At 39.3% G+C, this 63,392-nt stretch overlaps 6 protein-coding genes across 6 annotated transcripts; all 6 read right to left on the bottom strand.

Moving 5' to 3' along the window:
* Positions 1–20,252: 20,252 nt before the first annotated feature.
* On the bottom strand, positions 20,253–23,828 carry CFAP107 (cilia and flagella associated protein 107). The gene is made up of 5 exons (XM_050714979.1): positions 23,818–23,828; positions 23,556–23,703; positions 22,182–22,295; positions 21,147–21,324; positions 20,253–20,515 (listed from the first exon to the last, which is right to left on the bottom strand). The coding sequence occupies exons 1-5, from the start codon at positions 23,826–23,828 to the stop codon at positions 20,253–20,255; spliced, it is 714 nt and encodes a 237-aa protein (XP_050570936.1).
* A 334-nt stretch (positions 23,829–24,162) lies between these two features.
* On the bottom strand, positions 24,163–28,176 carry LOC118253415 (arylacetamide deacetylase-like 4). Its single transcript, XM_035557742.2, has 4 exons — positions 28,006–28,176; positions 26,062–26,278; positions 25,796–25,859; positions 24,163–25,101 (listed from the first exon to the last, which is right to left on the bottom strand). Exons 1-4 carry the CDS (start codon positions 28,174–28,176, stop codon positions 24,327–24,329), a joined length of 1,227 nt encoding a protein of 408 aa, XP_035413635.1. The 3' UTR covers positions 24,163–24,326.
* A 1,603-nt stretch (positions 28,177–29,779) lies between these two features.
* On the bottom strand, positions 29,780–33,112 carry LOC118253417 (arylacetamide deacetylase-like 4). The gene is made up of 4 exons (XM_035557745.1): positions 32,936–33,112; positions 31,779–31,995; positions 31,371–31,434; positions 29,780–30,669 (listed from the first exon to the last, which is right to left on the bottom strand). The coding sequence occupies exons 1-4, from the start codon at positions 33,110–33,112 to the stop codon at positions 29,895–29,897; spliced, it is 1,233 nt and encodes a 410-aa protein (XP_035413638.1). The 3' UTR covers positions 29,780–29,894.
* A 982-nt stretch (positions 33,113–34,094) lies between these two features.
* On the bottom strand, positions 34,095–38,819 carry LOC118253238 (arylacetamide deacetylase-like 4). The gene is made up of 4 exons (XM_035557388.2): positions 38,589–38,819; positions 36,234–36,450; positions 35,762–35,825; positions 34,095–35,004 (listed from the first exon to the last, which is right to left on the bottom strand). Exons 1-4 carry the CDS (start codon positions 38,763–38,765, stop codon positions 34,230–34,232), a joined length of 1,233 nt encoding a protein of 410 aa, XP_035413281.1. The 5' UTR covers positions 38,766–38,819; the 3' UTR covers positions 34,095–34,229.
* Positions 38,820–42,410: 3,591 nt separating this feature from the next.
* Positions 42,411–47,467, bottom strand: LOC118253237 (arylacetamide deacetylase-like 4). The gene is made up of 4 exons (XM_035557387.2): positions 47,285–47,467; positions 45,733–45,949; positions 43,525–43,588; positions 42,411–43,185 (listed from the first exon to the last, which is right to left on the bottom strand). Exons 1-4 carry the CDS (start codon positions 47,465–47,467, stop codon positions 42,411–42,413), a joined length of 1,239 nt encoding a protein of 412 aa, XP_035413280.2.
* A 7,917-nt stretch (positions 47,468–55,384) lies between these two features.
* Positions 55,385–62,662, bottom strand: LOC118253418 (arylacetamide deacetylase-like 4). The gene is made up of 4 exons (XM_035557746.1): positions 62,507–62,662; positions 58,017–58,233; positions 57,203–57,266; positions 55,385–56,162 (listed from the first exon to the last, which is right to left on the bottom strand). Exons 1-4 carry the CDS (start codon positions 62,660–62,662, stop codon positions 55,385–55,387), a joined length of 1,215 nt encoding a protein of 404 aa, XP_035413639.1.
* Between the last annotated feature and the right edge of the window lie 730 nt (positions 62,663–63,392).

Raw genomic sequence — 63,392 nt, 5'->3', positions numbered from 1 at the left:
TTAAGTCCGTGTCCCCCAAAATAAAGGAGCAGGGTTTCGGGTAGTTTCTGAATCCCATCATTCTTGAATGTACCGCTGAACGATGTTACTATTTGTGGTGTAACCTGTTTTTACTGACCTCTAGTGGCAACCGAGACGCTTTACTGTGGAGGTAAGTCGTGATTCGTTATGGTGAGGGTGTCATTGAAATGCTAAATCCTCACATACATTTTCCATAAAGAAAACAGAAATATACAGTAGGTAATTAAATTTCTTGGTGTAGAGTAAGTTCTGCCATAGACTCTGAGTACCAAGCAGCCTGTAATACGCACAGGCCACCAGAAACATTTATTTCATGTCCCACCTGTTAATGTTGGAGCAATGCAACCATGTCATAGAATTCTAGGAAATATCTACAGAAGAACCTCAAATACATCATCTAGCATCATCCAGTGATAAGTTAAGCTTTGTAATAAAAATACTTCAGTTGCTAGTAAGATTTCTGCTCTCATCTTGCCATCTTCTTCTCCCATTGTGTCTTGTCTTCCGTATCTTCATATCTTGTCTGTACCTAGAACAACAGAAGCCCAGCCTGGTACTGTTGCTGCATGGTACAGCAACACAAATCACCAACAATAGCCATCAGACTGGGAAGAACACAGTTTTGTTTATACTCACCAATCATCCATGTATGACTGCAAAGAGTTAGCAGGAAAAACCTATTGATTTTAAACTGACAGAGGGCAACAGGAGACCTTCTGTTGCAAACCCGAATGCTGGAATTGTGATGTGTCTCTCCAGTTCCCATCAGCTCTCACACCCCACCCAGAGCTTCATGAAGCCCTGTGGAATTGTGTAACATTGGGTTAGCAGACATAATGTGCATTTTTGGGGTTGTCAAAAAACATCCAAGTAAACACTTCAGAGCAGGCTTCTACTGTTGTTTTTGTGGGAAGTGAAAAGTTTGCAGGGAGGTTAGCAGCAAATAAGGAGTGAAGAAGGTTGGATTAGAGTTGTTCAGTAGAGTCAAGTTTGCTTCACAGCAGCATTGTTTTGACTGGAGAGCTGGTTTTCCTCTGATTTCTGCTAGTAGTGGTGAGTTCTAAAGGTTAGCCAGTTCATGCCCAGGTTTGAAATAAAATAGCCTTTTAAAGAGTATTTCAAACAGAAATGGATTCTGATAGAGCTTACTGCTCACAGGTGAAGCACCAATTGCCTTTTTGAAGGCTTTAATTTGTAACAGAAATGTGATGTGTGAAGTTATAGGCTGTACAAAAATCTGTCATCTGATCAACCCAGAACTGAAAGTAAGAAACATCTATACAGACAATGATGCTAGCAAGATATGCTTCAGTTGTTTCACCAATATGTGAGGTCACTCCTCCAAGCTGACATCACTGGAATGTAGCGGTTGGTCGCTGACGCTTCCTTTTTTTTTCCTCCTGGTCATGCTACTCACCGTGAGATAAGAAAACACAAGATAGGTATTGTACACCACCTTAGAAGCTCCCCTTAGCTTGGAGAGTGAGCAAAAAAAAATAATTGAGTTGAGCAGTAAATCCAGCTTTGTGACCTTTGCTTAAAATCTAAATGTGATACAGTTCAGCTGACTAACATTCCAAGGCATAGCTCGGTGGTGTTGTGCAGGGCTTTTGCTCTTTAATTAGTGTTGAAAGACTTTACAGCAGAAATAATGTATAGTCTTCATGGTATTTAACAGGGAATTAAATGGCTGTGAACACATTTGACAAACAGTTCTAGTCTATTTTTGCCCACCAATTTTTCTCAAATTGAGTAACTGTCACTCTCTTAAGAGTAGATTAGGTTTGCAATTTGCAGTGGGTTAAAGTATTACTCTTTATCCTTTGAAGATCTGGCTTCAAATGTGAATTTGGGTCACAGGAGGAAATGACCAGAATAAATCCCTTAAAGGTCATTTTGGTCAGTTGGGCAAATGCATAGAGATGTTCTTATTAACAATATAAACTGTGTACTTGAAGAGGAAGAAATGTTTCTCTGAACTCCCAAAGATTCCATATAAACATGGCCCCTAATGGTTCTAAAAATGCAAGGTTTTAACTAGAGAGATGAGACAGATGTGCCGTAAATATCATTAAGGAGGGGAATGAGACATAATGAGATTAAGGAGATTAAGGACTAGTATTTTTGTAGGTGACTGTTAATTTTGATTTTCTTATTTCCTTGAGTACTTACCTTAATTTTAACATGGTGATGTTAAAGCCTACATACTGGCAGAGAAGCGTGGAACAGTGGCAAGCAGTTAGTACTAGGTACTGGTTTAGAGCTGCACTGTCCTAACTGGTAGTCCTGAAACGTCTGCCCATCAATGCTGATTCACTATGCAGAGCCTTGCTTTATTCAGAATAATTCAGTTGCCTTGCGATTATGTTCATTTTTTTTTAACCCTGATTTGCATCTTCAAAAGATGGAACAAGAAAATGTTGCTCTATAACTGATTTTACTGTTTTCTTCCCATAGCAAGTCCCAAATGTCATTGTATTAACTAACCTCAGAGGAGACTGTTTAAAAGGTGGCAGGGGAGTGATGTATAAAATATTCCGTATTTTTACTTCGCCGTATTTACTTTGCCACTCAAAATCCAATTGTAAATTATGTTTCCAAGAGTGGTATAATATTGAAGTAAGTCCAAAATAAGATATACTGTGTCCGCAGCTTAAAAAAAAAATATATATATATATATACATATATGTATATATTGCAAGAAAAATCTTTTTTAGTAATTATTCAGTCTGGAATGGCTTTTTTTAACAGACAAAGTAAGATAAACCCTGCCACACTGGATTTTAAATGAAAGCAGGGAGTGTTCTAACCATAAACTCATGAACGTTATACGATGTGACAAGAAAATGACTACAAATTTAACACAGCCTAATTTATATTATTCCTTGAGGGAACAGAAGTCATTAGGCTGAGAAGTTTGTATTTTTTTCAGAAGAAAGTGTTTCATGCAGGCTGATTTCTTCAAATTTCTTCAATAATGGCATATGGGACACAGATTATTCACCACCGAGTAGTGTTTGTGCGAGTGCATCAAAGGAAATAATTGCTTTCTGCTTAACCTGAACCATGCTTTAAACAAAAATAATTTTAGCTGCATGTTGGCCTCAATTCTCATTTCACTACTAAATTATTTGGGATCCAATCCTTATCTGGTAAAGGTTGGTAGGGCTCCATTAACTTTATTACTGTGAAATGCTGATTTACCCAGGGAAGATACTGCCTGCAAAATGCAAGCTCTGCAGCCCTCTGTGTGTGTTTCTTCTCTCCAGTTTCATGCAGAAAGAGAGAACTCTGCAGGCCTTTTACACTGATGATCTATATGTATGTTAGCAGTCAGAGTTTGTAATTTCTGCATTGGAGGGTGATTACTAATTTCATTTAGCTGGCAGTATTTGGGTATTACAGACACTGTGCAGAGAGAAGCCATGTAGCTTTTCCAGCTTCTTTCTGGATTCGGTGGTATTGCTGTCAGGTCTGTGAAAGGAGAGTCTGGTCCAACTCACCAAAGCCTGGCCGCAGTCTTGTGTAGCTCAGGCAGCAACAGAGAAGTTGCCATTCTGAGCACATTCTCTTGATCTGATAATCACTGTACATCTATGTCCTAGTTTGATGATGGATTTATAATGAATGTCTTTAACCTCAGCCTATCCCAGCCATCTGCTCTGTGAAGCAAGCTGGCACTTCAAAGCCATTTTTTGCTTCAAGGTGTCCCCTTGTAGTCTCACAGAACAAATAGTGAGTCATCTCCTCCCACCAGAACAAAGTAAGATTGTAACCCAGCTTAGCGTGAATGCCCAGTACAGAAGACAGGCTGCGCAGAGCACCGCAGTCAAATATGATGATAACCTTTGCACCAAGGAGAATAAAGGCTTGTCAGAGCTAGTAGTAGAGATGTACCTATGTCTTCAGCAGGGGCAGCAAAGGGGGCTGGAGTAGTGCTTACATCAGCCAAGCCTGTGAGCAGTCACTTGTAGGGTCTCCTCCGTGATACTGTTACGTAGAGTTGGGTAGACGTTTCTCTATCAGCTTTCTTAAAATGCAGAGGGCAGAGAAATCGGGTAGATGTTTCCTATTTTGTTGCATCACTCTTACTGCAGATTTCAGAGCTATGTATTACAGAACATATGCGCCAAAGTTTAGCGTTATTGCTTCTCAGCTGAGTTACTGAGAAGTGACACTAATCTCTTGGTATGTGTTAGGTATGTGGAATGTTTAATTTCTACAGTGTATGAAGGGAGGAACTATCCTGCACATAGGGTTGATGATCCACTTAAAACAAAAAATCAGAGATAATTACTTTGTCTGGACTAATCTGTTGGGGGAGTATCTTTGCCATGCTAGTTTAATTTATTACTTTTCCAAGTGTTACAGCAAATGATAGAAAGTTCAGACCAATTGCTTGGTTTTTGTTTTCAGATGATCTTTGATTTACTAGATAAAGTGGAAAAGATTTTAAAATATGGGCTCATTATTTTCATCCATGCATCCTCGTTTTCGTCGTTGTAGCATCACTGAGTTCGTGTAGTTCGTAGGACAGTAGTAAGGTAGCAAGCCTTGGCAGAGTGTTGCCTGTTATTTGCACAGTGTTACATCTTATTTGACCATTTTCAATCTTTGAGGATTTGATCTAAATCACACTGCTGCTGAAGTGAAGACCCCCCACCAAGTTCAGTATTTACTGGATAGGTTTTTATCAAGGAAAATGTCTTTGGATTCTTCTAAGCACATATGGTCTATGTATTCGTGTAAGGAAAGCTTGCCATTCAGTTAGTTGTCCATTTGCTGTTCCTGAAGTCCATCTGTTCTTTTCTTAGATGCAGGAATTGAGACTGTTAGCAAGCCATGCTATTCCTGCAAGCCTGTACCAATGTACCCACATCTACAGGCAGCAGGGTTTTGGTCTGTTATCTATCGTGGAGCTACAAAATTAAGGACATTCAATCTTAAATGAAAAAGTGTAAGAAGCTTTGTCTCAGAAAGTGACAAGTAAGACTTGTCTTTTTTTTCCCCATGTTCTTTACCAGATGATCCCCCCTGCTGGCACCTTCAAATGAAGTGATTTAAAATGGATGTGATATTAAAGCTTTAAGATAGGGTTTTAAAATAAATGAAATGCTATCCGGACTGTAATAGTAACAGCTGCTGTGTCCACCAGCTGGATGGCAGACTTAATCACTCAGTCAAATCCCACTTTCCACAGTGCTGTGCTTGTTTTCTGTACCTTCTGCCCTTTCACCAAAACCACGGCATAAGCTCGACAGAGGGCTGCTTTCCTGTGGAACGCCTCTGGCTCTATCGGGGAGCCAAGGAGGGAGAGAACTTTCTCTGAACTGTCAGCACGGCATGCACCATGCAGCTGTGTTTGCCTTATCTGGAACATACTTTCGAAAGTCTCAAGTCTGGAGGGAGCTAGAGCTCAGGCTAAAACCTATGTGCATGTTGATGTGTTTCCCTATGTGGAAGATGCCAGCAGGAGGGTGCTGTTCAGTGCACAGCTATATACTTGACAGCTGCAAAGCGGGGAGTTTTGCAATCTGTTTTCATAGGTTTTGGAGAAGTATCTCTGAAGGCAGGAGCCCTACCTTCTGTGACTGCCAGTTGTGGTGCTTTTTTTCAGAAAGAACTTCTGTATTCTGTATAGGATTGAATATTAACTGTGTTAAATATATGTCATCAGTACTGTAGCTTTGGAAAAAGACTTGTCACTACTGCCCTGTAGGATAGCACTATTGTTCAAACCAGTTCCAAGTACCAGTCAGTTTGCCTGTCGAAACTGTCACTGGTGAAACAAATTGTTTAAAACTTGCTGAATCACCTCAGAAAACAACTTGTGTTTTCAAAATGTCAGTTTTCTTTTTGACTTTGACCCAAGCTTTGTATAAAGGTTAGCAAGAGAGTTCAGTACGATTTCCTTTGGGATGAAACTAAATTTTTGGTTGACAAAAACTAAAATTTTTGTTGTATTCCACTTGCTTAAAGGAGCCACTTAAATATATATGTATATATACATAAAATGAGTGAAACTGAAAACTCAATTTCTCTGATTTGTGCATCAGCTACCAAATCAAGCAATCCACTTATTCGGGCCTGAGTTCTCACTCCCAACAGTGCAGCTAACTTAGTGAGCAGCCATGGCCAAGGCAGTTAACCTTTCTATTCTGTGTTTAACCATCCGTAAAATGGCTATGACACTACTCACCTGCCTTACGCAGCTGTACTGACGCTTAATTTTTAATCAAGCTCTGTTAAAACACTGAGCTCACTGGATAAAAGTTGCAATGAGGGACAAAACAGTTTTATTACCATATTATTGCTTTATAAGATCAACCTTTCTGAGAGTAGTATATGGTGAACGATATCAATGTCCCAGAAATAACATCAAAGAGGACAGGAAATACCGAGAAGCATGAGGACAGATGTACCAGGATGGAGCTCAGACTTTCTGACAGCCTAGGATTCCTTCATCTCTATTAATTATACATGTAGAGCAACTTGTTAAAGCATTTCTAACGACATGTTGACACAACCTCAGACCTCTGTCCTGGCAGGCGGTCTTTTGAATTAATTTAACCCCAGGATCAGAAGGAAACGGACAAGCTAGTTGAAGACATTCCTCTAACAACCACAGTAGGCTTCTATGAACAGAACAGACTTCCTGAGAGGGAGAGAACGGGAGGTAATGGTACACCTTCATGGGGAGCTCGGTATGAATAATTTCTGCAGAAGAACCTGGCATTACATTTCAGACTGATTGTCCATGGAATATGACCACGTATCATCCTAGGTGTTATTCTTCTACCTCCAACAGTGCCCTCCAACAGTTTCAAAAATAATTATTAAGATATTTAATTTTACTAATAAAGTAGTTGAGTCATTCAAGAATTTATTTATGATAAAATATAATTGCTTTTATGTAACAGCCAGGATAAATAGGAACCAACAATGAACTATATTTGAACAGTTTACCTATTATATACTACAGTATGCAGGCCTTACCTAATATTTTTAAGTAAATTTAATGCGGTGTGCATTGAAGGCACAAATAAAATAAAATAAAATACTGTAATTACCATTCATTTCCCCATTGGTGCTGCTGCAGTTCCACAAGGGGAAGTAAATGCACATCCAGTTTTGTGAGGTTTCCTTCTTTGTGCTATCTTAGAACCTCAAAACATGTGTATTCTTTACAAGATAATGGACAATGGTACAGCCCGAAGCTTCCATGGATGAAATAGTGGCAATATCTTGAGTCTACAGATAAATAAGAAGGTCATAAAGAACACATGCCCTAATGTGATATGAAACTATTATAGTAGATGCAATCATTAGCTCACAGAACTTTTATTATATATATATATTTTTAAGAGTCACTTAGAAAATTAGACTTTCCAGATTCAGAACTGCAACCTAGCTAGAGTGATCTAAATTAAATAAAAAGTGTTATTGAAACAGACATCCACACTGAGTGGCAAAGCCATGACATTAGAAATACATTAGTTTGATTATGCTACATTGCTGATTCACTCACAGGAAAGTCCCCCAGCTTCTAATTATGACTGTCTCAGATAATTTATAAATTGAATTCTTAAACAAATAAACCCCTTGGAAAACACCTTGTAAAGTAACTACTGATTCCAAGTGTGCAACTTAAGATATCATGAGGACCTTGACCATAAGAAAGTGCTGAGCACCTGCTGTCTGGAAAACACTAACATTTTGAGGTAACCAAATAACTTCAGTAAGTTTTAAAATGCTAAATCTTACATGTAGCTTTAGTTCTTTACCTGAAGACCAAATCTTTTGTATAATTTAAGTTTCTGTGGAAAAAAATAATAAAGGGGGGCAGGGGAGGAGGTGTGTAACCTGCGACACTATAGCCATTACAAATATTATGTTTGGGGATTTTGTTGGTTTACTGAGTTCTTCATCTACTTTCTTTTCCGTCCCATGCTGTTTAGAAATATCCTCACCAGCTATGAAGATTAAACCTTTATCCACCAAGGTATATCCTCTTCAGGCACATGCATCTAATCCATTGCCCAAACAACCTTGCAGTATGAAAGCTGTAGGTTTTGCTTGTTGCTAGAATTTATAGAATTGACCAGGCTAATATTTTTTCTCTACTTATTCATTAAAAATGGGCTTCTGAATAGTCTGTAAAAGCACCCACATCTGTCAGTGACTCGTGTTTGTAAAAATCCATTCAAGTTTCTATCCTTCAAGCTGGCTTGGTCAGTCTAAGCTACATGACAGTTCTTTTCTCGCTCATTCGTTGACAGAACCTTTACAAACTAGGGAAATGACTGAGGAGTTCACAAAGTGTGTGACTTTTCTAGGAGAAAGAATTTTGGGAAAAGCACTATTGCAGCTGTGTGAGTGCAGGAAATAATCATTTTTAAAAGATGATACCTATTGCTACTTCAAAGCTCTGTGAATCCCAAATCTCTGAGACTTTTCACAGATTTATTTAGGAAACTACTCAGGAAAATGTTTGCAAATAAGCAGAAGAGGAAAGGGATGGAAATACATTTTAAAAACTTGAACAACTAGTCAAGATCAGCTAACAGCTTGTGGGCATTGGAAATTAGTAGATGCCACACTCCGCATAATGAGAGACAACAGGAACAGATTTTTCAGAGACTTTTCAAGTGAACTGGAAAAAAACACAACTTTCTTACCCAGTGAATATTCAGTAAATATTACGGATGTTTAAACAGGGGCTCACACCATATACAGTAGCTTTGCATTTTCTTCCTTCAGGCTGAGGGTGTACCTGACTTTAAAGAGTTAATGTTCTCTTATTCTTCCTTTTTTTCCCATCTTTCTCTCTCTGCCACTGGCTCAGAGCACTGGCTTTCATTTGAAGGGCACAGCATACTGAGTGATGTTCACATGATACCAATGACAGCAGCATGATAAGCCTATTTCTGACAGTGTGGCAAATTACTATTATGAAATCCCAGTACATTTGATTGCGGAGTGACTTTCAGAAGGGATCACACATAGCAAGGTTATGAAAGGCTCCGTGTTTACTGCAGTAATGCTGACTTACTGGAAAAGAATACCAAGAGCTCTTTAAATAAAAAAGCTTGGGAGACTCCCAATTCACAAAACATTTAGCTAAATATATCCAGCCAAGCATTATGTTTCTCTAAAATTAAAGGAGAAAATTATCATAAAAAATTCTATGGCTTTTTTGTTTTTCCTTTCATGCCTTGGTAAAACGTGTTTGCTACAGATTCACTCAAAAAGATCATTAGCCTGTAGCTGTCCTTCCCCTCTGACATTTCCCTCATTTAGGAGATTTCTGTTGTTCTGTCTCTCCAGAACTGCCTCCCCATTCCAAAGATCAGGGTCTCCTCCATCTGCATAGTGCCCAAGTTAAAAGGAGAGCAAGATTCATAAAAATAAAATTATGACAAAAGCATAAGTAGGAAGAGAAATAGGGAATTTATGGATTGAGAAAGTGTGGACATTGTCAGTAAAAGAAACATACTTGCAAAATAAAAAATCATCAGTAACCCACCTGCTGAATTATCGTGAGTGTCCAAGGGTGTGTTAATACATGGAGGGAAATTGTCCCTGCCCCAAACACTTTCCTTTTAAACTTATTTGTGCAATACCACAATCAGCAGAATATAAAAGAGCAGGCATTAAATGGCTCGGCTTTGCAGCAGAATTTTTCTCTCTCCAGTGGACATCAAGGTAGTTTCATATTGACATAGGTTTTTATTCCATTATCTAATTAATAAATACGATTATTACTTTTTCTAGGCTTTGTTGTTACAGTTTTTCAGTTGTGATAGCCCAGGTAAGTCTTTAATTGGTTTTGTTGCTCTTATTAATTACAATACCATCGAGTTGTGATTACTGTATTCAGAAGCAATGTTCTGATTGCTTCCCTTAATTAGAGCCTGTGTATTGTCTTTTACATAAAGGTGAGAGTACTGGGAAGCCTTAGCATTCCTGTTAAACTTCAGTTCAAGCACATTCTACCCCCTACACAGTGAAATGTTGGTCTCTGCTACATCTTTGCAGTGTTATGAAGCATTTTTTTATGCTATCTTCTAGCCAAAGTGATGCAGTAAAGAGCTCAGCATGCATATGGATCTGATTAGGATGACAAATTACCCCAAAAAATATATTTAAAAAGCAATAACTGTCCCTGATTTGGATTTGTTATAGCTCGGAGATACTGAGGCAAATAAGTTTTGTTCTAAGCAAGCTTTTAATGAATATGTGCTCTAGAATTAGGAATTTTAACAATTTCTTGGCACAAATTAGTGGAGCAGCTACTTCATTAGCCTTGTCTGCCTTTGCTGAGGCAAACCTATTTGTCCTGGCAGGTAAAATTTGATGTGTGGCAAACTCGGGTATCCAACTGAGGAACTGCTTAAATGATGAAATACTACTGAAATACACCTCATTTCTGTACGTATGGATACAAAGTGTAAAAGCCCCTAAAGTAGAAATACTTGGAGTTCCTACAACTTTATAGAACAGCAAAGGAGTATATTTTCCCTCCAAAAACCCCCAAACACCTGTAATTTCCATTTGTTAGCACATGTAAAAGCTAGAACAAAATATGTCAATATATCAGGATACAAAAGAGACTCATTCTTAGTTGTCTCTGTTTTCTTGGCCGAGTAGAGCGTTCACATGATATTTATTTTGGGATACGTAGCCAATACAATCTTGTTTGTCTGCGGGGTGGAATGTGGCTATTCCAGTCTCCTTTGATTACTTTTCCCAGCTGAATTAGGGAATTGATCCCTTAGTTCAGCAAGCAGAGGCTTGCAGTTTGATTTTTTATTCTGCCCCTGTTGCAATCTGAACATATTTAGCTGATGAAGGAACATGGCTTCCAGATGCAGGAGGCCACAGCCGGTCAGAGTTCAGGCTGACAGCCCAAATGTCTGAGGTTAGGTGCATAGCATCAACAGCTATCATTTTTATAGGCTATTTCTTAAAAACACAGGTTCCTGGGTTTTGTTTCCCTGGTGGCATGCTGTGCCATGGAGAGGCCAAGTGTTAAAATAACCCCTTCAAACATGTTTTGCCCTCAGCTGTAAGGCCTGAAGGCAATTGTCTCTGAAATCAAATTTGTGATGGCAAAAGCTTTGGTGCAAGTGAACGGATGTGGTTATTGCCTTTCCCTACCTGTGAAAAGGGATGTCATGACAAACTGGGGACCCTTTTGCATTTCTAGCAGGTAGTTGGATAAATGCAACTTTTACCTCTGACCTCAGTGGGCCCAGAATTTTACCTAAAAGGTTTTGGAGAGGAGGAGTACTGATGCTGCAAAGGGCAGTGCTATATGGCTGTATTCACGCTGGGAGGAAGATTGCTATTACTGCTTGTGCTGACCAAAGAGATACTGCTTTTCTGACTGCAGTGTTGACTACCTTAGGTGCAAAGAAATTGTCTAATCACAGCTGCAAAACGTGGCACAAGCTGCAAAACCAACCAAAAAGCTGAGTTCCATGCACTGTAGCTAAACTGCCACAAGTACCCAGGTTTGCTACTTAAAAGTTGCTGCATTCCTAATAACGAACTCACATCAGTGACTTGCTTGTAGACCCACCCATGTCCACAGCAATGCCAGTACATGCTTACTTGTGTAATTAAACACAGATGGACCACAGTCAGTATCTCGTGCTAAAACATTTTGTAATCATTTATGGAAAGTCCCAACATGACGAGAAGAGGAAGATGCAGGGGGTATTGAGCTTCTACAGTGTGACTCTTCCTCTGGAACCAAATTAAAAACAATTGCTGGTGCTACTCAGCTATCTGCCACCATAATCTAATAACAAGAATTCTCAGTTTCAAGGTTGAGTGGCTAATCATATAGGGTGTGATTTAAACTATCCTAAAAAAAAAAAAAAAAAAAAAAAAAAAGAGGGAGGTAGGAGGAAGAATCTCCCCCAAAACATTGAAGTACGAGTTAATATAACAAAGGGGGGATTTCTTGTGAATCATCACAGTCTAGAAATAGAATTATGTGTAATCTCAATGCTTGCAGTTCTAAGAACTCAATATTAACAGCCTGACCATATGTTGAGAGTCTTTTCACTGTTTTCAATTTACTTTGGAATATATTGTATATAATGTATCTCATGCTGTAGAATTCCTAATTCCTCCCTGGAGATACAGTCAGGGTCCCTGCTGTGATATACATATTACGATGTCATTTCCAGCAGAGTTTATGGACCTACAATGATAAATGCTGGTTTCACAGCAAATTTATGCTTAGGTATTTCAACTTAGTCATACAGTGTCTGATATTATGGTAAATCTGCATGTCGGTATTTATTGTATGTAGGCAATTTGTGGTACTCCTGACATAGGAATTCCTTGAGATACATAAAATAAGGAAATAATTGCTGTTGCACAATTCTAAAATGAAGAAAATAGTTGGCCATAGTGGGTCTCCTTAAAATAGGCCTTTCAAATGTCTGGAAGATTGCAATGACTCAGTAAGTTTTGAAGAAAGAAAAATGTTATTTTTTCTGTGAAGCGGGCAAATTCTACCATTTTGATTCCTCACTGGTAATCTCTTTAAAAGCTGCCCTACCATGAGGCTGAAGCAGACAACTTTGGTCTCTAAGACTATCAAACTAGTACTGTAAGTCAAAGCTACATTCATTTAAAATAATAAATAAATAAATAAATAAATAAATGTATTCTTAACTTGGCAACAAGCTGGCCCATTATTTTTGGGCTTTGGTGCCAGTGTTCAGATTTTAAAAAGGCCATCTCAAACCTCACAGGCATTTTTGACATTTTCCCATTAACAGGGTTGGTATTTGAGGGCTTGAGAGTGCTTTCTCTGTGTTAAGATTTAAATTTTTAACACCTTAGATCTGTCACCAGTTCACTGGAAAATGCTATTTTGATTTTCCTCATTAGCAGCTCTGAAATAGGGGGGGGAATTAGCACATTTCTCATTTAACATTAACTGGAACATATTTTTGCCTGTAGCAGTTTGCTGATTGTGAGATTTCTGTGCTGCTGACTGATGTGGCTTTGCAAACGTCCCTTATAAATGGAAAATAAGTTGTTTTTTTTCCTGTGAAATGACCAGCTAGAGAAAAAACTCATTAATCAGGGAAACAGGTACAGACCAGCAACAGTGCCTAACACTGATCATGTAAACACAGGCTGACAATGCTGTCTGAACAATCAAGCAGAACAGTTTGGTATATGCTAACATTTTGTCAGGGAGAAAGTTTAGTCAAGTGGTTAAAATACAGGAATAAGGATCAAAATTCTGTGTTGTTTCTCCAGCTCTCCTATTGACTAGCTGCAGGCGAATCACCTTGCCTCCTTGTCATTTAATCACTGACAAAGGGCCAAATTCCCCCTGAAAACTGTGGGAGCAACACTTCTGGATTATATCTATGTCTTCAAATATATTCAGATCATGGAGTGTGGGAGGTAAAAGTGGCCACCATGTAAATCCTATGAATTTGTGTGACAATGCAAATTGTTCCTGTTGAAACACTACAGATCATTTAAGGCTGGATTGCATTAACTTTTTCTGTCTTTCAAGTACCCCGTAGCGCATCAACTATTTCCAGGCAAAAATACTATTCAGGAAAGAGAGAGACCTCTTGTTACCTCGTCTATCAGCTGTGTACCATTTAACAACTACCTGCTTTCTGTCTTGTTTATACAAAACCAAGTACAGTTCACCTTCTACCCTGCTTTGACCTCATTACTACTGCAACAGAAATAAAGAATAGTAACAACGGCACCTTTCATCTCTAGGGATTTCAAAACATTTGGAAGAATTGCACCGAGAGATGGCTCCTCTTAGGTAGTTGTTAGAGGCCAGAGAACCCAAGGCACCATAGTGCAGGCTTTGGAGAGGACAAAAACAGAGCAAATTCTGCCACCTACTGCTTCCCTGCACATCTACAGTGCCCTTATTTTCAGTGTACAGACTAAATCTTGGGCCGCTCCAACCTGGTTGAGATTTTACTGAGATTATGTTCATCAGTGGGATTGCCGTATTTAAGCCTAAAACACTTCAGAGGCCAGATTAAGTGATTTGCTCTCAATATTTGTAAGTAACAGCAGCAGTGAAAACTGGCCCCGCAGTATGTAGTGATATACATGGTGAGAAATGTCCAAGCCTGTTTTGCAGAAACGAATACTTGGGTTGCACTGAATATATATTTAAAATTACTGAAAACACAAAATATCAGGAATTCTGAGGGAAAGCGGGCTGTCCAATGACAACACTGACATAACAAAAAGCCCTGTCAGAGCTAAAGCATTTGAGGGAACAGAAGAAAAATGTAGGTTTGCCTGTACCTACCAGTGGGTTTTTATAGCATTCCTCCAGATAGCTCAAAAGGAAGAGTTTAAATTGCTGTCTCTGGACAGTATCAGCAACCAGCATACGGAAAGCCAGATCTTCTGTATCAGTTCAGGAAATCAAATTTGCTTTCTTTTCATTTTTAAAAGATCCAAAATTTTCTCTGTATTGGCTACTAGGCTGGGGTACACAGGACATTTAGGCAATGCACGGCCTCTAAGCCCATTCTCCATAGGCACTTTTCTGTCTGGCATGAGTGTCACCACCTTGAGCTGAACTGGGAGGACAAGGCTGTAAGTTTCCTGACGGTTGATGCTACTGATATGAAGGACATCAGGACTGCCATGTAAGAAGGTAGCTGTTTGAAACTTAAGGGGGATTCCAGCAGCGTTCCTCTAGGGATCTTTGACTAGCTCTCAGGCCAACCACTGTCAAGGACAAGGACTACCATCAGATCAATGTTCATTTTAAATATAGTGCTGACTAAACTTAGTGACAAATCTGCTGTGAAAATTTACAACTTGCAATATTTACCTGACAGGCATCCAGACCCTCTTGCCCAAATATACAGGTCCTTAAATTAGACCCAAAATATGTCATAAGGCAGCAGCCTAAATTACATATTGACAGCACTGAAGCAGGTAAGTACATATTTATGCAGCCAATCCTGACAGCTTATTTCAAAAACTGGACTGGCTTGTTCAATGTATTTTTAAAATCCTACTGGTGTATTTAAGCAGTCCTAGGCTTGGGAGCTCTCTGGGCCAGTGGCTGTCTTTTTACAGCTGAGTTCTGCACAATGAGGCTGGCGTCCTTAGGGGTTGGTGCAACTGAAAGAATAAAAGTAAGTGATGATAAAGAGCAAATTCCCGTAAAATGACTGTGCCTAGAGATTTTTTCTTTCTTAGCAAATATTATTGCCCCAAAACAACTAGTATATTACTTATATAACAATTTCCTAATGGATCACTGTTGAATAGAACTTGGGTCCTTCAGTACCCAAAGTAAATGCCCCTGTCACTATGACTACAAAATTATTTCCAAGACAGAGTTCTTCTCTTCACCAGCTAACTTAGGAGTTGCTTCACAGTTACGTATAGAAAACTGTAGTTCTGTTCTCCTGCAGTCCTTGAATATCCCAGATTTAGTCCTTTGTGAAGTAATTTCCATACAAATAGCCTTATTAACTTGATTAGATTTTAAATGATAGGAAAAGACCAAAAGAAAACAAAAAGGAAAAAAATAAAAAGAACCAAGAGGATGTCTTCACTGGAGACAGCAGATAGCACAGACCAGGTTCATGACACACTGCAGCACTTTCACTGATTATAGCTGCCTGTGAAGACAGGTGGCTCCTTTGAAATGTGAGCATGAAGTATGGGTTAAATAAAAGGTTTCAACAAAGAACGTGTCACGTTTTGGGAAGTTTATGCACTCTTCATTCTGATGAGTAACAAGGCAGTATTTCTATGAGGGAAGCCACAGTCTAGAAAATAAGGTCCAAATATGAATTCTTTTTAGAAGCTAGTAATTTTTTTTTCTTGAAATGGTACAACCCCATATGGCAGTAAGAATATCATAAATGTACTGCAACTGAGATCTGCTTAGACTGATTAAACTTACAGCAAAAAGCACATCGATGGCATCGTTTGAAGATAATGCCTTGGAAGAGATGATCTCAGTTCAACAAACAGAACAAAAGGTTGGTTTTGGTTGGTTGTTTAAAGGAAAAGAGTAATTACTAATGACAGACAATTCAGTGTTTTTGTCACCAATATGAAAAATACATGTTTAAATATACAGGCAAGCTTTACCAGATATGTGTGGCTAGAGTAACTGCCGTCAAAGAAAGCTTTTTTACATTCTTGCAGGAGCTGGGTAAGTCAGAATCCCACTCCCAGGAGCTATGCATGCTTAAGGGTGCTGTTCAAGGAAATCAGTGCAATGGTATGTGCGGATTTGGAGGACAGGACTTGGCAGGCATTGTATCTTCATTAGGTAGTGCTTAAATTCAGACCAATGAAGCTGTTTTACCAGAAAACTGACTTAGCTCTTTTTAAGCACCTTCCGAGGAATATTTATAATTTCTGAAAGAGGCCTTCTGACCATGCGAACAACTTCTTGTCAACAACCTATTTCTCTTCTCCCTGATATCCTGCCATTTTGTCTCTGTGACCGCCCTCACTTCACAGCTGGCTTCCACAGTCCCCAGTTACTGTAGAACTTGCCAACCAGCATCACTGTTCCATGTCTGAATCCCAACCCTGACTGAGATTCTCAGTCCAAAGAATGTAGCTTCTTGTTTGTGCAGCTCATCTAGGCTGACATCGGTCTCCTTCAAGGCAAGAAATATGCTTGCTTTGAGAGATGTGCGTCAATTCTAACTACCACCTTGTCTCTTTAATGTCACAGAAGTTCAAATGCGAGGTTGATTTCATGCAATCAAGGCTGTCTAGAATGTTTTCAGAACAGACAGTTGTATCTCTATGCAAAATTGAAGAGACTGGTGCACTCTTGCTTTCCAGTCACAAGTGACCATACGGCCCTGAGACTGAAAAAAAAGTTTTTCAAGAAAAGCTTGGATGAATCCAACATATCTGCAAAATAATTTGCATTTGAAGAAAAAACTATTTGGTATAGTGATATTTCATGGTAATGCCTGGTTGGATATTTTGCAATTGTCTTGACCATTAGGTAATCCTTTGCATTTTATAATGATTCCCAAGACTCCCAAAGTGCTTGTCACACATAGATGAATTATGCCTTACCAGTTCAGAGTGTCCTAGAATAAACATTATCCATCTACTTGTCTGGTAGAAATTAAGTTCCAGACTGGATCTGTATTTCAGAGGCCTCCAAGTCCAAGAATATTTATCACCAGGTCTGTTTCCAGTTGATCTCTCTTCTTTGTGAGGTTATGCTATTTTCATTGTTAGTATCTCATATTCCTGAAAAGTGCACATCTTCATAGTGGAACCCAGCACTTCTGTTGTATGTTTCTGTTAGTTGACTGCATTTTCTGTTTGCTGTTCTTAAAGCATAGGCAAAAAGACTGTTGTTTCAGTGTCCCTCTAATGTAAGTCCTTAAAATTTCTGAAGATTTGAGGGGGTTGTGAAATGTATTTGTGTTAGACACAACAAGAGTATTTATTATGGAAGGACTCCCTATCGCAGCAATGTTGTAACTGAAAGTGTAGGGTTAAATGGCGTGGTTTGTATTACAAGAAGCATCGCTGTCTATTAACTGTACGTGTAGGTATCCTTCATTGTTGTCTGCTATTCTTACTTCAATGCACTTACCTGGTATAGTACATGAAAAAAACATGTGTATATGCTTACCTCTACCTATTGGCAATAAACTAGATATACAGCATTAGAACCTAGGATTATGATAGATCCAAATGGCCAGCAAGACAGTATTAAATGAGGTATTACCGATGCAGTCCTGTGTTTGCAGTATTGCTTTCAGCAGTGGCTCAACCTTATGGTTTTGGGGGGTTCTGTCTGGAATAATTTAGGTCAATTACATTTTGCATTAGAAAAAAAAAAGGGGTGGGGGAAAGCCTTATTATCAGTTCTATTCTATCTGAAGTTTTGTCTTGCAGGCTATTTGAGCAATGCATTCAGGATAACAATATGTACATTCAGCTTTTGCTACTGGTTTGATTCCACCTTCACTGAACTCAGACCAAGAGATGGAGAAGCCTTGACTCCTGTCAAGTTCAGCAGGCTTGGAGGCTTGAGTCACCAAAAGGCTAGTTAGATATCCATGATGCATATTTAGTATTGCTGAAGTGAAAACAGCTAATCACTTAAACAGTTCAAAGCATATATTTTGCTACCGGGTATTATTAATCATAACTGACATGTCTTACAGAGTTGTGCGTTTTTTATATTTAAGAGGCTCTCTATCAAAATGCATTTCATCCACTTAGCTAGCTAGCATGCTTTGCTTGATTCCTCTGGGTGTCGTAGTTGTGCATTTTACTTGTAAATGGCTCAATAGTTGAAGAGATTAGACCTATGCCTGGGGAGCCCTGCCCTGTCAGCTTACAGGTTTGGAATGTATGTTTTCATACAAATTTCATAGATAGTACTTGTGCATCTCAGTAATTCCCTGTACCACAAGCAGTAATTTCTTTCCATATACAAGCTTTGGTTTTAGAAGCATAGTAGGTAATAATCATAAATGTTTAATTTACTATAAATATTTAATATTTATGAATGATTGATGACCAGACTTTTAAACAAACTGATAGAGCTGTATGAAATGGAAGAGTATCTTTGTGTAATTGTCTCAGCCATATTCCAAATATTACATGGGCTTTGTTTTACTATTGAGATGGATGCCTGTTTTATATTTTCATTAAAAATATTAGCACATGGGTAATAAACAGAAAAAATACACTTTTCTGTAGTGATATTGACAATACAAGGGATCTGGATGGACTCCCTTGCAAATACAAGGATTTCTATATCTGCCAATTTTCATTCCATGTAAGGAATTCTTTCTTTATGGATTATTTTTTAAATAGCTTTTCAAGAGAATATGTTTTTTATAACACAGCACCTCAAGCACGTTACTTTTTGGTTGGCAGTTCACTGACTACTTTCACCTATTTTGCTTTCAAATTTTTTTAAATTGTCTTTGCTCTCCCTAAGGCTTGGAGGCCAAAAACAAGCCACAAGCCACTTTATCTAATTTTAAGGGATTTTGCTTCTCTAAAAGATTTCATGAACAGTGAACAATAACGTTTCTGATTCATGCAATGAGCTGGAGGTCTGCATACATCTCTGGCAGAGATGTCTTGCAAAGGTTAGTGAAGAATCACTTTGCCAATAGGTGCCACTGTTGCTCAACATGTTTATGTCTGAATCATCAATGTCCTTCAGTTCAAAATCGGTTCAACCTTGAAAAAACAAAACTAAATCACAGTGACTAAAATGTATCTCTGTGCAGAGGTAGAACTCCGTGTACATTCTGGCCAGAGGTTTGTCCATGCCACCAGTAACATACATGCTTTATCTTGTGCCTAAAAATATTTACAGTATTGTTAATATTGAGCAAAATTGATGAAGGAAGTGATAAATATGCCTTGAATTAATTACAGATATATTTAATCTAAGACTTTAATTTGCTGCAAGTTTATTGTTGAACCTCAGACCTGCAGCAGCTGAACGTTGCAGATATCTTCTCTGGACCAAGCACGATTTAAATGCAGAACTTGCACCTACGTGCAATAAGAATTTGGACTTCTGTCAGCACTAAGTATCAGGGTGCCCCATCCAGCAACGTAAAGGCCACTAACTGCTATTTTTTCTGGGCTTACTGTTTGGTAATATAAGGCCAGCTAATGTAGTTTGCAGCTTATCTACCCTTAAGTGCTATTCAGTATGTAAAGCCAAGGGCAGCTGAGGTCTGCTTGCTTACTACGTTCAGAGAAACCTTGGTTCACCTTGTCCTTAGGTATTCAGCCATTTCATATGCTTACTTTACTTTTGGATGTTTCAGGCGTGTTATGGAATAATACAAGTTTCTTCTCTCCTTTTTCTGTAAAGAAATGTATAGCAAGCTGTATAAAAATGAAATAACAACTAAGGACAAAGCAACTAAAAGATTTAAAACCTTTCAGGTTCTGCCCCACTCTGTTTTTTAATGCAGCTACTTATTGACTAGAGTCTGACAGATACAAATTTTGTTTTCAGTGATTTAATATCTTCTGTTGAAAAAATATTCCCAGCCATCTGCAGCTCAGAACGTAACCCAGCAACTTGTTCTAACCAGCAGTCAGCCCTCCCTCTGCCTGCGTAACCTAATTCCCATTCCTTCCACACAGAACAGATCACTCTTACGTATATGAGCAACAAGCTGTATTAAGTAGTACTTAAGATCACACTAAGCTGTTTACATAGAGGCATCTCTTGCTTTTCTGTCTCTCGCTAGTTGGCCGAGGGCTTGCAGATATTTCTGACTCCCTTCATAGTCCAGGATTCTACCAATATTATGGGGATGACGTCCCTGCCTGGAAGAGAGGCCATGAGTTTTAGCAAAAGCAGAAATTGGTGGCTTTTCATAGGAAATGGTGTAGACACTCCTCATCATTCCAGCTTCTTTCTTGTGCCATTTTTTCATCAGGTGCTCGAGCAGGCCATAGTTGGTGGGTGGTTCTGAGACAAGAGATGGTTAGATGTTATGAATGATAAAACTATATATTTGGTCCTGGTGTTGTTATTCCACAGGGAGCATGGGGAATGCTCGTACTATTCTGACAACAGATTAAGGACAGACTGAGATCTTTTTGTTCCGAGGGCGTGTGTGCATCCCTCTGGCTGGAGGGGAAAATCACTGTTAGATATTGATAGGAAAGCAATAATGATACAAATGTAGGAGTCTTGATTCTTCATAGTCTGTCTGGTAGGTATTAAAGAAATTAGCAGAGGTGTATATTATCACTTAAATTCAGAAACATACTAACACTTGGTGAATTCTCCTACCAGTTACACCTCACAGGTCCCCTTGTTTTCAGCTGCTGTCTGGCATTATCGCATAGGGAAGAGAAAAGTTTCCGTTGAAGGCTTATCCTTCACTGCTTCCCTGCAGTCATTAAGTGTAGTTATATGGATAACATTTCCACTTTAATGATCATAAATATAAGCTACTGACTGGGTAGGAAAGCAGCTGAACTTCACTGGAAAATCCATTTTCAGAATGATTTTAAAAACAGAAGGGCTGGCTCTAAGTCTATACGTTCACCACTGCACCGTTTCATCTGTTTGAATTAATAACACCAAAAGCTACCAAGAATGGGGAAATCTGGTTTCTGAGGAATCCAGGCAAGCTTGCGTCCATTCCAGCTGCGGAGGGGAGGCAGCACAGGGTCATAACTGTGTCTATTGTATTTATCTTCATACTCTGATACTAAATTTCGGCTTCTTGGTTCCTCGTGATGTGTGAAGAAGTGCTGTGCTGGCAGGCCCTGCAAGGAGATGCAGACGAAACCATGCCATTTGTCTCAGTGCATAGCATTCAGATGGCTTAGCATGCTTTTGAGTCCAACTGTGCTACCAGTGATACCACAAAATTTTGTAAATACTTACATTACTTTTACTTACAACTTAATCCCTGAAAATAAAGGCATTTGCCTTTAAAGGAAGGTAAATTTCCAGTTAAACAACAACATCTGTACACCATGAGATCTGATTTGTCTGATTTCAAGACATTCATCATACATTTGCAGGAACATTTAAGCCTGCAACTGAGAAGCTGATTTTCTTGTGCTGCTGGAATGTTTCATTGTGCATTAGCATTTCATATACTCTCTAGCTGTCTGTCAGGAGAGAATGATCAGCATATTTGGGGATGGAGAGGTACATTAGAGGACATTCTACCAGATGATACTTATGGGAAAAGTGTTATTCTGGGACTCATTTAAATGTAGTTCATTCCTATGATTTGGGGCTGTGCTGATCATCTTTTACCAGCAAGCTCTCACTAAAGCCCACAGAATGTCCCAAAGACATGATCCCCAGTCCTAGCTGGTAACATGCTGATTTTCTTCATGGACACGGGTTTCCCTACCAGGCAGACACTGGGAAACAATCAGAGAAAACCAAGAAGTATGTGCTGTTTGTCTGCCTCTGAAAGGCATCCCACTTTAATCACGTCTACAAGGGAGCACTCTGGATCCTGTAAACTGGCCATAGAGCTGCAGTGCCTTCTTTTACACATATACTTGTTTAAGGATATAAAATGTGACTTAAATAGTAGTTATAAATCATTGCTGTATGGATTGTTAGCACACACAACCCTGCATCTGAAATTCCTTTTACTTACCTCATATTTCTTCATCATGGTTCTTCTTAGTGTTTGTTCTGGTTTGTGATCTGGGAAGCAAATGAAGTCTGTGCTGTATGTGCTGCAGCCAAGTTTCCCAGTGGGTTTGATAAACTAGAGAGATATACAACACTCAGGAGATAGCAAATGCAATCTGGTAATTACAGAACTTCTGTTCCAGTGCTACTTTTTTCATCTATGCATTTTAAAAGCACTTATTTGAAAGGAACTCTGCACCACGTACTTTTTCTCAGATAGTAAAGTCAGCAGATGTAATCATCCATTGTAAAATTCTGGACTGATTCCTTGGTGTAAATGTAAGATGCAAGACAGCCCTTGAAAAATTATTCATGGTTTGGTGTTAAATACTGTCACCTGCCGTGTGAACTAACATCTGAAAAGGACAAATTAACCCATTTTTCTCTCTTTTTCCCAACTTCTGCTGCAGCAGGCCAGGCTTTGCAATATATTGTCTAGCATTTTGCTCAAGTCCAGTTGGAAAAATACTAAGAAATGTTTTGTCTTCTCTGGAAGACTGTTCACTGGCTTATTTCTTCAGTTACAAAGGCTTTTTCTTAATATTCTCATTACTTCTCAGTTTATTTCACCCTCATTTATAATCTAGTGAAATACTTCATGGATTTCTTTTTTCTACATAATTTTTATACCCTTAAACTATGTTCATCTTCTGAAATCACATCAGATTTCATAAATGTCAGGCAAAAAAAAAAAAAGAAGAAATCTAAAGGAAGTAATTTTAGCGGAGTCAGGAAGATTTGCCCTGATAGCTCCAATATTTGAACCTAGCTGGCATGTTTTAACAAAATTAAATGTGTAATGATAAAATTTTGTTCAGCTCCTAAGTAGGACATGCAATCTGTAGAGCAGCTCTGCTAGCAAAAAATGCTCTTGTTTGCACAAATGAAACCAACATCCAAATTATTGAGGATCCATTGATAGAAGTAATAAGTATCAACTTATGGAAGGGCAAAAGAAGCCTCTATTGTATAATACTGTTATATACTATTTAGTTGTATATATGATTGTTGTATAGTTGTATATATAACTGTTATATAGTTGTATATATTATTAAGTTTTATAGCAGTCTATAATATTTTTAATTGGCAAACTTTGTATCTTGTGTGAACCACATCACATACACTGTGCTCAGACATTGCTTTTGTCCTGACTTAGAGATAAGAATGGCAGATCATAAAATGAATGAATGGAGGCCAAGCAAGATGCTTAACCTTCTCTCTTTTATTACTCTTCTGAGATGAGCCTGAACTCCAGCTCCCCCTGCAGTTGTGTACTGTTTTCAGAGTTGATTTTGACCCATTCTATCCTGCTTTCACACTTCTTTCATGCTCTTACCCTTTTTCTCTCTTCCAGCCAGTTTCCAATGAGAACTTTATCTGAGTATTTTGGTTCAATTTTCCACCAATCCCGTCCATCTTTAATTGATGCAATCATATTTTTTTGTCTCACCAGTGCTGCCCTCCCTGGTTGTTGAATAATTGTTCTTCCAGTTTTGTGGATGAAAGATTACTCAGTAGTCCAGTGGTAAAACGAGGGCAGAGAGGGCTCTGCCTGCCAGGGTGCTGAGAAGCATGGGTGATGTGCGAAACTGCTTTGCCTTAGAACCATTTGTGTTTGCTGTCCCCACAATGACCTAACCACATTCTAGGCTGCATCATAATTCCTGCTGAGTGAAACAGTGGCTCCTAACCAACTCACTTAGGCTATTTTTTTTCTGTAGTAGAGCTCACAATCAGAGCACTGTGATATGTGATTTACTCACTTACACCAACACACCACACACACCTGCACTACGCACAGTCTCTCTGCATAGATGCATAGACATGTTTTATTTTAAATGAGCAGGATGAACCAGGGTGTCCATTCAAAATAATATTCTTATTTATTGACATAGCTAAAGATAAGAGCTTGCAGCATGGTACAAGCATGTATAACATTTGCATATTCCATGGTCCAACTAACAGCTGGAATGCGCTTCACATGAGCCGTGTTTATCGTTGTTAATGGCCACCTTTGACTGACTACCCATCACCTGATATTAAATATCCTAAAAAGATATTTTTCTAGGTTGAGGCATGAACAGACTCGTGGAATCTAAGATGTTTACTATAAGCCTAAAAGGAAGTTAACAACACTGTCCAATCCCCTTTTACCAGATGGAAATGAAAACCCCCCATAATCATACAGGCTTATGATTCCATGGAATCCATCCTCAAGGTGGTACCAGGTCACTCGAACTCCATTGTCCTCCAGTCTCTTCTTGTACAGCAAGCCGTCATCCCTCAGCACATCATACTCGCAAGTCAAGATGAAAGACTCTGGCAGCTGGTGAACAATAGCATCTTCAGCTAGCAGGGGACACAGGTTGGGCTCACAGAATCTTTTCACTGTCTCATAAACTTCAGCCACAAAATCAGTGGGCCTAAGCGGCTTCACACCTCTGACCTTAAATTTTTCAGGGATGTTGTCTGGACTCACCCACTTCCTGTACTTCATCCTCATATCTGGAGGAATATGAGAGCCCTTCAAGACTTCTTGCATATGTGATGCATCCCCATTTAGGTACTGCAAAGCAAAAAAAGCAGCACGTTCTCGGAATAAGAGAGGGACTCCCCGATTTTGCTGATAGGATGGTAAATTGAAGTCCAGTGCCTGAAGGCCTGGGTAGATCAAGATCTGAGCACGTAGCTTTGGGAGGTCTGATCTACCTGCCAGGGTCTGGCTAACAGCAGCTGCTAGATTGCCCCCTGCACTGTCCCCACAGACACTTATACGGGCAGGGTCCACCCCATAGTGCTCTGTGTTCCTCATGAAGTGTATGGTAGCATTAAGACAGTCTTCATACGCAGCAGGGTATTTGTGTTCAGGAGCTAAACGGTACCTAATACATAAAGAGACAAGTATAGGGGAAGGAAATGTCATTAGTATTAATTTGGAAATGCTATCCTACACTGCCTTCCAGCCCCATTGTTTTGGGGTATTTTTCCTTCAGGTCACCATATTCATTACCTTCTAAGCAGGCATTTCTCAGCTGGTGATTGTGGACAAGCTGTAAATCGTGTGTTCAATCACAAAGACACAGGAAAGTAGGATTGTCTTCTAATTAAGAAACTGAATGAAACATTGTAATTCATTTCTTAGTTGTGCTGAAACCCCCGGTGTATTCTTGACAAGATTATTTAATGATTTTGTGCCTCTGCTTTCTATGTGTAAAAATGGGAGTAATATAGTGTGATTATTCTCTTTGTCTGTAAATTACAAGTGTTTGGAACATCTCACCATATGTTCATGTTCAGCACAAGGAAGACTTGTTTTACCTAAGTTCTAAATTGGCGTTTTTTAGATTTTCTTAGTGTGGCAAATATTCCCATTGGAGTCTTTTCTGAGTATATCAGTGCATGAACAGTTAGGAGCTGTGAAATCACAGCTATCACTATTTGTCTCTTTATATACTTCCCTGAATTCTTTAGAATTTTTTTCTGTAAAATATAACATCTCCAAAAACAGTGCAGCTCTACTGTGGCACCACAGCAACAATAGTCTCTGAACAATAGAAATGGGTAGGGTTCACTTACTGAACAGATACAACTACTGATCCACTTTCTCTGGATATGTAGCGGCACACTTTTTCGTAGGTATCTGGAAAAGAAATATTTTCATTAGTATTTTGCTAGTGACCTAATCTTTGAGACATCAAGGGAATATTCATTTCTAGAAAGGTGTGTATTTCTTTTCAGACTTTCTCCAAAATCACATGCTTAAACCTCCTCTCATTTCAATTTAATGAAAACATGAGTATGTTCTTTGTACATTATTATAATCCCTCCAGCACATATCTTACCAAGACTTCCAAATACCCAGCCTCCTCCATGAAAGAAGATGATAGCTCTCCTTTGCCCGTGTGATATAGCTTTAGGCTGGTAAACCCTCACAGGTACTTTGTTAAACTGCAGATCCTGGATAAAGAGCTTTGGGTCTACCCTTAGTCTCCGTCCTTGTCGCACGTATCGGCCAAAAGTGATTTGACTGCAAAGCCCTGTCTTCTCCAAAATCCTTCCCTGTTAAAGGTAAAAGAAATTAAGGCTTCTTAAAAAGTCTTGATTTAGCCAAGTTATAAAAAATCTGCATCATACTTACCTTGAACTCTATTTGAGGAAAATTTTAAAGAAACACAAGGCTCACAAGACAAGAAGTGGTAGTGTTGTAAAACATTAGTATTCTATAATAACATGCAATAGTAACAGTGTAATAAGTTAGAATAACCACCATGAGAACCACTCTAAGAAGATAATGGCTATGCAAGCATCTCCTAAAATCTTTCTAAATGGTTTCTTGTATTCTAAGTACTGCTAGGAGTGTTCGTTCTCATAGGTTGTTTAGTCCCTTTTTTGCCTTCATAAACTCTTGGAAAACAGTGAGGAAATGTAACTCTGCAGTTGGTTTTCTTGAGAAGAATGTCCAGTTCTAAGGAAGTGAGAGATCTCAGGATAGAGTGGAAAAATTGTATTTCTTTTAAGACTACCTAGATTAGTTTTACCAAGGAGAACTACATTATATCATATTAGCAATCACTGGAATCTTCCAGATCATCTTGTGAAGAATCAGATGTAAAAATCTAGGCATCACATACAGCAACTTGACCCCTGTTGTTTGATAAAAATAAAGCTCTTTAATTAAGGAAAAACAATTTTCCCAGTCTCTCACTTCCTACATAGAGTAAAAAAAACTACTTCTATTACTCAAATCCAGTGTCATTCTAGTATCATATTAGCAATTTTATATAGTGCATCCAAATTGGCCATCTTGGAATATACATTTTAATTGTCGGTTTTGCCCGTCACACCTTTGTGCTTGTTCTTGTTTTATTTATACTTGATAACAACAATTAAATGGTGTATACAGAAATATCCTCATAAACTCTTATAGTTCATCATTGCATAAACTAATACTGCTGAATTAGACTATAAAACTCAGTGGATTTACAAATCCGTAGTGCTGAGATGTGTTGTGCAAGTTAGTTACTGCTTTATATTTGCACAAGAGACTTACTGAACAAAATCAAGAAGCATCCTTTCCCAGTGCTCTTGCAATGAGCTCACTAACTCGAATATAAATCCGATGTAGTAAGTGAACAAGTAAAGAGAAGGTGGGAACAAAATTAACCGAGTTCATCAGGGCGCTCAGTTACTAAACAATTTTAAATGCTTAATGTGAGTCTTTATCCATTGCCTTGTTGCCTTCTGGTAGGATTCGGGAGAGCTGGGGAGCACGGTAAGTGCATTTCGGGAGGATGCGCATGGTGTAAGAAACCGTGCAGGAAAACGAGATCTGTGTGGTCAGAAAGGGGGATGTTGGGGCTAACGGAGCAAGCTAAAGATTTTTTGAAAATCCAAAGGCGCCGCAAGTGCCAGAGGAAGCGTTTAGGAGAGCTCTAATGCCGTTTATGCAATGCTGTAAAAGTGAGTCCAGGGATTAAGTAAAGCAGCCCTAACCGGATTTTGTACCAGAAATGTCAGCCGCGGCAGGAGCGGCTGAAGGGCTGCGGTTTTCCCCTGGCCGAGGAGCCGCCTTCCCCTGCAGCTGCGGGCAGCTAGCGGGCAACCCAGGAGCACGGCTCCGGCTCGGTTCCGCCTGCCGCCAGCCCCGCAGCCCCGGCCGGCCCCCGCACGCTCCTCCCGAGGGCCGGCTCGGGGTGCGGGGGGCCGGGTTGTGCCGGCGGGGGGCCGCCCGCGGTGCGCGGCTCCCGGGGCCCCGCAGCGCTCCGCGGGGCGGTCGCGGGACTCACCAGGGCCGCCGTGCCGAGGAGGACAGCCAGGACCAGGCGCAGCTTGGCGGGCTGGTTCACCCCGGGCGGGATCTCGTAGCTGGGCAGCGCGAGGAGCACCGCGCCCAGCACCAGCGCCGCCAGGGGCAGGAGCAGCAGCAGCAGAAGCAGCAGCGCTGGCAGCAGCGCCATGGCCCGGCGGCGGCCCCGCGGGGCTCCCCGGCCCGCGGCGGGGCCCGGCAGCGGCCGCCCCCCCCCCACCCCCCGCAGGCCGGCGGCGTCACGGCCCCGTTTGTGACAGCTCCGCAAAGCCGCCGCCGGGGTCATGGTGCGGGCGGCCAGCGAGCACCGGGGGGCGGCTGCGCTGCTGGCGGCACACGGGCGTAATCTGGGTGCCAGGAGGCACGGCCTGAGCCGCGCGTCCCGGTCCTGAGCCCTGCGTCCCGGTCCTGAGCCCGCTCGCCAAGAGCCTGAGCCTCTGCGGAGCCGCAGCCCGGCAGGGTACCCGCGTTCCTGCCCGCCCCGTCCTCAAATCGCCGCGAGCATCCCTTAAATTTAGGGATTCGTTGTCCGAAGGCGGCCTGCTGGAAGCGCAAGGCAGGCACTGCAAAGAGGTGACAGCTCAGATTTCACGAATAATGACTCTTCTCTACTGGCTACGCTAGCTTTTCAATTACATCTTTCATAGAAAGTTTCTCTGCTACAAGCAGATACCACTGATGAATGTGCTTCAACAGACAGACCTACCAATCCCGTAACTGCCCAGGAATTTTAGCTGCTATTAAAAAAAGATCCTTACTCTGGTGAATTTCAGGAGAAAGCTTTAAACGTCGCCTCTGTGTACACCCAGGGAAATCTGAAATATAGCATTTGTTCTGTAAAAATCTCTGATCTCCTTAGTCTTATGATTTGCTTTTTTTTATAGGATTTTCTTTTCCTCAGTCTTAAGATTTTGAATATATTCACTACTGTTTCTCATTGCTTTCATCAGCAGAGTACAATAAGGCGTGAAATCAAGTGATACACCACTGCCTTGTCCTCTAACGAAAACTCAAAACATGGAGAAAGGTCACAGCACAGGGAACCTCTCTCTGAAAGAACATGAGAATATTTTGGTTCATATTTTCTCTCTAAGCTCAGCCTTTTATGATACACTGATTAGGAGCCCAGTTCCCTGATTGTTACTGTCTTTCTAAAACCTGTCCTTAAGTACTCCCTCTCAACCAGTATCTGTTGCCCTAAGCTTCAGAGGGCATAGTGGAGACATACCAAAATGAAATAGGAGTTTATACAGCTATGGTAATTTCAAAATCAGGGCTGGCCTTACTTGCTTTCAAGAAGGTGACCCAAATTAACACAGGCCTTCTACGGCTACTCTTCATGCAGATGTGGTTCTGTAATGCCCACTGTATACATTGAATCTCCTTGCTGAGACTTTGATCTCTTCCTCTTTTTCTGTAGCTTTCCTCTAACTCTTCCCTCCGGCTCACTATGTACATAACTTGCACTTTTTATCTAAATAAGATAAAGTCATTCTTTGTAGCTTATCAAATGAACATCACAAAGATCCTGGCTGTAATTCACAGGAGTAATTTAATCCAAATCATTCCATGAAAAATGTTTACAGGGACATAAATCATCCTTTAATTAAACACAAAGAATCAATCACATGCTGTTTTGATGGGAAATTGAAAAACAGCCTGTGGAAAATACTAAAACCGTAAAGGCTAAACTATCAATAGTCTCACGAGGACAAAGACCACTGTTCAGATGGGATTTGAAGTTCACTCATTTCAAAATTGATATTTTTACACCAAGGGGTATCACATTTTTGCTGACAATTACTATCCAAGATTTGGGAACATCCACTGATTTCTCAGATAGAGAAACATAACCAATGAAAGTTGTTTCTACAGGCCTTTTAGGAATTTAACAATTCTGTCCAGTCCTCTTTTTGCAGATGGAAATTTCAAAACACGATAACCATATAGGCTCATGATTCCATGGAATCCATCCTCAAGGTGGTACCAGGTCACTCGAACTCCATTGTCCTCCAGTCTCTTCTTGTACAGCAAGCCGTCGTCCCTCAGCACATCATACTCACAAGTCAAGATGAAAGACTCTGGCAGCTGCTGAATAACAGCATCTTCAGCTAGCAGGGGACACAGGCTGGGCTCAAAAATCCTTTCAAATTTCTCAAAAACTTCAGCCTTGAATTCATGAGGTTTGTGTGGTTTGTAGCCTCTGGCCTTAAATTTTTCAGGGATGTTGTCTGGACTCACCCACTTCCTGTACTTCATCCTCATATCTGGAGGAATATGAGAGCCCTTCAAGACTTCTTGCATATGTGATGCATCCCCATTTAGGTACTGCAAAGCAAAAAAAGCAGCACGTTCTCGGAATAAGAGAGGGACTCCCCGATTTTGCTGATAGGATGGTAAATTGAAGTCCAGTGCCTGAAGGCCTGGGTAGATCAAGATCTGAGCACGTAGCTTTGGGAGGTCTGATCTACCTGCCAGGGTCTGGCTAACAGCAGCTGCTAGATTGCCCCCTGCACTGTCCCCACAGACACTTATACGGGCAGGGTCCACCCCATAGTGCTCTGTGTTCCTCATGAAGTGTATGGTAGCATTAAGACAGTCTTCATACGCAGCAGGGTATTTGTGTTCAGGAGCTAAACGGTACCTAATACACAGGAGACAAGAGTAAGAGATAGAAATGTCATAACTATAAATACAATTTTCCTAACACCCTGCATTTCCCTCTTACTTGGAGTATTTTTTGTTCAGCAAAAACCAATGAAATACTCTGATTAACATGTATTTTTCCAGCAATTTATCACAGATAAGTAATAGCCAGTAGGAGGAAGTTCCAAGGACGTAGCATCGTTGTGAACTTTTTCTTAGAAGAACGCTGATTAGAACATGAGTGATACAAGTTCATTGTGGTCTTCTGGTGTAGACTGCATCTTCCTTGTGGATAATGTAATTTAATCAGGCTGCACCTCACCTTCACTTAGGGTATGTCCCTTGAGAATTATTAAATTTTATTTTTATTTATTTAAGTAATTGAGGCAGTTATATTTTTGTGTCTTACCAGTTTTATATATTACCATTTGATTGCATTAGAAACCTCCTTGTAGTGTACGTCTAAACAAATTACTGAACCACTGCCTTCCAAGTTTGTTCATTAGTCACTTAGCTCCTTAGAAAACTCTTCTAGGAAGCATTCCTCCTTTTTGTGTGGTGCCAGCATAGTTCTGAGTTGTGCTGAGAGATACCTGAACGTTACTTGTGGGTCTGTTTGCACTCTCCCTGCATTAGCAGAGAAGGAAAAAAGAAATACATATATATGAATATCAGAAGGGTAGTGCGGACTGAACTCACCCAACAGACACAACCACCGACTCGCTTTCTTTGGCGATGTAACGGCAGATGTTTTCATGGGAGTCTGCAAGAGGTCGGGGTGCGTTAGCCGCTGAGGCTCGGGGGGGCAGCGGCCGCCTTGTCCCATCCTGGCCATGCTCCCCCGGCCCCACGCCGCCTCTCGCAGCTCCTCTCGCAGCCCCTTCCCTCGCCTTCTCCCCCTTCCCCTCAGCCCCGCCGCCTTCCCGTGAGGCGAGCAGCAGCGCTCCGCCCGGAGCCCTCCACTGCCGAGGGTCACGGGGAAGCTGAGCCAGACTTCAGCCCTTCTCCCGGGTGTCAGGGCGGAATTCGTCCCCCTCACACCTGAGGAAGACAGCGGCAGCAGCTCACAGCTGCGTTCGGGGCCGCAAATGCCCCGAGCCGCCCTACCGATGCTACAGTACAGCCAGCCGCCGCCGTGGAAGAAGATGGCGCCCGGCCGCAGGCCGGCAGATGGCGCCCGGGGCCGGTAGAGCCTCACCGGCACCCGGCCAAACCGCGCGTCCACTAGCGAGAGCTGCGGGTCCGGCCCCAGCTTCCTCCCGGAGCGCATGTAGCGGGTGAAGGCGATCTTTGTGCACACCCCCATCTTCTCCAAAATCTTCCCCTGTTCGGAGAGAGGGAGGAGAGGCGGGCTGAGCGCGGGGCGCCCTCCCCGGTGCAGCGAGCAGCCGCGGGCCGCCTGAGGGGAGGCTGCCGCGCAGCCGAGCCCGGCCGCCGGGCAGGTTGCTGTGAGGGAGACCCTGCGCCTGCCTTCCCCCGGCCGCTGCGAGGGCATCCAGGCTTCGTGTTAGCGGGATTCAGCCTACTCCAGAGCCACTCGCCGCTACCCTCGCCTTTGGCGGCTGCTCCGGCTCGGTTCTCAGCAGAAAGCTGTCACGGGAGAAGATGGAGCCGTGGCGGTCCCCTGCGAGGCTACGGGCCTGGGGGAGCGGGGTTGCTTTGGCACCATGCGCCTGAGCAGGTAGGCCCGCGCGTCCGACCCATGCCCTGTCAGGCAACATGCTGTAGGGAAGAGGACAGGGTGTTCCCTTCTCAGTGTCACCAAGTCCTACGGCTTCATACCAACCTCCCACCACTTACCACCTTACAGCCCAGATGTCATTCCTCCAAGGTTTCCCAAGAGTCTATGTTTTTATCTGCTTAAAAAGCACCTGGCCTTCTACCAGCGTTACTGGAAAGCCCCGTGAATGCCCTGAAAACATCATCTGTGCTTAGCTAAAACAAAAATCAAAGCCATCTTGCTGTTAATACATAATTCATTTAAATTGAGATAGGAAAGCTCAGCAGATACTGTTTGGCTTCATGGTTGGTTTCACCCTTAAGTTAATAGGGAAATCCTGAACGAAACTATCCGAGGTCTAATAGAAATGCTTCTAAAAAATTGCCCTCTGAAGTTAACAACCAAAATAAAATAAAAAGTAAAAAGAAAAGCTTTGATTTAAGTGTTAATGCAGCTAGCAGGATCCTGCTAATTATCTATATAATGTGACCAAAAAAAATACCTAAACCCCACTTCTGGAAGAAATAACAGCAAAGTAACTCACCATAGCAGATGTACTAATCATAAAAGCAAGGACCATTCGAAGCTTTCCAGGATGATTCACTCCAGGAGGGATACTGACATTGGAGTAGTCAGATTGAATTGTTGTCGTAATTGCTGTTATGAATGAAGCAGTAAAAATCACCAGCAGTATCACTGACAGTATATAAAAAAATGCCATTTCACTTAGCAAAAGACGAGGTGTCTCTATGCCTATCTTTGATTAGGTTTCTCAGATAACATGGACTCTTAGAGCAGTCCAAGTTAAAACAAGTTCCTTCAGCTGTCACGCTTAAAAGTCCTTGGAGACGTTGTGCAAGGTGCCAGCATGCATCACATCGGAGAAGAGGCAGAAGAAAATGTGTTTAATTTCCTGTTTAGCGTCTTGTTAATTGTGGGATTGATAAAGGGCGTGGTATACTATATGGCATTCTTGGATTGTGGATATGTGTTGCTGTTGACAAGAGGAGCAAGCCAACTAATGTAGAGGTTAAATTGTCTCTCGCATATGATCTGCAGCCACAACATACTGCTTCTTGTGTTGTAGACATTCTTTAAGTAGTTTGGAGTATATAGTCTTAACAAGGACATTTATAAAGGAAAAAAGCTGGCTAACATGGGCTTTACAAAAGTAAATGTGTTGACCTTGTTTTGTTCTTAGAGTATTTAAATATTGAAACAAGCTTATCTACACACTCGTATGTCTGATAAATGTAGGAACATACTTAGAGCATTTCAAAGATCCTCCATTGTGATTTACACAAAGCTGTTAACAGAGTAGCTCTGTCAGAGATGGTTGCAGTTTTGACTCCATTTTTGCAAGTCTAAAATATCAGTTGCCCAGCCCATGGAAATTTTATGGAAGACAGTGACTGGGACTCTTAGGATTGGATGCTACATGCAACATATAGCAAACGCACTGATTTATAGTATTGTAATATCAGTACCTTTCTCCTTTGCTGAAATGCACTTAGTCTTCTAGGAAGAATAAAAGCATAGATCATAATTGAATGAAATGGGTCAGACCAGATGTTGATTTAAAATTTTACTGCATCTTTAATATTTATAGAGAAAGCAGCAAGTGCCTAGTCCAAATAGATCATTAAAATAGAGACTGCATATGGAACATTTCAAACAGCACTAAAGTAAACTTTCACAACATTCTTTAAATATACTTTTGGAGTGATCACGCTGGCATAATTGCTCTGAAACTGTCCAATCTAAACCTCTTACATGGAATTTAGAAGCACAATGACCACAGAAAATTGGTAATTCTTATGGAAGGAAAGAAATTGTTTCTATAAGCTTTTTAGGAAGTTCACAATATTGTTGAGACCCCTTTCTCCAGATGAAAAGGACATCCAGTCACTATTAGAAAAGTTCATGATTCCATGGAATCCGTCCTCAAGGTGGTACCAGGTCACGTGAACTCCATTGTCCTCCAGTCTCTTCTTGTACAGCAAGCCATCATCCCTCAGCACATCAAACTCACAAGTCAAGATGAAAGACTCTGGCAGCTGGTGAATAACAGCATCTTCAGCTAGCAGGGGACACAGGTTGGGCTCACAGAATCTTTTCATTGTCTCATAAACTACAGTTGGACAGTCAAGTAGCACATGTGATTTGTAGCCTCTGGCCTTAAATTTTTCAGGGATGTTGTCTGGACTCATCCACTTATTATAATTTAATTTAATATCTATAGGAATATGTGAGCCCTCCAAGACCTCTTCCATATGTGATGTATCCCCATTTAGGTACTGCAAAGCAAAAAAAGCAGCACGTTCTCGGAATAAGAGAGGGACTCCCTGATTTTGCTGATAGGATGGTAAATTGAAGTCCAGTGCCTGAAGGTGTGGGTAGATCAAGATCTGAGCACGTAGCTTTGGGAGGTCTGATCTACCTGCCAGGGTCTGGCTAACAGCAGCTGCTAGATTGCCCCCTGCACTGTCCCCACAGACACTTATACGGGCAGGGTCCACCCCATAGTGCTCTGTGTTCCTCATGAAGTGTATGGTAGCATTAAGACAGTCTTCATACGCAGCAGGGTATTTGTGTTCAGGAGCTAAACGGTACCTGATAAGCAGAAGGAGACAACAAAAGAAAGAGAAGGAAATGTTGTTAATTTTAAACGTGTTGCTGAAAATACTGATTCTTGCAACCAGCAATACACCGATTACCTTAGAATTTTCCCTTTCTGCATAGGTTGTTTAAATAAACTGTGAGTAGTAGGTTCAGATAGTAGAGGTTAATTTGTGAGGATCATCATCTCTTTTTGTGGCATTGTTCAGGTATTGAACAACACAGGAGTACTCAGCTGCTAATTATGTCCAGGTCTTATGGGCAGTCATTTAATCAGTTTATGCTTCAGCTTTCCATGTGTCAAGTAGCAATGAGAGTATTTCCTTTCTATGTCTTTGTTGCTCCAACTCTATCATCATCATCCAAATAGCTGTTAGTATATTGATGATAATATTAGCTTGTCATTCATGTAATGCTCCTGTAAGCATCAAGTATTTTCTTTGAATGAGGGTTAAGTAGAATATTTGACTTACTGGCTGTTTACTATCAATTTTTAGGTGGGAATTAAAAGCATGTCCTTTTTCCAGTTAAATATTCATAAGTGTTATTTGTGATTTAATCAGACAGTAAAAACTGAGTCAGTCTTTGGTGGTTTCAAACAATAGCAGAGTAAATTTGTAAAAGCACATGCCTGATAAGTCCTTCGGAAATATCTACTGAGAATGGTTGTTGCTATGATCAGGCTAGCTATAAGGTGCTATTCACAGTGTAGGAAATAATCTCTTAAAAAATGGCATAAGAAAAGACTCACCCAACAGATACAACCACTGAGTCACTTTCTCGGGCAAGAGAGCGGCATAGGTTTTCATGGGTGTCTGAAAGAAACATTCTCATTTGTGTTTTTTTTGGTGGGTTTTGTTTTTGTTGATTTTTTTTCCCTCTCAACAGTGCTGATGTCCATTGCGTATGGCAAAGAATTGCAAAAGAAAAATACTGTCTACTTTTCTTTGACCCTTCCAACATAGATCTGCAGATCTTTTTTACCCCCTTATCTTCCCTTTTCACTGTCTGTTTGCAGTTTGTTTTTTTCTTTGTCTCATACCTCATTGTTCTTCCCTTTAAGAGAAGTCAGATAACGCGTAGCAGATGCTTTCTTCTGAAAGCTTCTGTGGTTATACTCAAATTCCATAACTGCTACAGGTCAAGCAACAATCAACTTTACCATTTATGAGGAGGTCACTTTTTAAACTGTATTATAATAATTTTTCTGCTAGTTATCTTACCAACACTTCCAAGTGTCCATCCTCCTCCGTGGAAAAACATAACTCCCCTCCTTTGGCTGGAAGATGGAGCCTTAGGCTGATAAATCCTTACAGGCACTTTCCCAAAACACAGGTCCTTGATGAAGAGCTTCTGGTCTGCTCCCAGAGTCCTTACACCTTGCATGTACCGGACAAAGTTAATCTGACTGCAGATACCAATCTTTTCCAAAATCTTCCCCTGTTCAAAGGCAAAAAGAATAGGGAATTCACTCAGAAGATTCTGTATTTTCCCAAGTAAAGGAACTGCAATGTCAGCATACTTGTGATATAAGTCTAAGTCACATCTTTTAGGAGAATCATTAAATATTTGAGTAGTTTTACAGGTGCAGTACAACTGAACAAATAACAGTAGCATCGGGAGAGGTCACATGAACAGCCGTGTTCACCAAAGAGCCTAATCCCAAAGCAATGCAGCATTAACAAAGACTGGTGAAGTATATCCCTTTGCTTTCTGAGCAGGTCCTTTACGTGTCATTGAAAATGAGTTTGGTTTTCATTGGCTGTTCTGTCTTTGCCCTCTGAGAAGATGGGAAAACAGTGAAGGATAACAGTTCTGGTGATGAGTTAAGATAAGAATGTATTTGATAACTGCCTTTTGATTCATCTCAGAAATATTGACTGGTGTTTGCAATATATTTGTAGGAAGTTCCTGAGGTATTTAGTAAGCCTAAGCACCTGCTCCTTCTTTAAGCCAGTGATACTCACACCAAGCACTTAAAGGTGAAAACAACCCAATTGAGAACTACAAGTCGAAGGTAACTTTACAGAAACAAAACAAAACCAAAAAGCCCTTAACCTCGTTTTTGAAATACTCTATTTACTCATTCCAAACTCTTCAAGCTCTTATTACACAATATCTTATTAGGGGGTTCTCATCAAAGACTGCCATGTTTCTATGGATTGTCAGTACAGTGTTATCGCTCAATATACCTACCTGTGAAAGGCGTTTTATTCATCAGTGACTATTTATAGCTGTTCTCCATATTTGATTTTGAGGCTGAAGAAACTAACAAGCTTTGCAACATTACTGATTTTAATTTTCTATAGAAATCAGTCTTAGTATTTCTGGTTCTATACAAACATGGTGAAATGATTTATTCTATTGTAATTTGCTGTTTTCCAAGCAGAAATGGAACAACTACAAAGTTGTTCTCACGTTAACATTGAACTTGTTTGGTTTGTTTGTTTGTTTTTTCATTCTTTATTATGTTGCAGCATACAGGTCTAGTTTATGGTACTAATGGGCAGTGTACATATGGTAAAAAGCGAGCTGCCTTTTTCAACTGCTGGATTGAAGTCAATATTTTCTGATTACAACTTGTGTTGAGACACAGCATGAGAATATACATGCTGGAATTCTTTAGTGTGATCCACTATAATCTAGAATATTCCCAACTGATATATGTATATATATATGCCTGTCTCTGTGTGTATATGCGATATCATTTTAAAAGAATTTGTCTCTCTTGGAGGTGCTATAGTAGTTTATTAAGTGCATGCACAACTTCTCACATATTCCTAGCCCTCCTATCAGCATTTATGCATCTGTCATTACATGAAAATACTCCTGATTCAGTGAGATCCTTTGTTAGCAGAGATCACCAAAAGTTGGGTGCTGGTAAGGGCTTTAACTCTTGTTAGCTTCCCACTCTTTTACATGCCAGCTCACCCTAAGAAGTCAGGCTGGCCAGAACTCTTCATTCCCATCAAAACGAGCCTGCTTAGCTGCTCAGAAGTTACAAAAATGTGTTCAGGGGAGATGGAATTCCTTCGGTTTCTCTTGGACATTATCACCTAATTTTGTCACTTGTTTGACAAAGATCAACCACCTTCCCAAAACCAGCTCTGGAAAGTTCAGTTACTAATTTAATCTTCAAAATAAATACAGAACTCCTCACCCCCAACTCCAAGCAAGCTTGAAAGCATGTCCCAAAGACATCAGATCTATTGTGAACCTAGATTGGAAATAGTTTCTATTGCATTTCTACTAACCATTCTTAATCAAATTGCTAGGTTAGCACAATTCATTTTACAGGCACAGTCAGGCTTTCAGACCCTTGTGTTAGCCAGTGCTCCCGTACTGCCTAATGTAAGAGCAAGGCAGAATCTGATTGCAATAATGTAGTGTAATGTAAAGAATGTGGTAAAGGTTTCTTTAGCAAAACCGAGCTTCTAACTGCAGCTTACAGCATGATCGCTATGCCCTGCTTGCCTCTCTGAAAATTGATTCAAGCAAGGCTCTAGGACTGCATCAAGTTCAAAATTTACAGATTCACCATTCTTCCCACAGAAATCATATGCAGTTAGTTAACTTACCACCACAGCTATGCATATTAAAATAATATGAATGATTCGGAGCTTCACAGGTTGATTCATTCCAGGAGGAATTTCAGAGTTGGAGAAATCAAAATTAATTGCCCCCATGATCAACAATATAAATCCAGCAACAAAAACTGCCAGGAATAACACCAGTATAGTGTAAATAGCTGCCATTTTGCTGAGCAGTAGACAAAGTGATCTGAAATGTCTTTGATTTGACTTTCCCAGATATCTTTGCCTGGTTACTTCCTGATTCTCAGATACCTTTGTTCGTCATAGGGCTGTTCTAGTAGGAAAAAAAAAAAAAAAGAAAGAAAAAAAACCTTTCTCCTCCCCTTTGCAAATACATTAGTATGTATCTCTCAGTTTCCCACTCCCTCTCTCCCCACTCCCTTTATTTCACAAACGATAAACTGTTTCAAGTCCTGAATTCTGTTAAAAAGCTATGCCAGCAACATTTCAGAATTTTTGCAAAAAACAGTCCTTAGCTGGGAGAAGGACTGCATTAATATTAAGATAATTAGAGGTGGAAAAGGGACACAGGGCATTCATATGCCTTGAGTTTGTGACACTATGAAGCACATTTCAGAAGAGTTTGTCTAAGGTTATGCAGAAATGGGAGCCTACGTGGGACAAACAGCACTTTAAATGAGTAAATGGATTGTCACCACTGTTGTTTTGGTAAGATGCACTTACAAAATTACGACATTACATCAGAATCTCAGCTGTTTCGTATTTGTGTTTTCTTCTAAAAAATATGTTTCTAATTAGCTATTTCAAAGGAATTAAGAAATATAATCAATGCATCTCAGTGTACAGGCACTGATGCCCAATTTTAAAGACATTACTATTAAAAATTCTTATTTTTTTTAGTTTGTAATAACAAACTTACAATAGGAACAGGGAATCCTTCCCTGTTACTTTTGAACAGACTTGGTGTGTTTTAAGTAATCCAAGATAAAGCATCTCTTTTGGCTCCAATAAAAATAAGCTGTGGAATAAAGAATACAGAATACCAAAGAAATCCAAAATTTCTTGGCAGCAGTCTTGAGTACATCAATTTCAACAGTTCCTGACAGGAAAAAGGTCCATGTAAAGTATTTTACCTTAAAATAAAAATCCCTCAGAAATTTCCAGGTGACAGTGCAGGCTTGTTCTTGCCAAGAAGTTAAGCAGTTCCGGCCTTCCTGTTGTAATTGTGCATTAATCCTGATACCACACAGAACAAAACTACATACATCTCATGGTTGTAAGATGGGACAGATTTTTGCCTTGAATTCAAACTGAGATACTTCAGTCTACACTGACTAGATGAGAAATTAGCTCTTATTCTTTAGAACATAGTTCAGAAAATGGGAAATGAAATTAAGTGGATATCTTTCAACCTCACCATAACTTCAGTATTATATCAGCATTTCCAGAAAGCCATGTTTTTTGTTTTTGTTTTTCTGTCTAACAAGGAAGAATTTCCATCTTTCTACTACAATTTTATTGTGGTGCTGTTTTTTTAAACTCCTCTTGCCTAGCTCTCCTCAGGCTTAGCTCTCTAGAGTGCAGCTTGAAGAATGCTTCCTATTGACATCAGCTACAAAGTCTACACTGCAATTAGCCCCGTCCTCCATTACTTAACACACAATTACAGTTCTTTTTAAGCTTCTCCAACCTCGCTGGAATTATCACAGCCTATGTAAGGAGTTTGGTCACTTGTTCTTCTTTTTCTGTTTCGCTCAGATCTTTTCTAGTGTCTCTTTTCCTACTTTCATGTCTTTATCATTGTTAACACAAAGAAACTTCACAGCTTTATAGTTCTTTGGCCAGCTTTTCCTGCTTGTTTTTTGTGTGTGTCTTGTTAAAAAGTTAGCTGAAAACAAAAGTTCTCTTTGTTTGGAGTAGTGCTTTATTTTTTCCCCTTAGGGCAGGGTGAAAATTTTAGTTTAAAGAAATGTTTATGATTTAGTTTCTCCTTTTTTATATTGTTATTCTAATTAATTTATTTCCTGGAACAAGGAGCTGGTTGTCACAACTTGTAATTTATTTGAATAAATAGTTAATAAATACTGACAATATATGAACTGAACTCCTTTAGAAAATATGCTGAAAGATCAGTGACCAGGCTTTTAACTTCTAGTGGGTCAGGCAAAGCGAGCAGAACGGGGTTATAAAAACAACATGGGAAGCTGAGTTTAGACTCATGGTCAGGTTACCTCATATCAGGTAAACCTCAGGAACTCAGTATGCTTTCCCATATGAGCAAAAGGTACGTCATAAAATGACTTACGGTAGTCAGAATTTAAGTAGTTTCAAGTCATGCTGCTATATGTTGTACTTGCTGCAGAGTAGAATTTGTTAATGTAGAGCTGCTGTTTAAATGACACTTGAGGTTTTAGTGGTGGATCTGAGTCTGCAACTCTTAAAACAAGTAGGATGTGAGAACACTGTTGAAATTGCAGTTTTGCAGGAAAATTAAAGAGGTTAAAATCTAACTTCATTAGGCAGCCGTAATAATTTTTGAGTTAAACTGTAATGATGGGGAAAAGTACCATGATGTTTTAGTTAGAAAACTTTATTGAAAGTAACATTTTTTCAGTTTTTTTTTTTCAGTGAGAAGTTGAGTGTTTTTGATAGGGCAGATGCTCTTCATAAAGTACTCTGAAATGGAAGGACCTGTTTTGTATAAAAAAAAACACAACATAGTAGTGATTTAAAAAAAAAATCCTATCCAGTGGTGCTTCTGGAGTTGTATTGTTTCTACAGTCAGGTGACTATACACAGTAGTTTTCGACAGACCAATTCTTTCGTAAGTTTATTATTGTGCACTGAGTTGACTGACATCTGTTGACTGACTCTGGTCTGCCAGTGTTACATTGCTTCTTTCAACAAGAAATGTTTACTTAGGTTTATTACCGAGTATGGTTTATTACTGAGTTTAGCAAATTTATCTTACTCTTGCAACAGATGATTTTGAATTGCTAGTTTTTATTGTTGTTATTGACGAAGGCATTACAAAGTTGCTGTGACATTACAGCTTCTTGATAAGATAATGTTCTGCTTCTCTACCTTCATACAACTGTGAACTCTTTTAATAAACACATATGATAAGCATAAAATAATCTTGAAAGAGTACCAGAAGGGAAAGAAGGTTCATCTCTGCACTCCCCTAACACATGCACATTCACTGAAGTGTAGGGATTCCAGTTTAAGAATCAAGTTCTGAAACAAAACATCATTTCTCAAGTTCCAAACAAAGTCAAACCCATAGTAGTTCCAGTTGAGAAAGCCTGTCCCAGACAGACACCTGTATTTCAAGAAAAGTGTAGTCTTAGTGCAAGCTAACCCTAGAAATTAAAATGCGTAGCTGCAGTTTCACTATCTGACATAGGACTCCACAGAACCTAAGACACAGTGCCCTCTATCTGGTACTGTTACTATCTCCGGCCTCCCACGAGGGCCAAAGTAGCTCCCAGCTGTTTTCTTCAGCATTTCTGGGCTGCGATAGAAGCTTCCGGAAGAGATGTTCTTGTCATTTGCCTTGAATGTGTGCCAGCTGTGCAGAGGTACTAGAACTGCTGGAGGTGAAGTGAAACAGTGCCAGGTGCTTGATCTTATTTGCGTGTTTTTATAATGATGTTTTCTAGAATGCTGATGCTTTAAATAATCTTACCGTTTGTTTGAGAGTAACTGAATAAATTAGAAAGTGTTAAATGCACTTCCTCATGCAGTCAAAATAGAAAAAATAAGTCAAACATGTTTGCATTCTTTGCCAAGTATAAATTCACCATGGATAATGTAAGACTCACACCATTTTTCTGAAAAATACTGTTATAGACTGTTTATATAATTCACAGTGTTATCCATTATCTTTTTTCCAGATAAAAAGGAAAAAATCCCATAGCCAAAAAAGGCTAAAATTCCATGAAAACCACTCTCAGAATGATGCCAGGTTACTTGAATGCCATTGTCCTCCAATCGCTTCTTGTATAACAGTCCATCATCTCTAAGCACGTCAAACTCGCAGGTCACAATATAGGATTCAGGGAGCTGGCAAATAATTGAGTCTTCAGCTAAAAGGGGGGAAAATGTTATTGCTAACAGTTCTTTGACTGCTTCATGGACTTCATGTTTGTATGAAGTGGATTTCTGCGGTATGTAGCCTCTAATTTTAAATTCATCAGGAATATTGTCAGCACTTATCCATTTTTTATATTTCCGTTTCATACTCTCAGGAACATGGCAATTTTGAAGGACATCTTCCAGAAATGATGGTTCTCTATTAAGATAACGAAAACAGAAGTAGATAGCTAGCTTCCGATACAACATGGGGACTCTAGCATTCTGCTGATAGGAAGGTAAATGAAAATCTAGCCCTTGTAGTCCTGGGTAAAGTAAGACCTGTGCACGTACTTTTGGGAGATCCCTTTTATTTACCAGTATTTGGCAAATAACCGTAGCAAAATTAGCTCCACAACTGTCACCGCTAATGATGATGAGAGCAGGATCCACGTGATACTCTTCTAAATTCCTCATAAAGTATAAGGTAGCATTGAGACAATCAAAATATTGCCCTGGATATGGGTGTTCAGGAGCCAAACGATAACTGAAATGTCAAAGACATTGTGGTTATTGTCAAAGTAATTATAAAAATTTAATTTGCATTGTTCTTGGGTGACTGGTATGGTAGTTAGGTAGGCCGTTTTATCTAAATTTTAAAGTTTATGTTTGTTTTTAACTCCATGTAGAGTGGAAACAAAGTAATGGTGTACAGCTATTTTAGAATACTTGGCCTGTAAGCACATTTCTAAATTAAATTAAAGGCTAAAGCGAGAAATGGGGAACACCATCTAAAATAGCAAATATCTCCAGCATATTTTTCAGAAATGTTTCAATTGTGAGAGCTGTGTTACCATAAATATTTCTATGTAAAAGTAGCACTTACCCAACAGAAACAACCACTGAGTTACATTTTTTGGCAATATAGCGGCATATTCTTTCAAAGGCTCCTAAAGACAAAGTTTATCAGAAATTATGTTTTAGAAAGGCAAAAAAAGTCATTGAGTACCTCAGCCTGCTCAATATCCAGGTAACCAGGTCTCCTGTTCCCTTCCCAAAAGGGCCCACAATTTCCCTAGTCATCCCTTTGTCACTGGTATACCTATAGAAGCCTTTCTTGTTGCCCTTGACATCCCTGCCAGATGTAGTTCTACCAGGGCTTGAGCTTTCCTAACTTGATCGGAGAGTTTCTCTGTATTCCTCCCCAGATATCTGTCCTTTCTTCCACCCTCTGTAGGCTAGGACGGTTCTGTAGACTTTTTGTAGGCGTTCAGTATATCTGTCTTTATCCATCTTTTCCAGCCTGAAGAGTCTTAGTCTGTTGACTTATTCTCTGTAAGGAAGCAGTTTCATCATCTACACAGCCTCTCGCTGAGTCTTTTTGGTACCATTAGATCCAGTTTGAAGTATGGGAACCCGAACTCTAAGCAGTATGCAGTATTTAAATACATCATGGATTTATTGCAGCTGCATAAAGAGGTTTCCTGTTTTGTCCTATCTTCCTTTCCTAATAAAAAATCATGGCACTTTATTTTCTTTTTGATTGCTACTGTGCACTATGTCAACATTTTCAGGCGATTTTCTAACACAATTGCAAAATCATCTTCCTGCAAAGTAGTTAGTTATTGTTTTATTTATAACGTTAGGGTGTTCTGCTCATCTGTTTGACTTCTGCTCTCCATTTCACCTACCATTTTATTACCTAATCCTCTGACATCTTAAAGGCATTCTGCACTTTTTCAGCCAGCCGCTACCTGCACTGCAGGAGTTATTATCTTACCACCTCTCACCTGCTTTTCTGTGTTTGAATAGCACTGGTTAGCACTGGTCCCAGTGCAGATCCTTATGGAAATCTCACAGGAACCTCCTGCAAGCCACCTTATTTCCACCTTGTAGTCAGTTTTTATCCAAGTAAAGGATCATCACTCAGGTGTCATGGGTGTGTAGCCTCTTTAAGAGAGTCTTTTGGAAATCAAAGTAAGTTTCCTTTATTCATATGTTCGCTGACTCATATGAAAAGCTTAAATTGATTTGTGAAGCATAGCTTCATTTTATACAAGTTGTATGGATTTTAAGGAGTAATTCATATTTATCCGTTCAACAATTCTGTTCTCATTGTAGCTTCTGCTAATTTGCCAGTTCCGGACTTCAGGCTTTCTAGTCTGCAAGTCCTTTTAAAAACGTATCATTATGTTAGTTGTTTTCCTGTTATCAAATACCAAGGGGAATTCAAGTGAAAGGTCACATGCAGGTATAGTCAATGTATAGGTATGGGTATTTTATTAAGCCATGACACATTATGATGCAGCTCCTATAATGTGCAGATTATGCAACAGCAATTGTGTTTTGAAAAACAACTGTCCAACTTTATGGTGGTTTTTTCTTCCAGTGAAAAGAATTCACTGTTCATTTAAATCATGGAGGCTTGTATCTCGAGTCCTCACCACGACCCAGACTAGCTCTAGAACTAGAAGCATCACAGCTGGTGTTAGTCTGGCCCTCCACTCAGACTACATGCTGTGCAGTGAAATGAGGGTAGAGTATTTCTGCCACAGTGCAGAATGGGACCTGAATTACTATAAGCTATTGTTTCTACATGATGCTGAACCAAGCCAAGTAGGCTCACAACCTGAGCTGTGGGGAACTGAAGTCTGTCTGACACCGTGCACGTGGAGACTTACCCTTTGAAACAGTAAAGGATTCAAAACCCACAAACTTCCTTGTATGACCCCTGGAATGAAATTCAGATTTCCATGCTAAGGTGCCTTGGCTTCCAAGCAAAGCCCACGTAGACTTTGTTGCTCAGAAAGAGATCCAGAACAGTTAAGAGGCTGAGCAGACCACTGAGACAATCAAAGAGTTGTCTCCCTTTCTGAACAAGAAATCATTTATTTTGTGCAGTAGAATCACAAGAATCAAACTCCCCCAAATTGGTTTTATTTTTAATGCTCACGTATTAAAGCATATGTATGCTTCATTTTGATTCTTTGATTCTTAAAGTAAGACAGCAAAAGCACCAGAGAAAGGACTGACACATTTCCGAAGGGTAAAGGTTTAGATTTGATTTTAGAAATAGAACTTTCTGATTTCTTACTAATGCTCCCAAATGTGCCAGCGCCTCCATGAAAATATAGTATTCCTCTTCTTTTACCAGTAGGTGGCCACTTAGGCTGATAAATCCTCAAAGGTACCTCATCTACTTTGAGATCCTTGATAAGAAGTTTTGAATCTCTGCATGGTAGTATTCCATCTAGCACAAATCGCAATAAGGTTAAATCACTGCAGACCCCTAGCTTCTGCAAAATCTTTCCCTGTTGAAAAGAAAGAATTCAGCAAATTAACATGAAAGGTTCCAACTCTCTTTAATTAAAACAATAATAATAAAAATCTCAGATTTATTTTACTGTATTGTATTTCAAGAGGTACTGGAGACAGTGCTTCAGTGGAGTTATGGTGACTATTGAGAAATCTTTGAATTGGTTTGATTGAATTGAGTGTCACTGAAGATTGCCAAAAAGTAACACAGCAAATTCCATTTTGCATAAGCAGTTGTCCTCTTACTCATTATCTATGTTTGCATGTTTCTTTTTGTGAATCTGAAAAATAATTACAAATGTATTTAAACTGAAGATATGGGGGAAAGGAGTAAAATAAGTTTTGATTTGGAAATTAGTGTCATAAGCAACTATGGGCGGCATGAAGGTGGTGAAAGAGGATTAGATGTTAAATTATAAATTGAGCTCTGCTAAAATCTATGGGAGTGTTAGGCTCATTATGTACACAAACAACAGCGGGTGCTTTTACTTCTTAAAGCTATGATGAAGAGGGCAACATTTTAGAAGGTATTTTATTATCTTTTATATTTAAGATACTATATATTTTGTAGGAAAAAATACAAAGAAAATTTAATTACCCAGAGAAGAAGTTTTTGAGGTTTAGTGGAAAAGACTAACTATATTCCAGCTGCAACATAATGTCTTAACTTTAAAATCAACCATTTTGAAGTCAATGTCAAAATACTGTGGTATTTGTAGGGGAAAATGTCCAGACTCTGAGTGGATTCAGTGGTCACTTTTAGCCCAAGGAAATTCCGGTTTTAAGACTAACATGTAGATCTAGAATGTGATGTAACACACTCACTAACAACTTTTTTTATGTTGATTCTTTTTTCCTCTCTACAAATCTGTACTAAGTTCCTATGACGCTGAAAATCCTACATGACTTAGGAGATGGAAGGAACAAGTTCCAGAATTTTTGAATCTGAAGGTCTGCCATTTTTACTTTTTTTTTTTTCTGAAATAATTAATTTCTGCTTTTGGTTTGAAAGAATTTTGTCTTTATATTATGGAGTAGATATATTGGATACATGTTACATTCATGTGAGTAAATACACACACTGACACACATGCATTTTTAAAGAATGAGAAAAACCCAAGCTTATCATTCATAAATATGCCTATATCCTACTTTCTGAACTAGCCACATAAGAAATTATATCATTTGGTTTATTTACCAGTGCTTACAGGTTTCAGGTGGGTGAATTGCTGCTGCCACTTTACTTTTTTTCCTTGCGCCATTATCTTCCAGCTCCCAAGCATCATACCAAAATAAAAAGGAAATCCCCAGTATTAAGAAAGTTAACTTACCGACATCATGGTTGTAATCATCACGGAATGGTAAAACCGAAGCTTTAGAGGTTGGTCAATTCCAGGTGGCAGTTTTGAATTGAAAAAGTCATAAAATAACCCCCCCAGAAATAGTGCTGGTATTATAACAGGAGAGATGAAAACCATTCCAATTATTGCTAAACCTGTATAGATGAATGCCATTTCACTTCCATGGAAGTGAACTCAAAAAAAACCCTGTTCTATCTAAAGCCTCGTTTTTCGAGCGGTGTCTTCACAGGAGACTAAGCACTCAGTTTATAAGCAGAAATAAGTTTATTAATGTTGCAATACTCTGATATTCTCCACCCTTCTTTGCTAATGATATTATTGGCAACACTTCCTTATACTAAAAAAAAAAAAAAAAAAGGAGGAGGGGGAAACATTTACTCTTTACAAAAGGAGAAATTTGAAATGTGTGGAATTGATCTATATCGTGTGTTCTTCACTGACATAGAGATGCCCGTCCAGGGGCCACATGAGAAGATCGTCTGTGTCTGTTTGTTCTGGGCTCATTATGGAGGGACATTGCAGCTGTCAATTTTGATGTTAGAGATGTGCAGCTGCTTGCAGTTGTCACCAAGGCGGATACTCCAAGAAGAAAAATATTCAAATCCATATTTTTTGATTTTGATTCATAGTGGAATGCACAGACCCAGTTAAGTAAGAGGACATTTGCTCGGAATATAACCTGTGATACAGTTCTGCGGAAAGATTTGCCTAATTATGTGATGTTTATTACTTTAGCTGTGAAATTTTAGCGTAGATTCAATTCTTCAGGCTGATATAGGAGTACAAGTGGTCACTGTAAAATCAGTGCTAGGCTGCGCCACTCTTAACTTACATGAAGGTCTCTCCAGGTGCAGGATGTGATATCTTTGGAGATTCAAGCCACTGCTGTTTCTGGTAAAACCTTTTCACTGATTAACCTCTAAGAATGTTATACTCAATCATGAAGTTACAGTTCCCAAACTTTTTTCTTTTCCTGGGTTTTAAAATGAAATTCCAGTCTGAAAACTGATTTCATCCTTAGTTTCATTAGCACAATATTTAAATCAAAACAATCGGGTCAGCTGACTTGCACAATTCTAGCTGGTGGAGATAAGAATGTGTGGGACAAAGCAATGTATATCTGCCCCAACATTTGTGAAATAGGCAAGCCCTCAGCTCTTCGCAGTAAGGGCTTTTCTTTGCTGAGATTTGGTGATTGGGGCCTTCTTTTACTTGTATAGTTCACCAATTTAGCAATCTAGTTGGTCTTAGTAATGTCAAGTTGTACAGTATTGAAACATATCCAGCCATCCATGGCCAATACTCATTCTAATCTAACCTTATCAACTTCTTTTTCTCTTTTTTTCTTTATCAATATCAGAACACAGATTGTAAACCAAAAGCAATTTAAAAGTATTGCCCTCCCTTTTTTGTATTGCATTTTAGAAATCTGCTAAATATCTCTCAAGGCCGCTTCATTATTTTGCTATAAGGAAGGAAAATTTTCCAATAATTTCCCTATTAATTAATTTCACCTTACCAGTAATGTCATCCAAGATGTTATGAAAGCACCAAAGAAGAAAGAGTGTTAAATAAATTAAACTTAAATAATCCTGTTGCTGCATGTTACTTTTCTATTGATGCTTGTTCATAGACGCTTCATACCTGGTCAGCCATTCCTGTACCCGCAGGTGTATGAACAGAAGTATCTGTGGTCGGTGTCAATCTCTCATAGATCATGTTGAGCAGAGGGTGCCATGTTTCTAACAGTCAGTGTGGGTTTTTTTTCCAATTATTTTGAGGTGTTCAGTTGTCAAAAAGACATGTTTTCTTCCCTTTCAGTCCAGTCGATGAAACAAGTACCTTAAATTTTTGCAGACAACACAATGTTCTTTCTGGCACTAGAGAGAAATCTATCTTGGATAAAAAGCTACTACCAGTAGCTCTTTACACTGCAGCTCTTTGCTGATGTATTGTCATACATCCATTCTTTTACTCTTTCAGTAAGCTCATTGCAAACCCCAGCTTCCCCAAATGCTTTGAATGTTTGTAAAAGAAACTGGTTTGTATTTGCTAAAGATTCAAGAGGTTCAACTAAACCTGATAGAACTAATACAGCGTGGAGTTTGGAGTTGTAATGTGTATTTCTGGACATGCATGTGATACTTTGTTCTAATAAAACATTTAACTCTTCAGAGCTCATAAAACTGATACTTTATTCATCAAATTTAGAGTTGCTGGAGATGGACAAGTTTAATATATCAGTTGGTGAGTACATAATTGACATAGTATAAATTCTTTCCAGAGAGTCTCCATTTATGCAAGAAGATAGTCACCTCTATAATTCATTTTTTTCATCATTTTTCAGCATATTTCTAATGGACATAGTAATGATGGCAAGAGAAAGGATTATAACAATCCCTACTGATAGAAATATGATCGTTGCTGGTTTGTTGTATTATGTTTTTCCTCCCTACCAGGCTTAACCTATTGATTTCTGTAAGGCCTAAATAGGTGTGCAGTCAAGGTAGAGAATGCATAAAACTCATCAATTTCACATCTGTTGTTTATCAGTGTAAGAGGCAGGCAGCTTTCAAACCAAACACCAATAAAGCCAAAAATGTCAGGGTAGCTGATGCTTATGAGTTACATGAACGTCAGGTCTTATTGTTTTTGTAATGTCTTTCCTTAAAATATTGCAAAACATTTCACTTCTGATTGTAGGCTGTGTTAGGAAACAGTTGACTATTGTGAAGCTACTATGTGTAATAGTGGAAATACTACAAGCAATAACTAAAATATGATAAAGTTGCTAGATATAATGGCTGAGGTACTGATTCAGTCACGTATAGCCAGGTTTAGTAACTAACTGGAAGTCATAAAGCTAAGAATGTAGAAAGGAAAAAAAAAAGTATTACAAGGAAAGATTAAAAGCAGAAATAAGCTGCTATGTTACCATTTTTAGTTCTTCTTGTTTGTTTGTTTGTTTGTTTTTTCAGGTACCTTTTGAAATGAAACACTCCTGTATATATAATTTACCTGGCTTTGTTTATGTGTTTATTTACTCTAGGTAATGTAGTATGACAATTAGATTCTATAATGCGATTTAACTAACTTCAGTTTCACCAAGGAGAAATCGTACTGTCCTCCAGCTCAGATTTCTGGATTTATGTAAACAAATGACTGAAAGCGTCTCAGACCTCCTCACACCTGTACACCGTACTCTTCCGATCTGGGATATGGATTTACTATGGCCTTTAGAGGGACAATAAAAAGATTTAAGAAATTATAGCTTAGTCCTCACTAAATGATACTGTTTATTAAAGGTTCTGTATAGTTACTTGATCTGTCTCTTTCTTCACTCAGCCTGCCTCCTACCTCCCTTTTGGTGTCCTCCCTCTTTGTTATCTCCATCTCCCCACCCAAATTAGTAGCCACTCCTTGTGCATTTTGCTCTCATTCATGACTGAACATCGCCTTCTATTTAGTCTGCTTTAAGTCTTTCCTTACCTTTCTTCCTCTAAGTTCTGCTGTGAAATATATCCCTTCCAAATGACTCCCGGCTTAAACACTTGCTAACAAATTCTGCAGTAAAAAGCTGTACTGTGCCAAAAATTTGAAGTAAAAATGGTAACGGGTATTATGTGTTAGCATTCAGTGATGAAAAATTCAGATTTTGTGTTGTACGATTCAGAGCAGGAACTTTTTTGAAATGATGACTCTGTGGAAGGCTTTTGTTAACGTAGAGTTCTGAAATGTGGATGAGTTCTTGGATGTGTGTGGCTCGGTGGCTGCGCAGTTCTGTTCCTCAGGATGGGTGAACTCTGCTCCACCCAGAGTCCAAATAAACTGCTCCAGAACCTCAACCTGGCATTTCATGATAGGCCACCACACCAAAATGTGTTCTTGAGTCATAAGCAGTTTGAATGTAAATGGCAGAACTGCAACAGCCTTAATTTGCTGTGGCCAGATCCAGCTGATACTTGTAACTCAGAATATTCAGGTTAGCAGGAGAGGAATGCATCGTCAGCAAGTTTGCTGCTGATGGTAATCATCAAAGATGGAACTGGGAGGTGCTGTTGACTCCCTGCAGTGACGAGAGGCTGTGCAGAGGGATCTGGCTAGATTGGAGCACTGGGCAGTCGTCAATGGCATGAAGTTCAGCAAAGGAAAACATCGCATGCTGCACCTGGGATGGAGCAGGGCCGGACACAGGTACAGACTGGGAGATGCGTGGCTGGAGGGAGCAGCCCTGCAGAAAGGGACCTGGGGGTGCTGGTGATATCAGGCGCAGCGTGAGCCAGCAGTGCGCTCTGGCAGCCAAGAGGGCAAACTGCATTTTGGGGCAACAAAGCTGGTAAAAGGGCTGGAGGGCACATCCTATAAGGAGAGGCTGAGGACACTTGGGTTGTCCGGTTTGGAGAAAAGGAGGCCACGAGGTGACCCAGTTGCTCTCTGCAGTGCCCTGAGCAGGGGAAGCACCGAGGGAGGCACTGCTCTCTGCTCCCAGGTAACTGATGGCATCAAACTGCCCAGAGCTGCGCCAGGGGAGGGTCAGGCTGTGTGTTAGGGACAATTCCGTTACCATGAGGGTGGCCAAACACTGGAACAGGCTCCCTAGAGAGGTGGCTGATGCCCAGTGCCAGCCAGTGTTCAAGAGGCATTTGGACAACTCCCTCACTGATGTGCTTTAGCTTTTGGTTAGCCCTGAAGAGGTCAGGCAGTTGGACTCGATCTTTGAAGGCCCCTTCCAACTGTTCTGTTCTGTTCCGTTCTATTCTGTTCACTATCATGATAGAGTCAATAAACACAATGAATCACTGGGGTAACGGGCAATTGGAAGACAACTGACAGGAATAAAAGAAACCATAGTTTACAGGATTCTCTCTATTTATTTCAGCAGCAGTATCCTACAGAGAATGTGCATCATAAGTAGAGAATAATATTAAATGTTTTTTTAATAATTGAATTCAAAATTTGGAGTATTTTCTAATTGCCTGCTTATTTTCCAAAATACCTGTTGTGTATTGGCTTTTAAATGGAGTAGTACAAAGAGGTAACGTAAAGATAGCAAAGCAGAAGATAATTGAAGTTGTAAAGTTCTGTAATAAACCGCTATAACTTGATTGGTTTAGAACAGGTAATTGAACTCGAAAATTAGTATGGCTTAAATCCTACTGTGTTGTTAAACCTACTGCTTTAGTATATGAAGGCATAGCAGCAGGTTCAGTAAAAATATTTAAGTCTAAAACATTCTATGACCTTTTGTAATGTCTTTCGGGTGCTCAGATTATGTGCCCAAGAGCAGAAAGCAGTTTCCCAGGTTATTCTAATAGCATTGAAATATCAATTGTATACTGACATCTGGTGGTTGGAATGGTGCACAACAATTTGCTTTCCCTTTCTTAATTTTCTTAACGTCTTTCTGTAATATATAGCCATTCAAATAGTATCCAGACCTCCCAGCTTCACAGACCTTTTCAGCATTTCACTAGTTTTCATGTCCTGACAATGTTCTGATCTGTTCCTGAATCCTCTTATTTGTGATATACTGCCTATGTGCAAAAGTCTAGAGAACAGACTAGAATGTGGCTCCTGTCCAAATTATTTAGGGTTGACACCTCTGGAGTGGACCAGTCTTGTTCACGCTCCATTACTTTGTTGAAGGAATACGTGCGCTAAGATTTTATTGTGAGTACTGAATGTTCAGAATAACCAGTTATTTTACTACTAGTCGAGTCATTAAAGAAAGAAAAGAACTATAGTGTCTTCAGCATGTCTTCTTGGGGCTTTATTACTTAAACAGTTGCCAGCCTTTTTCTTTGTCTCACTCTGACATTCTCTGTATGTATTTATTCTTCTAATACATATTCTTCTAATGTATTCTTCTATAACTTTATGGACAAATTGCCACCAATGCCAGTGAAGAACGTAAACCTCAAAATTAGTATCATTTTTGCCCATATGCAAAATAGTTCAAAATTCATTTTGAATAGCATTCAAAAGTCAGTATAACTGATATGTCTGCCTAGATATGTAGGAGATTTTTGCTATTTTGGTCATGCAAATTGTGTTAATTTTGAAAGACCATGTGGAAAAACCCTGTAAATATATATATATTTATATACTTATTTTTTAAAGACTTTGTGAGTTTAGCTAGATGGCATTCAGATTGTTCTAGCAGGCTTTATTTTCCAGCATGCTGAATATAAATAACAGAGCCATGCTGAGTATAGCAGAACATCCTTCCATTGTTTGTAAGGTATCTTATTCCACCTGAAGACTTCCCGTACATAATTGTATTCAGCATTCTTTGCTTTTGATTATAGTTTAAATAAGCCAGTAGTGGGCAGAAGATGTATGCAATAATGTCAGATAAAGAGCTTATTATTTTTAAATTATAGAGCTAGAAATTTCTCTGACAAGAACAAAAGTAGTTCATAGTGTGGGCAGTGTTTCGGGTATTCATTTAATCAAAGATAGTCAGAAGTTTTGACTGTAAGTGAAATTACATCCTACCCATGCTTCCATTTCTGCATGGAAATGCAGTATGTCTCCAACATACTGAAGAATTCATGATATTAGTGTCTAATAGCATGAGAAATTATTGTAATGCAGGATATAAGAGTATAATAAAAACAGAGAGGAAACAATTATAGTGTGAAACATTCACCTCAGGAGAACAGTGTCATTAAAATGTTTACTGACATCTCTTGGCAATACTCACATTTCTAATATCAAAATATGAAATAAATAGAATGCAACAAGTATATTTACATCACGGTGACATTTTTATTCGAGGATGTCTTCCATCTCAGGTATTCATTATCAATTACGAATCCTTAACACAGATCTAAGTTAAATGCCAAATCCTATGTGCAAACTGTTTTTTATCAAAATGCATGTAAAATGTAGATATAAAATATTTTATGTAATTATTTGTGTTGATTATATATCAAGGAATATCAACTTTTATATGTGGAAATAGATAGAACTTTGTCATGAAAAACATTTAAAATTTTAAATAAGTATACTCTGATTGGAAGTGTGTTTAGTCCTGTTTGCTAGTTGTTTTTTTTAAACTCTCATAGTTTACCATCATTTCTAATCACAGGCAATAAATTCATTCTCCTCTTATCTTCATGTATTTATATCATTCTAAGTGATTTTACTAACAGCCAGGAATGTTAGGGTTACTATTTCAGCGAAATGTCTCAGGTATTTATAGACATTGAAAAGATCCCTCTGAGCTTCCTTTTCTCCAGGCTGAACAGTCCCAGCTCTCTCACAGGAGAGGTGCTCTAGTCCTTTGCTCATCGTGGTGGTCCCGCATTGGATTCTTTCCAGTATGTCTAGGTCTCTCTCATACTGGGGGTCCCAGAACAGGAGTATGATTGCAGGGTTGAAACTTCTTTCTTTTATGTCTATGCTCACATCTTTTCTGCTACATTCACCTCTCTTCAAGGCTGTCTCAAACTCAGCTTTCATAAGATAAATATCTTGGTAAATCATGGACCATGCTTGCTATATATCGCAGTTTATATATTATTCGAACTTTATTAAGCCAAGCTTCAGGGGAAGGTTTAGGTTGGATATTAGGAGAACTTTCTTTACTGAAAGGATTGTGCGGTATTGGAATGGCATGCCAAGAGAAGTGGTTGAGTCACCATCCCTGGAGGTCTTCAAGAAACGTGTAGATTTAGAACTTAGTAACATGGTTTAGTGGTAGGATTTAGTACTAGGTTAAAGGTTGGACTAGATGATCTTAGAGGTCTTTTCCAACCTGAATGATTCTATTAATCTATGATGCATTGTGAAACACTTGCCATGGGGGCCAGATCTTTTATGGGTAAAACAGAAAACTCCGAAGGAGATAGTAGAAGAAAGGTAAATTCATCTGATTTTGCATACCGTAAGTAAAAATGAAGAGAAAGCCATCACAAAATCAATTTCTTGGATAAAAAGGACAATAAATCCAATGCCGAAATTTCAAGAGATGATTTAAGAAAAGGAAAATCGAAGGTGTTTTTGAAAAATCTTTGCAAGCAGTGAGCAATAGGAATCAGGAAAGAGAATGAAAGAAACAGAGTTTTACATCAACCTTAGAAATTTTGTTATCTTTTCCAGGCCTTTGAGTCCAGATTTGAATGATGTAATCTTACCATAAAGTGCTAAAAATATTGTTCCATGGAATCCCTCTTGCAGATGGCACAAGGTCACTTTTACACCCTGATCCTCTAATCGTTTCTTGTACAGCAGTCCATCATCTCTAAGTACATCATATTCGCAGGTCAGAATGAAAGTCTCAGGAAGCTGAGCAATAACACTATCTTCAGATAGCAGTGGTGAAAAAACAGGCTCAAGAAAAGCCTTGACCAATGTATAGATTTCTTCTGAGAATGGTTGTTCTGTACTTGGTGTGTAGCCTCTTGTTTTAAACTCATGAGGGATGTTATCAGGACTCAGCCATTTCTGATACTTCAGTCTCAGTTCTTCTGAAACATGACAGCCTTGAAGCACATTGTTTATGGCAGACAAGTCTGTATTGAGATACTTCAAACCAAGAGAGACAGTTCGTTCCTTTAACAAAACGGGAATGCCCTCATTCTGCTGATAGGAAGGCAAATTAAAGTCTGCACCCTGGAGAAAAGGATATATTAGGATTTGTGCTCTCAGCTTTGGGACATCTCTTCTGTTTACCAGTGCTTGGGCAACAGCAGCAGTGAGTGTACCTCCACTGCTATCTCCACAGACAATAATGCGAGAAGGGTCTACTCCATAATCTTGTGCTGTCCTCATAAAATGTATGGTGGCAGTGAGACAATCCTCAAATTGGGTTGGATATGGGTACTCAGGAGCTAAGCGATACCTAAATAGGAATGAAAGTGTTTTAACATAGTCATATCTAACGAATGGTCCCCTTGTTGTCCTTACATTCATGCTTTCATATATTTCATTCTGAAGAAAGGACAACTTTCTGAGATTATAATTACATCAACAGAATTGCTAATAATTACTGCTTATGCTGTCTTATTGCTACTATTGGTAATGTTTGAGGGGGGTCAGTGCGTTCTTCTATCTTTGCAAAATATGCATTTAATTGCCTATTAGGTGACTCAGGGGACTGAGGGCACACACTGACTTTCTGTACAATTAGATGGCAAGGCACATATGCGTAAATTAATCTATCAGCAATTCTACTTAGAAATCAAAGTGAAAATTTCCAAACAAATGGTTAGACAATATGAGTGTAGAAAATGGATAATGAAAATACAAAACGGTTTCAGCATTTTTCTGTAAGCTGAATTCTTTATAAACAGAATCAATAAGAGCTAATGATTCTCCAAGTGTTTTGGGATGTAAATAGCAATTAGTGCAATTTTAATAAAATTCCAAGACAACAACCGTTTTTGTGAATTTTTAAAATTTGATTCTTTTAAAAATATATTACAGCTCATCACAAAAAGATTTTAAATGGTCATCTCTGGTTGCAAGTTAAATGTGGACTCTGTGCGCACACAGTTTTTCAGAACAACTACTAAAATGAGTATTTAGTGGTCTGGGCAACTGTGCTATCAGCAGAGGTAGTTACACTTCAAACACAATGCAGGCTTCAGCTTACAGTGCTTTGTGTATGGATTTAGGAAATAAAAACATCCTCATCTAATGGTAGCTACAAATTATAAAATTGCTATAATGGAAATTTGGAAATAAGTAAGTGGGGATTAGTTGACTAGCTCTTTCTAAGGTTAATTAGTGCTGGTGTAATGCATGTGATCATTAAATACAAATACTCGATGCAGATTGCTAGGAACTTGGCTTGCAGCGACTAAAGCATTAAAGAATTATAAACCTGGAAAGGAGACATGAATGGCTATCACGTTGTGTGTTTGGATCGACTCCACTTACCCAACAGACACAACCACTGAGTTGGTTTTCCTAGCAAAGTAGCGGCATGTTCTTTCATAGGCCTCTATAAAAACAAAACATTTCAATGGAGTTGTAACTTGTTTTAAAAATAAGTCAGATGAAAATATTCTGCAGTTTTTAATCTCTGTTTTGTGATTAAGCTACACTGTAAATCTCCTATTGTTGGTATGATCTAATCTGGGCATTCCTCATAGTTTCATTGCATCTGTGGGAATCTTCTTGCCAATAAGAAACCTGGAATTTTTGCCATTCATTGGTTCATTCTCCTCACTGAAATGTTAACAGAAAGCACCACTGCTGCTACTGCCAAAGTGGCATTGAAGATGAGAAGTTATTAAAAGAAGAAAAAAAAGCAGCCACATCTAGGGTATTATTTTTTCTTTTTCAGGAGACACCATCTAATCTCTAAATACAAATTATATTTTTTCCTTGTAAACAGTTCCATTGTAAATGCACAACAGGATACATACATATACACAAGCTTGCACGTATATGTGAGCATGAACTGAGTTCTAGGAAAAAAAATAAAATTCTTATGAAATTTTCAACTTTTCTCATAAGTATGAGGGAGAAGACAATAAATGATCGAAGAAGTTCTAGATACATGATCTGTAGAAAGATCATTTAACTTGATGCCTGCTGCATGTAAGTAAAATTACTCTGCTATCCTGACATGATTTTTTTATTTATAATGCTTTACCTACTACCTCTTCTTGTCTTTTAAGAAATACAGTGTCAGATCAGTAACTGCATAGTATTTGTAGATACAATTCATATTATTTACATTACTTACGAATGCTTCCAAGCCGTCCAACTCCGCCATGAAAATAAAGGATTCCTCTTCTTTGTCCAGTGGTTGACATTTTTGGCTGGTACATTCTTACTTTAACCTTTTCAAATCTTAAGTCTTTGATAAAAAGATGTTTATCTTTTGGTGGCGGTATTCCATCCATCATAATCCTGAGGAAATGGACTTCTGAAGTGATACCAATTTTTTCCATTAATGTTGCCTGTTAGTAAAGGAAAAGAAACCACAAATTAATACAAATTTCCGTCTTATCTGGAAAATGAGCACAAAAGCTTAAATTTCCATGGTCATTTCAAACTTTGTCTCCTGATGGTTCTGACAATGAAGTGGCCAGTTATGATGATGTGGATACACCTTCATTGTAATGCAAACCCTGAGAAAATCTGTAACTCAGCAGTAGATTTGAAAGGAATGGATGAATTTATCTTCTGTAGCTGCCTGAGAAGAATCTTCTGCCTTGTGTCCATGCGTCTCCAGAAGCAAAGACTTCCTGTTGGCAAATCTGGCTGTAAGTCACTTTCACAGTATCACTGTAACTGGTTCGTTAATACCATCATACATCTCTGGCAAAAATGTTATCAGTACTATCTAGCAGAACACAGGGTTAGCTTTGGTAATAATTTCTGGATTATATTAGAAAGTTTAGATGTTGGCATGGTGTTTTTCAACTGAACTCATTCTGCAGTGGTGAAATCCTGGCTTAGATTATATCAGTGGAAGAACACTCAAGCTATTAACAGTAGATAGAGGGGGCAAATACTTCCATTTACTAGGTGTTTAAGTAGCCCTGTGCTTGAACAAAAGAAGGAGAGAGCAGTTACAGCATTTTAAAATTTCTCCTTCTGTGGCTAATACTTTGGTTTCCCAAACTCCCACAGCTTTTTAACATGCAGAACATTTTTCTGTAGCATCTACCACAGCTGGCCTCCCCAACAAGAATAATTTTGAACCTTAGCTCGATATTCACATAGCTCAGTGATTCGTACTTAAACATTCAAGGCTGAAGATTGGAGGCAGTCTGAGCTAGTCTACGTTGCGTCTGGATGGCTTTAAGCTGTTTTGGTTGCAGTCTGATCTAGTCTATGATGAAAAATACGAGGCAGTATCACTCATTTCCACTCTGTTTGGGTCAAATGTTGTACTTTTCGTCTTCTCTAATGAGTAATATAATCTGTTGTGTTGCCATTATTCATACATATGTGTTCCAAAAACGAATTATATATACAAAGGTATATACTGCATGTATCTTAAAATCCCATAGTGAGAGTCTTGCGTTTTTCACCTCACATTTCACAGACCTCATGTAGTTTAATAATGTGGTCCTGTTAAATATGGCGGAAAGCCCATTTTATGCCATTTGAAGAGCTGATCCCATCTACAAGAAGGATCATTTTGTAGCCTACCTTTAGTCTCATACTGGTTCCTTCTACAGATCTCCTCTATGATGTCCATGGGAAAATAATTTTTGTTTCTTTAATTCTCCAATTCCCTCCTGTATTTTTCTTCCTTACAGTAATACTTTTGTAACAGTCAAGGTTACTCCTGTAATTAGCTATACTGTTTGTGTATATCATAGGCATCATCTTTGTCTTGGAAATATGAAACAAAAGTAGGAATCCTTATCAGCTGCTGTGTGTAGTGTTGGCAGTGTGACATTTCATTTTCATTAAACATTTAATAGTTTCCTAGAGATTGGCATTTATTTATACCGTTCTTAGTCACTTCACTGTTAGTTGTGAATATCTGCTGTGGAATACCTGCAACAAATTGCAGTTATGAAGGACATCGGTAATTAGTATCATCACACATAATCTTCATAGTTATTTCTGGTAATATGCAAATGAAATTTTAATCTGATGGTGTTTTAAATTGCACAGTTCCCGTGAATGGAAGTTCTACAGGAATCAGCATAGTTTGCATTTTTGCTTTTTCTGATTCAAATCCATTCTTCAGTCTGTATGCTCCCTCCGAATGCAGTACTGGGTTTTCACCTACAGTTTCTGAAAAAAGTCATCACTTACACATCAGCTGCAAGACCAGGCTATGTGTACTTAAAGGTATGTTTAGAATGTATCAAGACTAGTCATCACCAGTTTGTTACCAGAAATCCCGCTCTCGGGATCTTCATGTTCATAAAGCTTGGTTAATCATAGGTGATTAGCCAAGTTGGCCAAACATGATGTACATTTTGGCTCTCGCAAAGAAATGCAGCTGCTTAGCAGTATAATTTGTAAACCAGTAGTTGCACAGGTTGGATGTAGATTGATTAAGGATCTTCTAAAATGATAGCTGACATGACAGCTTGAAAAGAAAGACTTATGGGTAGCATGAGACAGCCAAAGGACAGGACTGGAGAGCTGCGACCTCCTTTGAAGCGTTGTCTAGCTCGGCCTCTGCAGTCAGTGCAAGCGCAGCAGTGTCTGCCCACCAATTGTCATTCACAGTGAAATGCTGAAAAACTGATCCCACTGACAACTGGCATGGAGGTTTCCATGCACCAGGAGAAAAGCTGTGTGGGAGGCAGAGAGGAACCTGAGTTAGATTACAAAGGAGAATCCAGATACGTGTTCAGGCAGAGAGCTGGGGCCTGCAGCAACATGCACGTAGCAACTGGTGCCAGCGGGAGGGCCATGCTGGCTGTGCTAACCGTGGCGTGAGTCCTTTGTTCTCTTTACACAGGTGCAGAGGCCTGCCATCTGCACCCAATTTCTGCCAGCCCTTCTGCCTAGATCATTACTAGGATAAATGGGGTCCAGGAAGCTTACAGAGCTATTAACACAGTGCATAGCAGTGCATAGCGTAGTTTAATCAGCCCCTCGATCACTGCAGGTCCGTTTCCCAGGAAGGACAGGTTTTAACCCTTTGACTAGTGTTTAGCTTTACTGATCTGTCCATTTTTCTTCTTACAGACCAAATACTAAGTGAAAAAATAAAGGATGGGTAGATTTTTCTATGAAGAATTTTTATAGAATCATAGAATGGTTTGGGTTGGAAGGGACCTTAAAGATCACCTGGTTCCAACCCCCTGCCATGGGCAGGGACACTTCTCACTATACCAGGTTGCAAAAAGCCCCATCCAACCTGGCCTTCCTTGAACACTTATGGGGATGGGGCATCCACAGCTCCTCGGGGCAACCTTATTAAGACATAGCTCTTTTTATTTAAGTATATCCTCTTAGGTGAATGCAAACACTTCTTCATAAAATTTATTAGGTTGCACATAGCTGCTTCAAACTGATTTGTCTCCAGTGACTTCACATGCATCTTTTGTCTCAACTGAACACTAGGTCTGTCCTAGTAAACTTTTGTTTTCCCTGCAGTTTTGACCTCATGGGTTGCCATCCCTTTAAAGGATTTGGCTACTTTGGCATAACTAATCTTCCTGACAGCAGACTCAAAATTTCCTTGCATTTATACTTCGCTTTAATCATACATTAATATCCTTATCCTTCTGCTTCTTTGAGGTGATGTGGTACAATGCTTTTCCTTGGCCTCTCACTGGCCAGCAGATTATAAGTTGAGAACTACATTAGTCACCAGTGAGCTTCTAAATTCTGCAGTTTGGCATCTTATATATGACTTACACGAAGATAAAACTTTGTCTGATGGATAAAGAGTATTCATACACTGTTTTTGAAAATGCAGAGGTCCACACATAGTACAGTGTATGTAAGAAAACTTAATTTGACTTACTATCCCATTTTATTTCATTGCTTTACTATCATAGCAGCATTCGGAGCTGGGTGAGGTGTTCTCAAGGGACGTAATGAGTCGTCCTCAGAAGCTTACTGACTTAAAAAAAAACTTAATAAGAAGTGTAGTAGGGAAAGGGAGGAAAAAATAATAACATTAGAACATGGAATTGCAGTGAAATGTCATGCACAACACAAAGAAACTGAAGTTTGTTTTTTTTGTATAATTTAAAATGCTAAAAGAAAAGCTTGATTTAGCAATCACAGAAGTGTTTTTTAAATGTGTGCTAACTCAAAAAAAGGAAGTCATATAGACATGCTGAAAGGCCAAAGATCTTGAATGTGGCAGCTGTCTGTCAGATGGCTCAGAAGTAGAGCAATACATTTGTAGCAGAGAGCTGAGATCATGTAGGGCATTTAGTTACTCATTCCCTAAATAAGCACTGTGTTACACAGAGCAAAGTTCCACATAGAACTCTATTCTCCTCACATTTTCCAGCACTGCATGAGGCAACAGGATTAAAAAGCTAAAACTTACGCGATCAGAAAAGATGGGATATTAGACTGTCCACAGAATTTTATTTGTCTATATTGTTACCTTTAGTGTATAGCAAGCAATGGAGTCATCTTGCACCCAGCTGAGCTGAAGGTATCTGCAGTGGTACCAAATAAATCGAGCTGTGTATTTGCAGTATATTTAAACATTTATACTAAAAAAAATCACCAATCCTTTATCCCTCTATCAGAAATTAAAAAGTCCAGCTTTAAGCAAAGTTTACTTACCAGACCAAACCCGAAGTTCATGATATAATGAAAAGCGTAAAGCTTTTTGCGCTGACTCATTCCAGGCGGGATTTTTGCCTTGGGGTGTTCATAATAGAAAGACATTGCCACAAAAACAGTCAAAACAACAAGAAAAAGTGTGAAGAGAAGTTCCATCTTGCTGTATTGTTAGGAGTCAAATGGAAGAAGCAGCTGTGACCTCCTTCCCCCTCTGACTTTGGAAATATTTCTGAAGGTAAAGGTGCAGGTTTAGCAATTCTCTTCATATCCCATCATCCAGCTCTTAAAAATCCCAATAGGAAAATGAAAGCATGTGGCAATCAAACCATACAATTAAATAGATAGTAACAATTAGTCACAAGGGAGGCTTGCATAAGCAGTTTTTCATATTTACAGCTTACATGTTTTGATTCTGTGCACATCACCGTAGAACTAGTGCTTGCCATATCTGTAGCATCAGCGTTACAAGACAAAAACTTGTTATGTCTCTGCCTATTGCTTGAATACAGTCAAGCCTGTATCTTTTCTGAGTTCCTGTGGAACAGGATTTCTTAGTCATCGCCTTCAGACCTGTTCAGTTTCTTGATTTCTTGTGCCCCCATGCCTTACTTTTTCAGACTTCTAGTGAAATCTAAGTTTCAGCGTTGTGAACGTCTCTCTTCACCTTTTATTTGGTGCCTGTCATATAAATTGTTTGTGTATCTGTACAAATAACACATAAACCTCTGGTGAAAATGTATGCATTTACCCTATCCCTGATCCTTTAGCTTAGAATGGAGTCTTTTCAAAGCAAGGATGGTATTTTGTTGTTTTTTTTTTTATATAGCACTGTTAAGATTTGGTTTTGAGAACATTCGAATATGCTTGCATTATTGCTAAAATAATA

This window comes from Cygnus atratus, chromosome 21 (genome assembly GCF_013377495.2).
Source record: "Cygnus atratus isolate AKBS03 ecotype Queensland, Australia chromosome 21, CAtr_DNAZoo_HiC_assembly, whole genome shotgun sequence".
In the NCBI taxonomy this organism is placed as follows: domain Eukaryota; kingdom Metazoa; phylum Chordata; class Aves; order Anseriformes; family Anatidae; genus Cygnus; species Cygnus atratus.
Note: the sequence above shows the minus strand (reverse complement) of the source record. Positions and strands in the feature narration are given on the sequence as shown.

Coding starts and splice junctions, on each gene's coding strand:
- LOC118253418 (XM_035557746.1), bottom strand. CDS start 62,662: ATGGAACTTCTCTTCACACTTTTTCTTGTTGTTTTGACTGTTTTTGTG. Junction 58,234..62,506: donor TGAACTTCGGGTTTGGTCTG/GTAAGTAAACTT, acceptor CTTTACTAACAG/GCAACATTAATGGAAAAAAT. Junction 57,267..58,016: donor TGGACGGCTTGGAAGCATTC/GTAAGTAATGTA, acceptor TTGTTTTTATAG/AGGCCTATGAAAGAACATGC.
- LOC118253417 (XM_035557745.1), bottom strand. CDS start 33,112: ATGGCATTTTTTTATATACTGTCAGTGATACTGCTGGTGATTTTTACT. Junction 31,996..32,935: donor TGATTAGTACATCTGCTATG/GTGAGTTACTTT, acceptor CTCTCCGAACAG/GGGAAGATTTTGGAGAAGAT. Junction 31,435..31,778: donor CTGGCTGTACTGTAGCATCG/GTAGGGCGGCTC, acceptor GACCTCTTGCAG/ACTCCCATGAAAACATCTGC.
- LOC118253415 (XM_035557742.2), bottom strand. CDS start 28,176: ATGGCGCTGCTGCCAGCGCTGCTGCTTCTGCTGCTGCTGCTCCTGCCC. Junction 26,279..28,005: donor TCCTCGGCACGGCGGCCCTG/GTGAGTCCCGCG, acceptor TACCTTTAACAG/GGAAGGATTTTGGAGAAGAC. Junction 25,860..26,061: donor CTGGGTATTTGGAAGTCTTG/GTAAGATATGTG, acceptor TTTCTTTTCCAG/ATACCTACGAAAAAGTGTGC.
- LOC118253238 (XM_035557388.2), bottom strand. CDS start 38,765: ATGGCAGCTATTTACACTATACTGGTGTTATTCCTGGCAGTTTTTGTT. Junction 36,451..38,588: donor TAATATGCATAGCTGTGGTG/GTAAGTTAACTA, acceptor GCCTTTGAACAG/GGGAAGATTTTGGAAAAGAT. Junction 35,005..35,761: donor TCAGTGGTTGTATCTGTTGG/GTGAGTCTTTTC, acceptor TCTGCTTATCAG/GTACCGTTTAGCTCCTGAAC.
- CFAP107 (XM_050714979.1), bottom strand. Junction 22,296..23,555: donor GGCTGGAAGAGAGAAAAAGG/GTAAGAGCATGA, acceptor ATATCTCTCTAG/TTTATCAAACCCACTGGGAA. Junction 21,325..22,181: donor CCATGATGAAGAAATATGAG/GTAAGTAAAAGG, acceptor ATCTCCTTGCAG/GGCCTGCCAGCACAGCACTT.
- LOC118253237 (XM_035557387.2), bottom strand. CDS start 47,467: ATGGCATTCATCTATACAGGTTTAGCAATAATTGGAATGGTTTTCATC. Junction 43,589..45,732: donor TGGCACATTTGGGAGCATTA/GTAAGAAATCAG, acceptor CTTTGTCTTTAG/GAGCCTTTGAAAGAATATGC. Junction 43,186..43,524: donor TCAGTGGTTGTTTCTGTTGG/GTAAGTGCTACT, acceptor TTGACATTTCAG/TTATCGTTTGGCTCCTGAAC.